Genomic DNA, 72,089 nt, shown 5'->3' on the forward strand with positions numbered 1-72,089 from the left:
AGAAGGTGGACCCTCACCAGATACAGATTCAATTGATGCTTTGGCCTTGGCTTTTCCAGCATCCAGAATTATGAGAAATAAATTTCTGAGAGATTTAAGATGGCAAAATAGAGGAAGGCAGCACATTTAAGTTGCTCTGAGACTCAGCACTCAACCAGCAGGAAGATTGTATCTTGGCAAGAGAAGAAAAGCAACCAGATCTCAACTGAAGAAAGACAGTTGACATGTAGTTGAATCAGAAGCAACACAAAGATCAGAGGACTAAAAAGAGCACCACACATCTCCGGTGAGTGGAAACCTGAGGCAGGAGCTGTCTTGGTGAGCCTGCTGGAGCTGGTGGCTGCCAGAATCTAGTGGCTCTTAGAGATGAACTCCAGTAAAGAAGCTAAATCATGTCAAGCCAGTGATTGCAGAGAATGAACACACACACACACACACACACACACACACACACACACACACACACACACCAATCACATTCTTCTCTCCATACTTGCATGCCTCACACTGTGAATCTCCAGACCACTCAGCAAAATTGCTCAGCAAACTCCTCCCACTGCAGCTGAATTCATCAGAACCAAGACAACGGGATTACCTCAAACTTCAGAATGCCCAGTCCAACTTCCCAATGAACTCCTGTGTCTACAGCTGAACTTCTTGGGACTGAGAAACTACAGGCCCTTCCTGCAGAGTCCTGAGTGGTTATATCTGGCCTTTGCAAGACCACAAGTTTGCAGACCATCTCAATGGGAGGCTACATGGCTGTACAGACTCACATGATAATGACCAAACTCTTGGCATCTGTGAGTTTGCAGACCATCCCTTTGAAGGTGAGGGAGGGGGATACAGTCAGACATAGCAGAAGTGTGAATTAGTAGATAGTCCCTAAGGAGACTTGAGTGGGACCTACAGTCAGCAGTCTACTCTGCTCCTGTTTTCATACCTCTTCTAAGCAATCTTCAAATCAAGGGGAATAAAAATCCCACCAATAAAATATCCAAAGCCGACTTCCAGGAAGATGGCGATGGAGAAAAGTGGGGCTTACGAGCCCTGCTAACAACCAATCTCTATTACCACAAAATCAGCGCCTTTCATAGCCAGAAAACACCATCAGCAGAGAAACAAAAAATGTAATTACAAGGGACAGAGAAAAAGAGGGCTGGAAAAATGAGACATCAGAAAGAAACCAGACCACAGTGCTGCAGCCGGAGCTGCGGTGCGAAGTGGCAGGCTCCATTTTCCCTTGCAGCATCAGGCTCCAGAGAGGAGGGGAACTCATAACGGAGCTCAGAACCAGAGAGGAGATAAGCTGGCCTCACTCCCGAGGACACGACAGCAGTGCCTTACTGCTGGCGGCAGTGGCGAGCTCAAGGACAGCACCAGACCAACACACTCAACAGCCCACCAGGCTCCAGAGAGGAGCGGCAAACAGTGAGCCGAGGTGAGCTGCTGTGGATCAGCTGGGAGGAATTCAGCAGATTTCTTGGTACAGGGAGCATCTAAAGCTCCCAGAGGCTGGGCTCAGCACACCCTGCAGGGAATCAGAGCGGAGCTCAAAAACAGAAAAGATATACACCAGCCTCACGGCCGAGGGTGTGGCGGCGGCGCCATATTGCCACCGGCGGCAGCAGCAGCGAATTCACCGAGTCCACTACAGCTCCATCTGTGCACTCAACAACAATGAGTCAAATTGTTGCCCCTAGAGGAGAAATCCCAGTACTGTACTCCAAGGGACTTGACCTAGTGGGGGAGTGGCGGTGGCAGAGATATCACACCATAGGAGAACGCCCAACCTGGCACCCTCCCATGGTCTAAAGCAGCCTTGATTGACTCCCAGGGTCTGAGATTCTGTGATGCAACCCAGTAAAGGAGTAGTGGTGACTGAGATACCACAGACTCGAGATCCAGAGCACCTTAAGTGAAGTTGTAGTGACCCAAGGGAAGAACCCAGAGAAGGCACAAACTTCCTAAATCATGGGAAAGAGGAATAACAATGGAGCAAGGAATGCCCACAACCCCACAACATCAGAACCTGATAAAACAGAAATTCAGAGATTTCTAGAAGATTAAATCAGGAAAATAACTGTGGAAATAATAGAGGTGTTTCGAAAAGAATTCAGAGAGCCAAAAAGAGATAAAAGATGCAATTAATGAAGTAAAGGCCTCAATTCAAAGTACAAACAACCGATTAGACCACATGAAGAATAGAATCTTGCTCTTAGAAGATGATCATTCAAAAAATGAACGCACAGTTTCTAATTTAGAAAAAAAAAATCCGACAGCAGGAATCTGACATTGAAGAAATATGGGCCCATTATAAGAGAGCTAACCTAAGAATAATTGGAATAGAGGAGGGAAAAGAAAGTGAAACCAAAGGGATCAACAATATCTTCAAGGAAGTAATAGCAGAAAATTTTCCAGACATAGAGCAAGAGGTCGATACACAGGTCCAGGAAACTTATAGAACTCGCTTTAGAGAGGATCGGAGAAGAGGATCCCCACGCCACATAATTGTCAAAATGACCAATGTGGAAGCCAAGCAGAGAATCTTAAAGGCAACAAAAACAAAGGGCCAAGTGACATTCAGAGGCAAACCAATTAGAATCACTCCAGACTTCCTAAACCAAGTCATGAGAGCCAGAAGGGCTTGGAGTGACATATTCCAAACTCTCAAAGAAAACAACTTCCAGCCAAAAATTTCCTACCCAGCAAAATTTTCTATCAAATTAGATGGGGAAATAAGAAGCTTCCATGACAAACAGCAACTGAAGGAATTTATGTCTTCAAAACCAGCGCTAGAGAAAATACTCAAAGAGATTAACTACAAAGAAGAAATAGGTAATACACACCAGAACCAGAGAAACAAGATTTTCCATCCAACAGACAACTAAGATTGGTTATCTGTGGAGATTCATTATTTATGTTAGTCTTTTACCTATCTCTAAATTGTATTGCTTGCTTTTATTGTTGCTAATTTTTAGGATTTCTAGTTGGAATATTAATATACCTTCAGATATAGCATTTGGAAATATTTTATCCCATTCTATCAGTAACTTTTAACTCTGTTTACATTGTCTTTGGATATGCAATATTTTTTTATTTTTTAGGGAGTTTGTTTACCCTTTTGTTGCCTGTGCCATTGAAATCATATTCAAGAAATCACTGCCAATTTCAGTGTTGTGAGGTTTTATGACCCAGATTTTCTTCTAAAAGTTTATAGTCTTAAGATTTATATTTAGGTCTTTTATCTATTTTGAGTTAATATTTGTACATGGTGTTAGGTAAGAGTCCAATTTTATTCTTTTTCATGTAATTATTATTTTTCAACAATATTTAGTTAAAAGATTAGTATTTCCTCCACCAAATGTTCGTGGAACCCTTGTAAAAAATAACTTGACAATATATGGAAGAATGTATCTCTAGGCTTTTATTTAACTCCAGTGGTTAATATATCTGCCTTTAGAACAGTACTACACTGTTTCAATTATTGTAGCTTTATATGGTTTGAAATTAGAAAATATATCTTCTATCTCTGTTCTTTTTTGAGATTGTTTTGGGTATCTAGAGTTCATATTACATATTAGGATAGATTTATTCCTGAAAAATAAATATATAAATATATGATAGTTTCACCTAAAAAAAAAGAAAAAAATATTCTCTGGTAAGAAAGAAAGCAAAAAGAAATATTAAAATGTTATGTTTAAGTTATCAAAAGCTTGGTATCAGACAAATGAAACTGTTATGTGAGATTATCATTTTTAATTTTGGATAAATTGCTATAATACTAGATGTCAACCACTAAGCCAAGCATGGGAAGGAGGGATGGGGAGGGAATGGGGTGGGGATCGGGTGGGGGCTGACTGGGCGATGTGTGCATGTATGTCTACAAAAGTTTTTTGTATCCCACTATGATGTATGAATACAGTGCACCAATAAAAAATTTAAAAAAATGTAGTATAATTCTTTGCATCTTTTCAGATCATAATGCAATGTAAACACTAAAAAAAGGGAAGATCCAAAGGAATTACATAGGTACATACAGATTGCCCGATACCCTTTTGAATAAGCACTAGATCATAGATCAAATAAGGAGAAATAAAAAATTCTTAGAATTAAACAAAAGTAGAGACACAGTATGCCAAAATTTATGGGACACTTTGAGGGTGATTTAAGAGGGAAATTTATAGCATTGAGTGCCCACATTAAAAAAACAGAAAGTCCTCATGTAAACAACTTGATCATAAATCTCATCCCTCTATAATGAGGAATAGATTAACCACAAAGCCAGTAGAAGGCAAGGAACAATTAAAATCAAAGTAGAAATCAATGAAATAGCGAACAAAATAAAAAGCTGTTTCTTAAAAGATAAATAAGATTGATAAACCCTTATCCAACCTAACCAAAAGTAAGAGATAATTGACCCAAATTACTAGAATAAGAATGAAAAAGAAAAATTATCACAGTGATGAAATCCAGAGGCTTTTGAAAATTTATACTCCAATAAACTATAAAAGAGAGGAAATTGACAAATTCTAGACACATAGAACCTTCCTAACTTGAACCAAGAGGATATAGAAAACATAACTGGCCAACAGAGAAATAGAAGTAGCAATAAAATATCTTCCATCAAAGAAAAGTTCAGGTCCAGATGGATTCCCAGCTGAATTGTACAAAACCTTTATGGATGAACTAAATCCAGTATTTTACAAATTATTTCATGTGTGCAAACACTTCAAGCTGTAAAGTTTTACGGGAACTTTTTCTTTTTTTTCTTTTGGTGGTACGGGGGATTGAACCCAAGGGCACTCTGCCACTGAACTATGCCCCCAGCCCTTTACATTTCAAAATAGCACATTGGCCTTGAACTCTGTATCTCCCTGTGTCAGCCTTGCAAGTACTGGGATTACAGGCATGTGTCGCCATGCTCAGCTTTATTTGTTTAGCTCTTGGCTCTGGCTTCCTTCTCTCTAAATGGCAGACTAGAATAGTTGTGATGAAGATCATCTGGCCTGCAAAGCCTAAAACATTTACTATTTGACCCTTTCAGAAAAGCTTATTGGCCTCTGCTTTAAACTTAACTTTCAGTTTATAAGAAATAGAGAGGGGAGAGTGACATGCTTTAGTTTTCTACTGCAGAATAGCAAATTAGCACACATTTATCAGTTTAAAACAACATGAATCTTGTAATTCCAATGAGTGAGAGGTTAGGATTTGGATTATCTGCTCTCCACTTCTCATGATTGACATCAGGTTGTTGGGTGGGGCTTCAGTTTTATCTAAAGCATGTGGTACCTCTTTCAAACTCCCTCAGGTTGTCAGGAGAAATTATTATTATTTTTTTTGCAATTGGTTGGTTTCAGTGTCCATTTCCTGGCTACCACCAGCCAGGCTAGGCTTAGCGGCCACCCTCACATCCTTTTCTGTGGTCCACTTTTCTTATCAGTGGGATTACTTCTTCAAGGCAAGTGGGAAAGTTTGTTTGTTTGTTTTTGGTGGTACTGGGGGTGGAACCCAGAGGCTTTCTACCTCCGGGCTATACTCTCAGACCTATTTTATATTTTATTTGGAAACAGGGTCTCTAAGTTGCTAAGAGCCTCACTAAGTAGCTGAGGCTGGCTTCGAACCTACGCGATCCTTCTGTCTCAGCCTCCCAAGTGCGGGGATAACAAGCATGCGCCACCACGCCCGGCTAAGTGGGAAAGTTTGTGCTGGACTCACTTGATAAGGTCAAGCCTTGATTTCTTTTCTAGAACTGAAATGACAGAACTTTGAGATATAACTTAAGAGCACTCTTCAGATCACTTGAGCAGTAATTTTAGAAGATTTTTACAAACTTAACTCACTAAAACGACTTTTTAATTTATAGAGTAAGTTAGTATATATGTACCTCAATCGAACCTAAGTCTTTAATAAGCTGGTATGTCCATTGTAATCTTCTCCTGAGTACTCAGTGGTAACTTTTTGGTATAAAAAAGAATGATGATTTTGATAAGAGGAGAGCTAGGTAGACTCAAAGGTTTTTGAAATGTTAGATAAGGACAAGTGGACATGGAGAATAGTTTTGGGGTGGACAAGTTGACTTTAAACATCACTTCCAGTGTTGAGATTTTATGATTCTGGGAAAACAGGTGCCAGAAAGGATCTGTAAAGCTGTTTCCCATGGCATAGAATCAATCTCTCTCTCTCTCTCTCTCTCTCTCTCTCTCTCTCTCTCTCTCTCTCTCTCTCTCTCTCTCTCTCGGTGGTACTGGGTTCCTGGAAACCCTACTACCTCAGGGCTACACTCCCAGACCTATTTTATACTTTTTATTTGGAAACAGGGTCTCTTAAGCCAGCATGGCTGGCTTCGAACCTGCACGACCCTCCTGTCTCCACCTCCCAAGAGCGGGGATTACAAGCATGTGCCACCACGCCAGACTGAGCCTAGAACTCTTAGTGGTTTTCCAAAGTCACTTCCCTGAGCCAAGACTGTCTCATGAAATCACCACCTGCTGAGGGAGTGCAGTATAATGGTTACAGGGTCAAGAGATAGTAAAATCCAGGGGTTTCTCATCCCCAGAGCAATACAAACTCAGAGAATAGGACCCTTCTCAAGATGGACCCCAGTGAAAGCACCCTGAGAATTCAGTGGGAGGGTCAGCAATCTCCTGTAAAGCCACTCACCATGCAGATCTCAGGTCTCTTGTCTCTTTAGACTGGATGTCTGCAAGCTGTTGCAGTCTGTGCTAAATGAAGTTCCCTGGCACACTCTGTCTTTCACCTGTACTCCGTCCCCAGCCCTGATGCTATTTAACAGGTGCTGGTGGACTCTGTTTTTTTTTTTTTTTTTTTTTTTTTTGCTATTCTATGATCCCAAGTCTCTGCATTTCACCAAGTATCCAGCTTTCTGCTATTGAATTTCAGTGCTCTCTTTCCTAGGCTCACCTATCTCATTTCACTGCCATACATACAGTGTTTTGGTTTTATTTAATGCAGAATCAGGTGATAGAACTGAGCGTCTCTATTTCCGTTGTGCCCCTTTGGACTATCCTATCAAATCTGTTGATTATCGGTGGCTTGGGCATATAATTCCCTGCTTTCTCCCATTGCTTCCATATTTTTGACTTGCTCTTGCAGACTCAAGTTGAATGGAAACCAAAGAGAGAAGAAAGTCCCAGGTTAATGGATTTAAAGAGATTCTCAAAGATATATGAACAGGAGTTTATGTATCTTTCTCCCAGAATATTATCCTTACTGTGGTTATTTTGTCTCCACTGTCTCCTTCTTTCTATCCCTCTGTCTCCTTCTTTCTATCCCTCTGTCAACAATTTTCCATAATTTTTATTTTCTCTGCTTCCTCACAATTTTGACTTTAAAACGGCTGTGGCTCATGACCTCATGGAGGATCATCACTGTTAGTTCCATTGGAACAGAAAAGCAATTTCAGGATTTCTTAGGTCAGATACTTCAAAATATAATTCAATTTATCTGGCTGCCTTTTTTGTTGAGGGCAATATATCAGTTAAAAATGTGAAAGTATATGGATAGTCGGATTACATATTAACTGTTTACTGCACCCAAAGGACAGTTATATGGCACAAAACAGCTTTACTGCCGTCAGCCTAAGCTGGGAATGGGCTGGTGTTATGACATCTTGTCTAGAATTGTCCATAATTCATTTTGGAACTTTCTAGTGTAGACATTTTTAATCGTAGCATAAATTTATTGTTATATTTTAGGACTTAATAAACCCTTTCTTTGAAGCAGGATTTTCCATTCTTATTTAGCCACAAAATCTTTTTTGGTATGGACATTAGGAGATATGGAATACATGCTTTATGATGTATCTAGCTAGATAAATTCCAAGAACTCATCTTGCTATTCTCATTTCTGAATCAGAAGATTTAGCTACAAGTTTCTTTGATGCTCTTAAAAGATTCCCCTCCGTGTTTCAATATGTGAACTAAATAACCAGCAAACTCAGATTTCGAAATAAACTTTATAAACTTTTGGTAATAACCTGCTACTTAGCAGGACTTACGCTGTCTTGATTGGTCAGTCACAACACTGTTTTCTTTCCTCCTAGAATGGTCCTAATTTTTTAGTTTAGCTCTTGGGCATGTCCAGTTGGACCTGAATAACTTTGTTTATGCATCCCCCAAAGAGCACCATCATGTTCTAATTGAACTCTTGTTTAGAAAGATCGATTCACATGTCAGCTCTCCCCTGGATGGTGTTAGTTACGACTCACACCTACTCAAGATAGTGATGATCTTAGGGTAAAGCCTACACAAACAGAATACTCAAGTTTGTTTTCTATTTTCTGTGTCTATGTCTGTGCAATGCTCTGCATTTGAAAGTGACAATATGTCAGGCAGACATCTGGGTGGCTGATTTCTCTTTTCTGCAATGTCTAGGAGTCACAAGTCACATGGCTATAAGGGTATGGCATAGGATGGCCCGAGACAATGGGAGTGAGTGGTGGCTCACAATGGTCCTCTCCACACGTGTAGGAGAAAGCATTGGTGACCCTCATCAGAGTCCTACAACTTATAGACATATATATCTTTTTAGCAGTTAATTTAAAGAATATATATATATATATATATATATATATATATGTATATATATGCATATATCTGTATGTATGTATACACACACACACACACATATACCTAGCAATTTATAAAATAAGTGTTTATATCTCACATGAAGGGAGCCTAGAGACAGGCAATCTAGAGCTCCTATAGTAGATTAAAAAACATTACAGGTAACTGAGCTTTCTTTTACTCTCTCTGCTACTGCCATCTACGTATTGATGCCATCTTTAAAGTCACTCCGTGGTCCACAGCCACTGTCAAGGGATCCAGCCATCATCCCCACACTGCAGACCAGAAGAATGAAAGTCTAAGCGCAAGGATTTTGTGTTTCCTGTGATGACAACAATGCTTTCTGAAAATTCTGTACTCATCTCCTGGTGCTCAGGGGCAAGAGTTTCTCCAGCATATACTGTGAGGTCATTGGAATGGCTCTGTTACTAGTTACATATTTCTTTGATTTTTAAAGGATATTGCCAAATTGTTTTGCAAAGTTCTTAAACCAATTTATACTATCCATTTTTCATATCCCTAGCAATATGAGGGCATTATAGCTTTTAAGTTTTGCTAATCTAATGAGTATATGTTTTATTTATTTAATTAAAAAATTATTTTTAGTGGTACTGGGGTTCCTGGAAACCCTTCTACCTCCGGGCTATACTCCCAGACCTATTTTTTTTTATATTTTTTTATTTGGAAACAGGGTCTCTTAAGCCAGCAAGCTGGCTTCGAACCTGCGTGATCCTCCCGTCTCCACCTCCCAAGCACGGGGATTACAAGCGTGCGCCACCACGCCCGGATTGAGTATATGTTTTAAATGGGCATTTTATTTTTTATTATTGATGAGAATAAGCATTTATTCACGGGTTTAATAACTATCTGGATATTCTCTACATTGGTCAATCTAAGGTACCATTAATTCATTATAAAATGATTTGGATAAATAATTTGATTTTGGGCACTAAACAAGTATAACAAAATCTAATTCAAAAATATGTTGTAAAAATTAAATAAGATCACGAATAAGAAATTTCCTAGCACAAATTGGAGGGTTCTGTATAGATTTCCTTTCTGAATCTTTCCAACATTTAGTTTCATAATGCCTATAACATTTTTTCATTAGCATAATATGAGTCAGGAGTTTATTTCTGAGTCAAGCTGTGTGGTAGCTCATTTTTGTAAAGTAGATGTTTTCATATGAAGGGATTAACTTTTCGGGAAACTGAGGTTCATTGGGTGCACAACAATCTGTTCACTGAAATAGATATCCTTTTATGATCTTTGAGTATGTGAGACACAAAGAAGTGGACCATTTCCCCAGTGAAACATGAAAATTTGTTTGATTTCTTGGTAAAAAGATTTGAGTAATTCATCCTCCTCGGTTCCTTGCTTTCCCTCATCATTGGTTCATGGTCGTTTTCACTTTTGTCCATGGCTATGGAATTGTGGGAAGGGTCTGAGGCTGATATCAGAAAGTGAGAGAAAGGAAGAGGAAGAGAAGAAGCTATACGGAACCCTCCAATTTGTGCTAGGAAATTTCTTATTCATGATCTTATTTAATTTTTGCAACATCTTTTTGAATTAAATTTTGTTATACTCATTTTAGTGCCCCAAATCAAATTATTTATCCAAATCATTTTACAATGAATTAATGGTACCTTAGATTCAAGTATTCAGGGTTTAGATTCAAGCTGTACACCGCTTTGCACACCGCTTTGTACCCTTGGCACACTGCTGTATATTTTGAATTCCCTCTCAATCATGAGAACATGTTTACTTACTTGAAAAATGGAAACTTTTGTATTTAGTTATGTATTTCCATTTGCTTTATAGTGTGGCTGTGAAACTCAAATGAAACCATACAGGTAACATAAAACTTCCTTCAAAAGCAATCATTAGAGCTCCTCTGATCTAGATGTTGGGAGTAGAAATGAAGGAACTAAAGATTCTGCTCTCAAGGAGTTTTTAGTCTGATGCAGGAGTAATGGTTACCCTCCATGAGTTTTTTTTTGCTAGAGAAGGTGATATGTGGTTCAACTCTGTCTCTACATCTTTCTATGCTCTATAATATTGCTGTCTCTAGAAACAGGATGCTTGTAAATAAAAACTGTTCATGAGGTAGGCAGTGGAGTGACGTAGAGAGGCAATGCACTGTTCTTCAGCTGCCAGAGGTGGCCTTGAGGAGACCTTTGCTAAGGTAAGGTGGTGAAGTCCATCTTGAAAATATCAGCTTAAAACTAAATCAGGGGGCACACACCAGTGATGTCTTCATTAGCAATTTTACTGCTACGAGGTCATGGGCTGAGAAGAACTAGGCCAGACAAGAATGAGGGTGAAGAGCAAAGTTTAATGTGAATATCTATAAGTAGGCAGGCTCAAACCAAGCATGGTGTGAACACTGAAAGAGAGGTGGCAATAACAATAACAATAAATAATAATAATAATAATAATAATAATAATAATAATTATTATTAATTTGTGGTACTGGGGATGGAACCCAGGGGCATTGTACCTCCGAGCTACACTCCCAGCCCTATTTTTTAGTCTTTTTATTTTTGAAATAGGGTCTCACTGAGTTGTGAAGGGCTTCGCTAAGTAGCTGAGGCTGTCCACAAACTGTATTCCTCTGGTCTCAGCCTCCTCGTTGCTGGGATTACAAGTGTGCACTGGCACACCTAGCTTGACAGTATTATTTATAGGGGGAGGGTCTGCAGGCCACACAAAAGATCTGCAAGTTTATAAATTTTTGAGTACAGCCTGAAACAGGAGGGTGCTAGCTTCTCCTGGTCCAAATGGAAAGAAGTAATCTTCAGTACATCACAGAGCAGGATAGAGCTGGCTTCTCAGGGTCCAAAAAGGAAAGACCTGGATTTATCATGGTTGAAATGGTAGCGAATAATCTTCAGCAGAGTGTAGCATAAAATGTAAGGAAGCATAGCACAGCATCTAAAAAAAATGGGAAAAAATCTCCAAGGCCAATCTCTCAGGAGAGGTTAAGTAGAATAGGGTTTTGTCCTAAAAATTGCTATAATCCTAAACACCTGACCACACAACTAAGAGGAAGAAAGATGTATTTACTCACAGTTCTGGAGATTTCAGGGTTTCATTTCATATTAGGACAGGTGATATCTGCTAAGCTCAGTGCATGGTGGCAGGAGACAGAAAGAAAAGAGCTCAAGGACTGTGTTCTCATCATGAAGGTGGGGAGAGAGAGGAGAGAGAGAGAGAGAGAGAGAGAGAGAGAGAGAGAGAGAGAGAGAGAGAGAGAGAGAGAGAGAACCATATATAACCCATAGGACTATGCTCACAGGGATACCTCCCCAGCAACCAAGCTATACTTCCAACATGGATACCTTGTCTCCATGAGATCCAGGAGTACATTCTAATTATAAACGATAAAGAGTGAGTTCTCAAGTGGCATGGCTATTTGTGAATTCCATTATTCTGGCCTAAGTAAGAAAAGAATCACTACATTGGGCAAGACACTCCAATCATGAATAAAGATGCCTATTTCTCAAACATCTTTTTCCTTCATCCAATTAGTGACTCATTTTCATTTTATACCTAACAATAGAAGTGACCAGTCACTTATATACTGAAAGGACAATTGACACAATTCATAGGAATCCAGAGACACAATTTTTTGACAGGAAGAATATGGTGATGTTTATGGAAAAAAGATGAAACAAAAAGGATGTCATGAACTGGGAAGGAGAGAAATGTACTGACTCCTTCGGCCTCAACTTCAATCACTTATGACACCAGAGAGTTGGCAGGGGACTGCTGAGTTCCAAAGAAAGGACTGGGATTAGGAGAAGGGGATTGGAAGGGAGTACTATGGAACTTCTATATGCATATTTCACTCTGTAGTTTTTCTCATGTGTGTGGTTGCACTTGTCTGTATCTTCTCTCTTTGTGGTATGGGATATGTCAGCATATAGTGCTGGTGTCTGTTAGGTTATTTTGATTTGGGAACAGAACTAAGATAAGAGTCCTCTAACTCAGGTGTATAGACTCTGGGATACCCGCACTCTACCAATGACCCTTTGGAAGGCAGATTTCACATCCTTGTTCCTCAGGCTGTAGATCAGAGGGTTCAGCATGGGGATGACCACAGTGTAGAAGACAGACACCACCTTATCTTCCTCTAGGGATTTGCCTGAGCTGCTCCGTATGTACATGAAGATGAGGGTCCCAAAGAACAGGGCCACGGCAGTGAGGTGGGAGGCACACGTGGAGAAAGTCTTGGCCCTGCCACCTGAAGACTTCACCCTCGAGATGGTCTTGATGATGAGCAGGTAGGAAATCAGGATGACCAAGGCATTGGCCAGAATGACAAAGTTGCCAAAGAAGACAATGATAATCTCGGTGTTCCTTGTGTCGCTGCAGGCAAGCTTCAGCAGGGGCGGGAGGTCACAGAAGAAGAAGTTGATCTGATTGTCCTCACAGAAGTCCAGGGAGAAGGTGCATGTGGTACGCAGGATGGCCCCCGACATCCCACAGACATAGGCTCCCAACACCAAACTCCAGCGGACTCTGGGATTCATGGCCATGGTGTAGAGCAGTGGGTTGCTGATGGCCACGTAGCGGTCATAGGCCATCACGGCCAGCAGGAAGCACTCTGTAGCTGCACAAATGGTGAAGAAGAAGAATTGGGCCGCACAGTGGCCATAGGAGATGACCATTGTGCCTGTGGCCAGTGTGGCCAGGATCTGCGGGGTGATGACCGAGGCATAGCAGGCATCCAACAAGGAGAGGTGGCTCAGGAAGAAATACATTGGGGTGTGGAGCTGGACATCCACTTGGATGAGAATGACCATCCCCACATTCCCCAGAATGGTGACAATATAGAAACTAAGAAACACCAGGAAGAGGGGAATCTCCAGCTTGGGATGGTCAGTAAAGCCTATGAGAATGAATTTAGTTACTGTGGTGAGATTATTCTTGGCCATGGATTAAATATGGACGGTTGGTCTGAAGATCAGAATGATATTTTAAAAAATCCTAGAATTGAAGAAAAAAATATTTCTTCTCTATGGGCAAAGTGAATTTTATAATTCCAGACTTATAGAACTTGTTTTTCAGAAATCCCGAGCCTGGCTGGTTGTCCTTGAGCACAGCATCCCCTGCATTTTATGGGGCTGAGCTTTGAGCTGGTGTTTCTGTTCGAAGTGATTTCAGTTTTACATTTAGAGATTTCTGTGGAGATAGAGACATATGATTCTCAGATTTGGAAGGGACCAAGACAACACAAATTCTAACCCCTCCCAGGCCAGGAGTACAGTTCACCTCCAATATGACCATCTCTTTGCTAAGGGACCCTTCATCTGTGGATGGCTCCACCTGTTACTTCTCTTTCTGGACTTTCCACCCACTGCTCTTAGTTTTATCCTTTCCAAACACAAAACAGTTTCAATTTCTTCTCATTGAAGCGATCCAGCAGTTGGAAAGTGATGAGTCTGCTCTTCATGTTTGCTATTACCTTAGAGTACACATTAATATATTTTTCTTCTTTTTTGGGGGAATTTTTATTTTATCATTAACAAATAACAATTATGTATATTTATGGGATTCAGTGTGATGTTTTGATATATGTATGAATGGTGGGATGATTTATTCAAGCTAATTAACATATCCATTACCTCACCAACTTAATTTTGTGTGTATGGTGAGAACATTTGCAATATATTCTTTTAAATTTTGTTGTTTTCTTTTTTTGATACTGGGGGTTGAACCCTGAGGCATTCTACCTCCAAGCAACACCCCTAGCCCAATTTTTTAACTTCTTATTTGGTTTTAATTTCTTATTTGGTTGCTGAGATTTCTTATTTGGTTGTTGAGTAAAGTTAATACCAGTAAGGAGTGTAGAGTCAAAGTTGCCAAGGCTGGCTTTGAACCTGTGATCCTCCTGTCTCGGCCTCCCAAGTACTGGGATTACAAGCATTCAAATTTCAAACCATACAATACTTATCATGAACTCTAGTTATGCTGTTAAATAGATCGCCAGGGCCCATTTCTCTTCTCTAAAACTCTGCAACTTAAAAAAAATACTTTTATTGGTTTATTGTGATTATACATCATAATGAGGTTCAAAGTGATACAAACATGCATGCACACAGCACTTGGTGTGCTTCCCTCTGGACCCCAGTCTGTTTCCTTCCCTCCCCTATACATACTAGTTAAACTGGTAGTGGTAGCTTCATATATAAACATAGCATTATTAGAATATTGTTTCCTTTATTAGTTCTCCTTTTTCCCTCCCTACTTCCTCCCTCAGTCCCTTTACACTATCCTACTAGTATTCCTTCTTATTTATCTGAAGTTCCTTTTATTTTCAAGTTTCTAACTTCCACACATGATAGAAAATGTACAACCCATGACTTTCTGCAATGGGCTGATCTTACTTAGCACATTATTCTCTGCATCTGTCCATTTCCTTGAAAGATGACAAAATTTTGTTCTTCTTTGTGGCTGAGTAAAATTCCCTTGTATACCACAATTTTTCTTTATCCAGTCATGGACACCTGTGTTGGCTTCATATTTTGGCTATTATGAACCATGCTGCTCTTAACATGAACATACATGTACTACTGTGTCAGCTTTAATTCTTTTAGAAAGATACTGAGGACTGATATAACTGGGTCATATGGTGGTTCCCTTCCTAGTTTTTTGAGGAACTTCCATACTAATCTTCATAGTGGTTGTACTAATTTACAGTTCCACCAATAGTTTATAAGAGCTCCTATTTCCCTACATCCTGGTCAGCATTTATTGTTTGTATTTATTTGTTTATTGTAGTATTAGAGGTGAAACCCAGAGATGAGTCTATCTCCGAGCTACACCCCAGCCCTATATTTTTTATTCTTTATTTTGCAACAGGATGTTTCTAGGTTTCTGAAAGTCTTGTTAAATTGCCGAGGCTGTCCTCAAATTCATGATCCTTCTGTCTTGACCTCTCAAGAGGTTGAGATTATAGGCATGGATCAACATGCCTGGATATTGTTTGTATTCTTGATGAATGCCATTTTAACTAGAATTAGATGGTATAGTTTTGATTTGTATTTCCCCGACTGCTAATGATATTGAAAATTTTTCATTTATTTACTGGCCATTTGTATTTCTTCTTTTGAGAAGTGTTCATTTAGTTCGGTTGCCCATTTTTATTAGGTTATTAATTTTTTATTGTTAATTTTTAAAAGTTCTTCATGTATTCTAGATATTAGTCCTTTAACAGAAGACTAGGTAGGAGAGATTTCTCTCCCATTCTATAGGCTCTTTCTTCAGACTCTTGATTTTGTCCTTTGTTATGCAGAAGCTTTTAAATTTGATGACAGTCCATTTATTGATTCTCAGCTTTATTTCTTGGGTTTTGGGGATCTTATTCAGGGAGTCTCTACCAGTGTGTATATGTTGGAAAGTTGGTCCTATGTTTTCTTCTAGTAATTGCAAAGTTTCTGATCTAATTTCTATGTCTTTGATCCACTATATGATAATTCAAGCAGGAAGTACAAAATTTCTAGCTCAGTGGTAATAATTAATACCTAAAAGTTTTCCCTCCATTTTACCTTCACACTCTAGCTCAGAGTATGTATCTTTAACATGTTATGCTTAAAATGTTTCTCATTATTTTTAACACCATGATTATAAATAATTTGTTGGATCTGATTTCTCATGTGGCTTTGGGGAAGTTACCCAGCCCCTTTGTTTCAATTTTTTATCTATAACATAGAAAAAAGTAAATTTATATGATAGTGTTTTGAGTAAAGTTAATACCAGTAAGGAGTGTACAGTCATGCTCAGCATGCAGAAAGAGTTAAGCAATGTTAGCTATTATTATTTTTTGCTATTATTATAGTCTACTTTAGAAAGTATCTATTAGCCAGGCATGGTGGTGTATGCTTGTAATCCTAGTACTTGGGAGACTGATACAGTAGGATATAAGTTTCAAAGCCAGCCTTGGCAATTTAGCAAGGCTCTCAGCAACCCAATGAGGCCCTATATCCAAATAAGAAATAAAATCAAGCTAGAGGTATAGCTTAGAGGTAGAATGCCTCTGGATCCAATCTCTAGTTAAGAAGAATAAAGTATCTATTGACTTTTTTTGGTACTTGAGTTAATAAAATTTCTCATTAACTGTAGGGCACAGATCTGAGTTATTACATCGTGTGAGTGCTTACTACTGGCCACTTTCCAAGTCTATCTGGGATCACCAGTAAAGTGTATAAAGTCCTAGGGAGCTTTTCCATGGAAGGCCAGACTCACATCTTCTTACTTCAAAGGCATCTCAAGTATTCTAGAACCTTTCACACTCTTTTTTAAAAATAGGTTCCTGGAAACAATTCTTATTTGTGGATGAGAGACTGGGAACAGACATTCAAAATTATCTGTTGATTTCCTTTGTGGAGGAACCAGGGAGCACATCTAGGACTCCTGATTCCATCATTATATACTGCTCCCCGGTAGCTATCTGCATGGATTCCTAATACCATATCCCCACTCCTTTCAGGTTGGAATTTTCTAATTCACAGTTCTTGAATCTATAAACAGGTTCATCAGTATCAAAATTATACTATTAATACATACTTTTAAAATAAGAACAACAATGATTTTTATTTGCAGAAGCAACATGGGATTGCCATTTTGATAAAACCCATAGTAATGAAAACTACGCATTCATCTTAATACCTCTTCCTAATTTATTTCACACATTCTTATATCAATAAACATCTGTGATTGCCTCCATACCCTGGGAAGAGAACATGATTGGTAGTGTTATTATTTTGCTCACTAACAAAGTGAAACTAATGGAGGGTGCTATCTTGTTGAAAGATCAAAGAATTAGTGTTCTACAGACCTGGGAGCAGCAGGTAGGTCCTTTGACTTCCATGGAAACTGTTTTACTTGCCTTCCACTTAAGGTCCTGTTCCACTGGGACAGACCAGCAATAGGTTCTGAACATGTGATGGGGCCTCCAACAGGCATCTATAAAATCATGGTGTCTGTATTTAGTCCATGGGTAGAGGTACAAGCAGAACATGTTTTCTTTTTTATGGTGACATGTTTTATTGTAAATATTAACTCATATTAATTGTACTTCTTAATGGGAAGCACAATTAATGTAACATTTCCAAATACATGCACATATCATGTTTTAATTTTAGGTACCATTCAACTCCTCTCCTCTTCTTTTTCCCTCTCCCCTTAAGTCCACTTGTGTTTCCCTAATAGCTCCTCTTCTACTGCAGAGACCTACCATTGTACCTGAGGGCTCTTATTTTCAAGTTGGATGAAGACAAAGCATTCTGCTACCATGGAGTTGATTGAGGAATAGAGAGAACCTGTAAGGAGCACATATTTTTCAGAGAAGGTCTAGTGGAAGCTGCTTTTGAGTCTAAAGCCTCATTCAGCTTTAACGAAGAGTCACTAGTAGAAGGAAGACATTGACATATCACATAGAATATGGCTGTTTAGGGATGTTCCTTCCACACCACTCCAGGGACAGGGACCAGGGATGAGTCAACCTCTTGGTATTGTCCAAGCTCTACTCCATAGCTGCCATTTCTACAACAGGAACTAACTAGCTAAAGATCCTTTCTCTGTCTCTGTCTCTGTCTCTCTCTGTGTCTCTGTCTCTGTCTCTGTCTCTGTCTCTCTCTCTCTCTCTCTCTCTCTCTCCTTTCTTTTGCTTTCCTCCTTGGCTTCACTTTCTATTCTGAAAAAATCATGAAGCTAGAATATATGATCATTAAAATTCTTTTGTCTTGCAGAACCCATGATTTATATGACTGAATATACAGGCTAAATGAGGCTCTTGAAATGATTTTCCTAATATCTGTACTATTAGAAACATGAATAATTTTTTAGCTACAAATTTCTGGTTAGATAAATTATGCAGAGACAATTTCAAGTGATCGGTAGTTACTTAAACATGATCTTATAAGACCTTAGGTTTCATACTGAACGGCTCATACTCCTCCATCCTGATAGGAGTTTTTGTTGATAAAGGCAAAACTCTATTTTATTATTTTCCCTGCATCTTGCCGCATCTCCACTTTTTTCCCTCATGAGTATGCACTCAATAGCACTCCTCAAAATATATGTCCTTCTGCCGGGCGTGGTGGCGCACGCTTGTAATCCCCGCGCTTGGGAGGCAGAGACAGGAGGATCGCGCAGGTTCGAAGCCAGCCGCGTGGCACTGGCTTAGGAGACCCTGTTTCCAAATAAAAATGTAAAAATAGGTCTGGGAGTGTAGCCCGGAGGTAGAAGGGCTTCCAGGAACCCCAGTACCACCAAAAAAAAAATATATATATATATCCTTCTATGTTTATTCCTTTCATATTTATTTAGAAATATATTTATCTTCAAAAATATAATAGCTTGGGTATGTTTTAAAATGTCCATATATAGTATTGTGATACAAATACCATTTTATTTTTCCATTTCTACTATATTTTTGTGATATGTTGATATAATATCAGTGATTTCATTATAATATTTCATGCTATGCTAATAGCATATTTGACTTACCCATTCTACTAGAGATTTTGAGTACTTTGCATATTTGATCTTATTTCATCCTAAAAATAGTCCTTTAAGTAGTTATTATGATCTATTTTTACCAAAGAAGAGTTTAAACCTCTGGGAGATGAATTTATGTAAAATTATTCAGGGAAAGTAGAAGAGTTGGTCGATGGTAAATTCTATGTTCTTTAGTATGAATTTGTTTTGTTGTCGCCTTACATCTCACTGCATCTTTATCATTTATGAAATCAAAGAAATATCCCTGCATTTAATCAGATTCTTCCTACTTTCAAACCATGAGAGTACTTGGTTAATTTGAACACCTTTCTCAGCAACTCATTCTGAAAATATCAAAATCTTTTTTCTCTTTTCATTAAAAATTTTTTGGTGCTGAGGATCAAAACCAATTTCCCACATGCTAAGCAAGTGCTTTTCCACAGGCTACATCCTTAGCTCTTTCAATTTTACTTTTATACAGAGTCTCCTAAGTTGCCCAGCCTGGCCCTCATGCTTGCAGTCTTCTTGCCTCAGCTTCCCTACTAGCTGAGATTATAGGCATGTGCCACTGCAAAGTGGCCTCAAAGTCCATTTTCTGTCTATCTCATGGCTAGTTTCTGGGCTTCCATTGATTAAGGATACAATCGTTGAAAAAGTGAGGTGGCAGCTTGTTGGGTACAAATGCAGCAACACTGAGTTTTTGACAAACACTTACCAGATCTGTCATTCTGAAAGTTGGGAACAGACACAACTATTTTATGGATAAAAGTGAACTATAGAGGTTAAGGGACTTGTTTAACTTGCTACACTACAAGAAAGGAACAAAGTCAACAGCTGAACCAAGACTTCCTAAATCCACTTTCTGAACTCCTTCCACCACATCCTGGTGCCTTCTCAGGAGAAGAGATTTAACAGTTCTGCAGACTCAGCATTTTCTAACTGCGTTAAGGCAATATTCAACTTCCATGTGAGAAGAATATTAGGATTGGTTTTGGAGTTAAGACAAATTTAGTTGTACCATATCTCTCTTTGATACGTCTTTTGGAAAAATCACTTAGCCAATTAGAACTTCAATTTTTCTAAGAATAAAATGAGAACATGATCTTATGTTTTGAAAATTTAGAATGGGTTTCTACCTAATGTGATATATAGTTTATTTTCCCCAGAAGCAATTTCTAAGATTTTTTTTTTTTGTGGTACTGGGGTTCCTGGAAACGCTTCTACCTCCAGGCTACACTCCCAGAGCTATTTTTTATACTATTTTTTATTTGGAAACAGTGTCTCTTAAGCCAGCGTGGCTGGCTTCGAACCTGCGCGATCCTCCTGTTTCCGCCTCCCAAGCGTGGGGATTACAAGCGTGCGCCACCATGCCCGGCTTAAGATATTTTTATGAAAGATAATTTTAGGACCAGGCCAGTGGCACCCAGTTTTTTTCTGATGTTATTTTGAAGGGGGTTAGAATTACATCAGAGGAGACAGAGGCAAAAGCCCACCCCCAACCCCCAATCCCAGAAGAGCTTACAAAAGAGAAAAAAAAGGTAAATGCCTGGTGAACATTTTAAGAAAGCCAAGTTATACTCATTGGGGCGACATTACTACCTATAAGATGCTTTGATTATAACATGCAACATAGAATATATAATCTCTGGAGGGCACAGAATAAGAGAGATGTCTGGTCCAGGAAGAGTTTTTTTAGAGAAGAGATGGTCACTAAACCTTGTATTTTTAACTTGCAACATTTTAAAAAAACTCTCAAGGAGCTCAACAAAGGTAATTCTCACCAACTGAGTCAATATCTCAAAACATCATTACACTTTCACTGAGAACTTGCCTTGAGTCAGGCAGATGATAAGTGTTTTAAAGATTTTGTTTTTCAACTTGGCAATAACATAATGGCATTGGACTATTTATCATTATTTCACAGATGAGAAAACTGAGGCTTAGAAATGGTACGTATTTTGACTGAAGTCTCACAGCTAGAAAGAATAGCTATCTAGAGTATGCCTGTGTTCCCTGTCCTTAGTGGAACTAATAGGATATGCCCCTTTCCCACATATTAGTGGCCATTTATTGAACATCTGCTCTGCATCAATCATCATACTATACATTGACACATATTATTTTATTTATTTATTATTTATTATTTATTTTGAAACAGGATCTCATTGAGTTGCAAAGTGCCTCACTAAGTAGCGAGGCTCTCTACGAACCCAGATCCTCCTGTCTCAGCCTCCCAAATGCTGAGATTACAAGCATTCACCACTATGCCTGGTTTAGCATATGAGTTTTATGTTTTTGCATAACAAATTTGAAGACTTGACACAAAGCCCATTTATTTCCTTACAGTTCTGTATAACAGAATCCAGAAGGGCTTAAGGGTTCTATGTTTAGGATCTTTTTTTAAAAAAATTTTTTATTGAACATAAATGGTATACATTTAAACTATACTTGATGCCCTCTCCCCCCTCCTGCCCCTGTTTTTCCTTCCCCCCTCCCAACAATGATTGTCCCGGGTAACCATGCCATATTCATAATTTTACACATATTCGGATGTGGGCCCTCATTAATCAAGTTCAGCCTTCCTCCTCCTCTATGTTTCCATTCAAGCTTTGCTGGTATTTCCCCTCCATTATCTGGAGTACCACTGGTATCTACATATTATTTTACACAAGCATTAATACCCTATCAAATAGGTATTATTTTGTCTGAGAAGACTAAAACTATGAATAGATAAGTACTTTGCTCAGGGTCTAGTGGTGAGTCAGTTAAAAAATCTGAAGTCTAACAAAGTTCTATATTATTTCAAAGCCAGAGCTCTAATACATATAATTAGTTCCCATCCCAGCACAGATACAGAAAATAGAGTAATTTACAGAGAAATCTCTTATTTAGGCTCTGTATTCTACTGTTACCCCCATGAAACTCTTCTAAAATTTACCTAGTGACACATAAGCCCAGAGAGATTAAAGCAGTAAGTTTCAAATAAGATATGGTCTAGTCTTACTTGTGTGTTTTATTTAAGAGCTGAGATCCCAGCCTGTACATGCTCCTAGGAGAAGACAGGTTCAGATGGCAAAGGCCAGAATTTCTACTGAATTTCACCCTCACTAGTTCATGTTGTCCTTCCTGCAGAGCCAACATCTTTCTAGAGCTTTCAGGGTGATACTTACATATTAATTAACAATGGTAGAATAATCTAGTTGGATTTTTCTTGGGGTTGGATTCAAACTTCTAAGGTCATTGAAGCACTTTAAACAAGGCATCTAAGATTGCTCAGATAGGAGATGTAGCTGACCGGTTTGAGGTTCCCTAAGCAAGCCAGTGCTTATTTAAAATGTTTGGGGGACGGTGTTGTGGAAGAGATGCAGTGAGCCCTAAGGCTTTCCCTGGATCATGAATCAGCACCTGGGACAGCCCCAGGGCTCCTGGGAAAGGCCAGGCCTGTCAGGGAGAAAGCACTTCAGCAGCACTCTCATTATCTCCTCTTCTCCACCTTCTTAGAGGAAAGGAGCAAATCCTGTGGGATTTCATGGTGACTCCCAGGCTGTGTTAGTCTGAAAGCTGAACTGCAGCTTTGGCAGGGAAGGAACTTGGTTCGTTCTGTCTGTGGCCCTCATGTTCTCCTGTCCTGGAGGAACTCAGATCTGTGGGCTTTTGGTGAAATTCCTTTTATGATGCACCCATCCTGAGTCCTGGTGTCAGGTCCCGTCTCTGAGGCTGAAACCCAGCTGCACTGTCAGCTTAGTATTTCATAAGGAAGAGTGATTATTGTCCCAGGAGGGAATGAGTCTAGGTTGTTCTGAATACACTTCATTTGCATTTACTGAGTAGCTTGCAAGCTCAGCTCCCTTGAAGGTTAAATATTTCTATGGTCTGCTTTCTATGGACTTTCCAGCTCTTATCTCTTATCCAATCTCTGAACCCCACAATCTTTTGTTAGAATCATGCAAATTGGCCCTTAACTCTATTTGAATTTTGTTCATGGTTGGTCTTTGGAGGATAGTCTGGGTACCTGGCAAACATTTTTCTCTCCCCACTAATAAGTTATGCTCTCCTCACTAGAGCCACACTCCACCCCGCTTGCTTTCATCTACTCATTATTGTAGGTGCTGAGTTTTCCCAACAGAAGGGATATCACAGAGGCCATGAACCTCATTTGCTTTTAAGTAACAGGGCTGGGATACACCCTGTGCTAACTAGCAAATATTTACCCAAGCAAGAGTGGCTTTTGCAATTGCAGATGCCAGAGGATGCAAGAATATATGACAAAGAAGGGAGACAGCCACAGATCAGGACTCTTGACAACACAGGCAATTCTCTCTTGCAATGCATTTTTGACAATACATATTAAAACTCACTATAATTAAAGGGCTTTTCAAATATCTGTGTGGTAAGAGTAGTATACTATTATCAAATGTTTTTTAGAGTGTATGGTAGGCAGAGTGGCTACGGAGGAGAAGTGGAGGGAAAGGCGTAAGGTTCCTTTCAGCATCACCTGTAGGACTTGTAGTGGGTGGTTATATATTATTTGTTGGCCCTCCCGCCTTGTAACAGATTGAGGGAATCTGGACCACTGTGATATACTATAGAATTGTTATTATTTTTGTTATTAATATTGGACATCACACCAAAACTTCTGTTGCTTGGATTTTAGGGAAGTGGTGAATCTTAGGGGCCTTAAAAAAAGGACCTGGGACAAAGTTTGTGGACAACTGTTTCACTGAGGGGCTGTTCACAGAAGAAATCTATATGGGAGTAAATTAATCAGGAAATAGCTAAGCAAAAGGCCATGTCCCCTGGAGTGTATCTTTGGCCTGATCTTAGGGCAACTTGGGAATATGAGTTACGCCACGGACTTAGCTCTGCCTTAGGAAAGGGGTTTGACTCTTAGCAGTCCATTCATGGACTATGAGTTGCTCCAAGATGTTGGGGTAATTTCCTGGAAATTTTAGGAAAAGTGGGTCCCTTGCTACAGGGATGTGTGTGCTGTGAGCTGTTAGCTGTCCATACTCACTGCAGCTGCAGTTGGATTCGCTGACTGACCACTGGGATAGTTTAACATGGTCTTTCTTCCCGATAGACTTTTGAATATTTTTATCTCGGGGCTTCAGATGCCATTGAAAATAGACTGGGTGGAAAGTAAAGACGTGGCCTGATGATGACATTAGAATTCAAGGAGAAACCATGAAAATCAAGTGTTTTTTAGTTACATGAGTTGATAAATTTTGTTTTTATTTTGTGCGCCAATTTTATTATTTTTTTCTTGTCATTCAACTGAAAAACATTCCAATGGCAGTTCTGGTATTTTTTGTTGTATGTACATATATATGCATAAGAATATCTAGGAGAATACATACTCAACTGAGGTAGTTATTGATTTCATTGGTGTACTGTAATCATGTAAGCAATGGGGTTCATTGTGACGTATTTGTATATGCACATAACATCATCCGATGGTTAATCCATATTGTCAACCTGGCTGGATTAAGAGACCCCTAGATTTATGTGACTTCAGGTGTGTTGATGAGTTGGTTGACACGTGGAACAGCAGACTCAGGGGGGCGTCCCACTCTGAATGTGGTTAGCACTCTCCAATAGACTGGGGTTCCTGATAGAATAAAAGAAGAAAAAGAGAGTGCTGAAAACGAAGCTTGGCTGTTCTTCCTGGGCACATCTCCTTTCGCCTGGAGATACTGGACTTTAGTACTTTTTCTCTTCTAAGTGGACTCTCACTGAGGAGTTTCTTAGTCTTTATATTTTGTACTGGAACTGCATTATTGGTTGTTTCTATTCCGAGACTCTGGCTCTTGGGTCTCTCTTTTTTGTGGTGCTGGGGATTGAACCCAGCGGCATTCTACCTCCAAGCTATACCCCCAGCCCAATTTTTAAAAATTGTTTATTTGGAAACAGGGTCTCACTAAATTGGGGAGGGCCTCACTAAGTAGTCGAGACTGGCCACAAACCCAGATCCTCTTGTCTCAGCCTTCCAAGTACTAGGATTACAAGCATGTTCCACCATGCCAGGCCTCTTGGTTCCCCTTTCTCTCCTCCCTTGCCCAAGTCCAACCCTTTATTCTTTTGAAAACCAAGGTATTTTTGGTTCATATATTAATATAGTCATTGGAAGAGCTAGAAAAATATTTATTAAATTGTCAAAATGACCATCACCAGGCATTATCAAAAGAGAGTATAATTTTCACAATCTTTGTGTGGGGATTTGCTGGAAAAGTAATATATTATGAAGAAAAATACTTCAATATTAATGGTACAATATAAAGTGCAAATGGGTTGAAACAGTCAAGAAAAACTGGAAAAATAAAAATAGCAAAGAGAGCACCTGCTATAAAGCTTAATACGAATCTATAATAAATTAAACAGTGGTATATATATTGGTAGATATACCAATAGAATAAATTGCAAAGCAGTGGTTTCCCTATATATAGAAACTGGTAGATATAGCAATAGAATAAATTGCAAAGCTTGAAAACATATTCTCATATACATGAGAATCTAGTATATAATGAAGTGGTATTGTATCAGTTGGAGAAAGAAATGTTTATTGAATCACTGATGGTGGAATGATTGCCTCACTATTTGGGAAGAGAAAGCCGAATTGTAGCTAAGAGTTTATATAAAACAATTCAGATACAGCAGAATGCATAACAATATAAGTGAATCTTCCTCCCTTTGTCATCTCTTGGTGAAAAAAGTGTTTGTTAAATCTAAAAACATAGAAAAAACCATAAGAAGCACATTTTATTTGTCTATATAAAATATAAAAAAATTCATGTAAAAATACCATGTAAAAGTGTTAAAGACAAATAAAATGCTAAGAAGATATTTCTTGTATAAATGGAATACTTGCGCTTAGTTTACTTGTCCTGAGTGTTACACATATACTATCTTGTTTAAAACTTCCAGAGGCGGGCATGGTGGCGCACACTTGTAATCCCAGCATTCAGGAGGTTGAGACCAGAGGATCACGGTTCGCAGACAGCCTCAGCTACTTAGTGAGGCCCTCTGCAACTCAGTGAGACCTGGTTTCAAAGTAAAAAGAATAAAAAGAAATGGAGCAGGGGGTGTAGGCCAGAGGTCGAATGCCCCTGGGTTCCATCCCCAGATCCGCAAATAAACACTTCCATAACCTTCCCAAGAGGTGGGCGTAGAGAAGTGACATAGCTTCCTCAAATTCACAATGTGGATGGAGGATGAGAACCCATGCTGTCTACTGTCAGGGCTTATGTGCCAAGTAAGTATAATTCAGTGCATTTCTCTTTAATGGTCAAGAGTGCTTCTTGGAATGATGTGATTATACAGGCTTCCATTTCTTCCTTTATACCTTTTTGATGTGGCTTCACTTTTCCATACTAGATAAGTTGCATTAATTATCAGCTGAGATGGTATCTGGCAGTGCAGCACGGTGGTAAAGAGTCACACATTTAGAGTCATCCTCCCCTGGTTCCAACCTCAGCTCTTCTCCTATGACATGAATGGTTATTTCACCTCTCTTTCAGTAGAATAATAGAATCATAGAAGTATTTACAACAGAGGATTTTTTGTGAGGACTCAGTGGGTTAAAAGTAAATAAAATTAATATGATGCACCAGGTGCTCATAAAATCTTAGTTGAATAAATGAAGAAGCAGGCCACGGGGACATCACATAGTCACTCACGACACTCCTGTCTCATAAGTGAGATTGGCCACAAAGGGTCACCTTGGGTTGATGACAGCTCCCCAGAGAGCAGAATGCAGACATAGCTCCCTCATCCCCAGTTGAGGGCAAATTATTGTGGAGCTGCCAGACCCAGTGAAGATTGAATGGGAGAGAAACTAAATGCTAACAGGGCAGGGTCCCTTTCTGAAGGGTTCTTTCTTCTGGGAGTTGGAGAAGCCTAATTAGACACTTAGGGCTTGATTAAGAATACCAGTCAATGGCAAATCCCCTTGTCTCAGTCTTCTAATTGCTTTCTTGGAATAAAAGATCCAATTTTGGATAGGGCAGAGATCCAATGCCTATTAATGTATGCCCCCGAAGGTCCTGGGGCTTGTGAGCTGCAGGTGAGGAAGATGTCCAAGTCTATGCTCCCCCAAAGCCCTATGTAAGACCACATTCTGCCTGCACTCACCCAACCTTCTGGACAGGGGAAGGACCTCTTGATTCTACTTGAGGTGCGTGTAGCTATAGAAAACCAGAGAAAAAATGAAGCATGGTCCAGATTAGACCTATTCAATAACCTGAAAACTCATTTTTAATGAGAGTTTCCTTTTTTTCTCTTTATAGGGTAGGGTCAAGCTAATTTTCTGGGGATTACAATGTGCCAGGACTTGTAATCTTTGCTTTTCCTTTATAGTGATGCAAAACACTTAGCATTTATGGGCCTCAGTTTCTCATCTATAGCACAGAATTGATAACGTTTCTCATACCTGTTTTAAGCAATTGTTTTCAGTACTGGGAGACACAAGGCAGGTGAGATCATATGGAAAATTTAGAATGCTATTTAGATCTAAGGGGTTATAGTTGAGAAAGTGGAGAGAGTAACTACAGCTCTTGTTGAATCTCTACAAATAAAAGAGTAAAACTCTGTTTAGTATATGGAATGATTCAGCTTAATGGCGTTGCTATTACAAAGATAACTGAAAGCTATAGGTAGGCTCAGAACAGAACAAGCCCCTTTGTGGAAGAATAACTTCTGCATCCTTGGAATTGTTCAGGCCCCACACATAATTGGTCAGAAAAGTTCATAATCAGCTCAGAAATTAGCCACAGTAATATTAGAGAAGGGGTTTTTGCTCTTGGTGGCAGGAAAATCTTAGATTTCTACAGAGCAGAATCCATGAAGCTCTTTTCTGTGCTTGGCTGATCCATCTGTAAGGTATAGAAAATTCAGATCATGTCTTTAGAAACTGGTCAGATGCATTATGACTCTGGGAGAAGCGCTAAGAAGATTAGAAGGTGAAGGAGCCGGCCTGAGCTAAGCAGGACTGATGCCCATGCTTAGGCTCTGTCCAGGATTCCCATCCTCCCAGCTCCTCTGCCCTCCTAATTCCCCTTCAAAGAAGAGCAGTTCATCTGCTCTCTCCACTTTTTTGAGAAGCAGAGCACTTAGTAGCTCTGAGATAAAAAGCTATGTGATCTGAAAGGATGAGCAGCCCAGGCAGCAGAAAGAGCATCTCGTTAGGCTGCAGGAGATCTGTTCTCATTCACCCCAACCGTTCCCACTGGTTGATTGTGTCTGGGTTAGATGGTCTTTATCCAGGGGCTCTCTTTCCTCTAGGCTGGGATAATGCTCTTGCTGCTGTATGAGGCAAGGAGATAGACCCCTGACCTTCAGGGACACCTCTAAGTTCTAAGAGTCTACTGCACACTCGGTCTGGGGATCAGATAGGTCAGAGTTAGCGGAACTTGGGGAAAGGGAAGGTTTGGGGCCAGTGTTTGGGTAGGCTGTATGTGTCAATCCAGATGTGAAGTGTAGGATCCTGGAGTGAGGAAGAACTTCAAGGTTTCAATTTTATGTCCCTCCCATCACACTGTTTCAGGCAGGGCACGCACAGCATGGTGACACCTTAGTGAGTGGTTTCCTGGTGTGGTAGAAAGAGTCTGGGCCCCAAATCTGGATGCTTTTCTTTCTTGGCTGTGTGAAACTTGGAAATGTCAACTGCATACTCCATGTGTCATTTATTTAATCTGAAAATGGGTTGTGTGAGGTCAAACAAGGTAACAGGTGTATGGTATTCTAAGTGAGATATTAGGGGTAATTTGTAATATTTGGAAAAGGGAACTCACATCTTCCATTGTGTGCATGAAACAACCTTTGTTGAACACACAATATTTCATCTCATTTCATCCTTGCAGTTCTCCTGTGCATCAGGGAGTATCTTACAGAACAAAGAGCAGGGAATTTAAAGTCCAGGGAATTCAAGTGGCTGGCTGGTATTTGACCTTGCAGTGAGAGACCTTCAAAAGCATTTTGGTTCCTTGACACAATGCTGGTTCTGCCTTTATGCTATTTTCAGTGGGAATATATTGCCAGAAAAGTGTTTTCCTATGCCTCTGTGAGTTTTTTTTTATCCAACTAGAAAATGCTCAACTAAAGTTTTTGTGTGAACAGTTTTCTGAGGGAAGGAAGGAGCTCTGGAATAGAGACGATTTCCATTCCTAGGCTGAACTATTTCAAATGTAGCAGAAGGAGCAGCCATACTTTTCCACCATTTGAACATCCAGAGGCCCCACGTCTACTCTGACCCATTGAGTTGCAGTCAAATCATGATGTACTTTATTCTGTTTTCCTTTAAGTCAGCACAGGTAGACAATGCCAGTTTGATTGAAGGAGTGGAGAGAGAGTCGCCATCTTCCACGTCTGCTTAGTTACCTGTATTTATCACTACAATCTCAGCATCCAGCACACCACCAAGCACCGAGGAAGTAAGGCACAGCCTTTCTAAGTCATAATTTCAGCTAAGAGAACTGGCTGCATGACTTTGGGCACATCACACCACCTTTATGCCTCACCATTTTAAAATAACTTTAAACCGGATGTGGAGGATCTCAGTGGATTAGTTTTCCTGAGCCATATAAATACTCTTCAGATCCATGAATATATATTTCCCACAGTACGTGCTAGCATAAAGCTGATCCCTGGGTAGTTATCACAATCCCTCTCAAGTGAAACATTTTTAATTTTAGAATCATTTTCCCATGTATTTTCTTGTTTGATCTACAGCAGGTCTTTGCTTCTTATTCTAGAGCTTTCTGTGCGCTTAGATGTCAGATAGAGCTTATTAAAGACGGCTGGATGTCTTCTCTTCTGACATTCCATTAGTTTTCTGAGGTTAAAAAGAGTTAATAATTCCAAAGAGCAGACAATCTCCAGGTCCCTCTTCTTCAGCTTTGGGAGGGGTGAGGATTAGATATGCTAGGGTATATACTCTTGGTTACTATAAAAATCAAGCTTTGAGTCTTGGGCAGATATAACTAATATGGGGAAGAGTGACTCAAAATTACAGGGGTCCGCCACAGTAGGGCCCCCCTGAAAGTGAAATGTTTCTGCTGGAGCGATGATTTGATAACAGACTGTTGAGAATGCTAAACGCTGATGTTGCTTAGTACTATGGAGGACGGTGGGTTGAGGATAGCATTAGGATTCATATTCTTCTGGTGTACCCTTAGAAGCCAATAATTTTAACTATTTGGGGAGATTCAAAAACAGGAAACTGGTTCTTCAGTGTTCCGTTCATACTTTCCCAGCAACTAAGTTTATCTGAATGCGGGACCAAAATTTTTCCTTGGAGGCCACACACATTCATGGTTCCTCTGTTTGTTTTCCTCAATATTAATAGCTCTGAAATCTGTTGGCTGTTCTATCTAGAATTATAAATTATTCTTCACTAGAGTAGGAATTTAGACAATGTACCCCACAGAAAGTTGATGGTTCTCAGAGAGAGAGAGAGAGAGAGAGAGAGAGAGAGAGAGAGAGAGAGGTGCTTTGTAGCTCTTCTGAAGAGCCACAAACATCAGGAAATCTTCTTGTTTTTCTTTTTTTAATTGTTTTTTGAAGAACTGGGGACTAAACCTGGGGCATTCTACCTCTCAGCTACATCCCTAGTCCTATTCTTTATTTTTTATTTTGAAATAGGGTCTCACAAAGTTGCAGAGGGCCTCAGTAAGTAGCCGAGGCTGGCTGTGAACTTGTGATCCTCCTGTCTCAGCCTCCCAAGTACTGGGATTACAAGTGTGTGCCACCATGCCTGGTTTTTAATACATTTTTACTGGCGCATTATAATATATGGAGTGATAGAAGCATACACGCACACAGCTTTGGTATGTTTTCCTCTCGATTCTACTCCACTCCCTCCCTCTCTCTGTACATGTTTTTGAGGTTGGTATTGATAATTTTGTATATATAAATAGCATTATTTAAATAGTTTCCTTTATCAAATAATCTCCCACCTCCTTCCCTTAATCCCCTTCCACTGTTCATACTTTCCCAGCAACTTAGTTTATCTGAATTGCAAAATAGACGTAGTTGATACTCAGGATGATCATATTAGGGTGTGCTATCAGTTAGATAGCACATCCTCATCCTCCTTCCTGCTGTTTAATGTCTCAAAAGGAAGGCCTGGGGAATTATCTTGGGATTTTAGTTTAGGATATCAGGAGCTGGCTGTGGTTCCATAGTCCTCCCTAAGCTTTTAATTTTTTTCCCATGGGCATTTGCCTTTCTCCATCACCCATACATACATCAGTCTGATTTAGGTTGAACCACTATTTGTGCATTATCTTCCAGAACTCATTTGGCAAAGTCCTCTGGCGGCACTGTTATTGGTCTGATGCTGATAGGGCTAATTATTCTGATTATTTTGGCATCTAGCAAATGGACAATTTTATTTTATATTTATTTATTCATTAGTATCTCTTTCCGAAAGAGACTTAAAGTGGTTTATAAAAATGCACAACATGTGGCAAGATAAAATAAATTAAAAATGAGGAATGAGATTTGGGCAAAGGGAGAGTTATCTGTAGGCAGACTGTAATGAGGAGCTGGAGCAGGGTTGCTTCAAATGACTTGTGTCTTGCAACTCTAGTCTGTGATAGAGGCGGTGGTCTTTGGTGGGTGAAGATGCCTCATTAAGAGTTTGTTTTGATAGCACCCTTGAGCGTCTACCCTCCCATCCCAGCAGATAGGGCATGCAAACAAAATGTGATGCTACAGGAAGGAGAACTTTTGCAGTATTTCCAACTGAGCATTGAGGTCATTTGCCAGAATTTTTATATAATTAATGTTAGTCTCTTCCTTGCCCAAGTGTAAGAGGGTAATGTATGCAAAGTCACTGAAAAAGTCCTGGGCATAAAATAAAGTGTCACATCATGGTAACTATTAGTATTATCATACTCATGAGTCATGGGATAGTGATTGGGAGCATGACCCTGGAGTCTGGGAGATAATGATTCAAATCCCTGCTTAGAAATTTAGTACCGCCACTATGGAGATCGGTGGAGAGTTTCCTCAGAACACTGGGAATGGAACCACCGTATGATCCAGTCATACCCCTTCTGGGTATCTTTCCAATAAAAAGGAAGTTAGAATACTATAATGATATGTGAATACTTATAGCAGTACAATTCACAATAGCTAAATTATAAAAACAGCTTGGTGTCCATCAACAGAGGAATGGATTATAAAACTGTGGAAATTTACTCAGTTTTATTATGAAACAATGAAATTTTACTCAGGTACAAGGAACAAAATTATGTCATCTGCAGGAAAATGGATGGAGGTGAAGAATATTATGGTGATGGAGATTAGCCGGTTTCAGTAAATGAAGGGTCATATGTTTTCTTTCCTATGTTGAAGGTAGAGAAAAATTGGGAAATAGAAGAAACTTATGAGGAGAGAGATCAGTAGAACAGCAGAAGAGGAGGATTTGGAGAGGGAGTTGGGAAGGGGAAAAGGAGAACTGATGAAGAAAACAGTTCAAGTAATGCTGTGCACATATATAGTTGTCGGTACCAATTTCAATAATATGTAGATAATTTCAATAATATCAATAATCTGGGAGCAGGAGAGATGTGGAGAGAAACATATCAAGTGCTCTGTGTATGTATGTTTCTATCACTCCAAATCCTATTATGACGTATAATTACATCTGCACCAGTAAACATATATTAGAAAAAATCCCTACTTAGTGGTTTACCTAAACCAAATTAATCTCTGTGAACTTGCTTGCCAGCCTGAAAATGAGGATAATAAGAACACGGCCTGCGTGGGGGTGTTGTGAGAAGTGGGCAAGGCAGTTTATGCGAGCTACATAGAGCAGTACTTAACACATAGGTTGTGCTCTCCTCATCTTAGCTGTTATTATCAAAAGGTAAAATTGCAACACATCCAGCCTAAAGGTCCAGTTGGCTTTTAGTTGTGATTCTAAAAGCAGGCAGCACCTCATTCTATGGAGAACAAGGAGTGTCCCAAGATATGGAGCAGAGGGGTTTGGTTTTACAGACAGAAAAGGGTTGAGGGAATTAGAAAGAAAGGAAATTGCAAAGTTACTTTCTTTATAAAGGTATACCTATGTTCATAGCAGCGCAATTCGTAATAGCCAAAATATGGAACCAACCCAGGCCTCCATCAACAGATGAATGGATTGCAAAATTATGGGAAACACACACAATGGAATTCTACTCAGCTATCGAGAAGAACAAAATCATGTCATTAACAAGAAGGTGGAAAGTCCTGGAGAATATAGCATGGTTACCCTGGACACTCATTTTCAATGAGTCTTTTATGATGCTCCTATGAATACCTTTCTTCTTACTTTGATGCTCCTAATTCCTCACATCCCACATAACTCTTCTTTTTCATAGCACTCAGCCATCTTTCATGGTAGAAAACATATTTCCTCTTCTTCTTAAAACATGTATTGTATATGTATAGCTTCACTAGAATGTCTGCTTCATGAGCGGGGATCTTTGTTTTGTTCCAGACAGTCAGAAGAGTGCCTGGTACAGGGTAAGCTCTTAATAAAAAAATACATGGTAGCCGGGCATGGTGGCACATGCCTGTAATCTCAGTACTTCAGAGGCTGAGATAGGAGGTTTGCAGGTTCAAGGCCATCCTCAGAAATTTTGTGAGACCCTGTTTCAACAAATAATAAATAAATAAAAAGGGCTGGGGTGGATCAGTGGCCGCAAAGTGTTTTATTTAACTTATTAATAGATATTTGTTTCCTCTTTCTATAGAACAGGGCACAATATTTGAGTTTTTACATTTTGTACTGGGGATTGAACCCAGGGGCTTCGACCTCTGAGCTACATCTCCAGAGAGCACTTTCTATTTTTAATTTTTGAAACAGGGCCTTGCAACATTGCTGACACTGGCTTCGAACCCATAATCCTCCTGTCTCAGCCTCCCAAGCACAGGGATTACAAGCGTGCGCCACCACGCCCGGCACATTTGAGGTTTCTTAGTGCAGTTGTCTTGTGTGAGGACACACTGAGAGATGGGAGATAACTTCAGTGGCAGAACCCAGACTTGGATGTAGGCTTCTAAATACTGTCGCCAGTCCTCCTACCACATACTCTTTCTGGGTCATCATGATCAATCACCCTTTCCTTCCCTGGCCGCATTCTCCCCCAAGAAAACAGCTTAACCTCCAGAAGAGATCTAAAGTGTCTCTCAGGGTGGTGGTGAAAGGTAGTCAATCTTTTGACTTCGCCTCCCCAGCTGGGGCTGCCTGAAGCTAGCTAGGCAGCAGAGTCCTACTTCCTGAGCTGAAGTGATGGGTCACGGTCTAAGTTAGTGGAAAACACACTAAATTTGGAGTCAGAAGTCCTGGTGCTATTTATTAACTGTATGGTTTGGGGAAACCGGCGTAGTCATTTTGAGTCTCATTTTATTCAGCAACAAAGTGAGGTTAAATTTCTGAGTGGCTGAACAACCAAGTGGTTGAAAAATCATTTGCACAACGATTTTATGTAGCAGGAATGTACTCCGATGATATTTTCAGGTATCAGCATGTGTTTTCATGAATGCTATTTTTTTTGCTTCTTCCAGAACAGCAATACTATTATTATTACTGTATAGGTATCAGAGTGAGATTTGAGAGGTCAAGAAATTTGTCCAAGGCCACACATAGAAAGGATGAGTCTGACTCTGAGTTAAGCTCTGCCTTCAGGATCTACATTCTGAGCCACTATGCTATATTTCTGAGATGCTTACCTTCATGTGGGCTGATCCTAGGCTTATTATAAAACTTTCAGCGCTTCAGGGGTTTGTCTCTGTTATTAAGAGGATAACACTTTTGAACAAAGTTGCCTCAAGGACTTGAAAAACTCCACATATTTGATAATAGGAGAAGGGCCATTGATTGCTACTGTCATATCATTTTTAAAACATTATGTTGGTCGCTGGGCGTGGTGGTGCACGCTTGTAATCCCCGCGCTTGGTAGGCAGAGACTGGAGGATTGCGCAGGTTCAAAGCCAGCAGCGCTGGCTTAAGAGACCCTGTTTCCAAATAAAAATATATATAAAAAAATAGGTCTGGGAGTGTAGCCTGGAGGTAGAAGGGTTCCATCCCCAGTACCACCAAAAAAAAAAAAAAAGAAAAAGAAAAAAAAACACCCCAAAACCCAAAAGCCACCCCCCCAACCAACAACAAACAAACAAACAAACAAACAAACAAACAAACATTATGTTGGGTAAGTAATATGTAAAAGGAAATGTGAATAATTATTTGATCCCCTGCCTCTCTGCCAAATGTTACTTTTTTTTTTTTTTTGCGGGTCTGGGGATGGAACCCAGGGGCATTTGACCTCCGAGCTACACCCCCTGTCCTATTTTTTATTCTTTATTTTGAAACCGGGTCTCACTGAGTTGCAGAGGGCCTCACTAAGTAGCTGAGGCTGTCCACGAACCGTGACCCTCCAGCCTCCCAAATGCTGGGATTACAAGCGTGAGCCACCACGCCCGGCTCAAATGTTACATTTTCAATGAGCCTTTTATGATGCTCCTATGAATACCTTTCTTCTTACTTTGGTGCTCCTAATTCCTCATATCCCACATAACTCTTCTTTTTCATAGCACTCAGCCATCTTTCATGGTAGAAAACATATTTCCTCTTCTTCTTAAAACATGTATTGTATATGTATAGCTTCACTAGAATGTCTGCTTCATGAGCGGGGATCTTTGTTTTGTTCTAGACAGTCAGAAGAGTGCCTGGTACAGGGTAAGCTCTTAATAAAAAAATACATGGTAGCCAGGCATGGTGGCACATGCCTGTAATCTCAGTACTTCAGAGGCTGAGATAGGAGGTTTGCAGGTTCAAGGCCATCCTCAGAAATTTTGTGAGACCCTGTTTCAACAAATAATAAATAAATAAAAAGGGCTGGGGTGGAGCATGAAGGCAGAGCACTCCTGGGTTCATTCCCCTGTTGCCTCCTAGACCCCACAAAGGAAAAAAAAATGCATGGACACATATTGTTTTTTCCTTTGGTCAGGATGATTCACCCAAACTTTTAAGAACACAGCAAGTCATTGTTCTGGGAGACCATCAAGATAAGATTTGGGCAGAAGAAGAGGAAAACAACCTAAATATTTATAGTATTAAGAACTCAGTGGCAGCGGTGGTGGTGGTGGTGGTACCACCAGATGCCGACCTTCATTCCATCATTAGATCACTGTTGCCAAACATTTATCAAAGTTTGATGCATTATTTATCTGAAGTAAGAGGAGAGCGTTGTCAAATTCTGTTTTTGTTTCAAGGAGGAAAGAGTACAGAAAAAGTACAAGGAGAATGACCTTCAAAGTCCACATTTCCTATTTTCAGTATCCCAAATTATTAGTGTCCAAAGGCAAAGAGACAGGATTGTTGGGTACCTGCAAGAACCCCAGCTGTATTAGAATTCTAAATTCAGTGGGATGGCTTTGTCCCTTAATGAACTTTGCAGGCTAATTCCAAAATGGCTTGATTCATGTATCTCAGTGATTGATAATGATCGGCGTTTAAAAAAGTGGGACAAGTCCTCAGGAGTAAGAGGAGAACTTGGAAACCAGTCCATACTGCTTGGCAGGAGCAGAGGAAGAAGCAACTTGGCAGGCCACAGGCTGTGGAGGTCCTAGTGGAACTTGCTCTTCCTGTCTCTTTGTGTAGCATCAAAATCTATTGTGCTCAGATGCACATCAAAAATAACCCCCAAGAAAGGGAACTCTAGGGGGGCTGTGGACCCGGAGCGAAGAAGATTCCAGAATGAATCTAGGAATGTGTCACATTATTCAGAATTTAGGAAAAATATTCTTCCCTTGTGGTTTTAGCATTTTTTAGTTTTAAATGGACAGATAGGAATTCTATATATTTATCATGTATCAAATGGGGTTTTGAAATATGTGTACCAATTTTTTCAGGCCCTTGTCAACATTTATTTTCTATTTTTTCTTGTAATCCCTGCATTCAGGAGGTGGAGACAGGAGGATCGCGGTTCTCGGACAGCCTCAGCTACTTAACGAGGCCCTTTGCAACTCAGTGAGACCCTGTTTAAAAAACAAAACAAAACAAAACAAAAAAACTAGGGCTGGGGGTATAGCTTGTAGGAATAATGCCCCTAAGTTCCATTCCCAATACCTCAAAAAAAAAAAAACAAGAAAAGAAATATGTGTACTGATGGAAGAGTTAAGTCAAGTAAATTAACATATGTATTATTCCACATTTTTTTTTGTGGTGAGAATATTTAAAATCTACTCAACAATTTTTAAGTAGACAGTACAACGTTATTAACTATAATTACCATGCCATATAGTAGGTGTCTTGAACTTACTGGAATTTTATATCCTGTCACCAACATCTCCTTAGACCTCCTACCCCTCCCTTGGTAACCACCATCATCCTCTCTGCTTATCTGAGGTCATTTTTTAAGTTGATTAATGGGAACATGGCATTCTTTGTCTTTCTGTGCCTGGCCTATTTCACTTTATATAATGTCTTCCAGGTTCATCCATGTGTCACAAATAACAGGATTTACTTGCTTTTTAGGATGAATAGTATTTCCTTGTGTGTGTATATCCACAAGCAGTAAAAAATAATTTCTGGTGTGTGAGATCATGTGCCATGTGCAGTGTGCAAAGTATGTCCTTCACAATAATATTATGACTGACTTTGGGTTGTAACCCCATTAAACCAAGAAGGAGGCTGAGATTCAGACAGGTTAATTATAATAAGATTTAAAGCTCTGATTTAAAAGTCCAGTTTTTAATACTGTACCACTTGCCTTTCTCCAACAAAAAGTGTTTTCTGGCTCTACATGAAGCTGCTATGGGTTTCCAATGTGGAACCTGCAGGGTTAGAAAGCATTGTAGAAACTGGATTTTATCCTTGGCTTTTCATGTTTTCTAACTGAAATTATGAACCAATCACTTATCTCTTTGTCCCCCATGTTTTTCTGCCCCCCAAAATGGAATTAACAACCTGGTATGATGGCATACATCTATAGTCGCTGTACTTGGGAGGTAGAGACTGAACTATCTCAAGTTTGAGGACAGAGTCATGAACTTAGTGAGACTCTTAGAAACCTAGCAAGATTCTGTTTCCTAACAAAAATATTAAAAGGGCTGGGGTTACATCTTGGAGGTAGAATGCCCATGTCTTCCATGTCTAGTACAAAAAAATGGAATTAATATGTGTTTCCAAAGAATTATGAAAGATTAAATGAAATAAAATTGGTGAAAAAGTGTGAAGTGCTTTACAAATCTAAAAAAAATTACTGTATTACTGAACAACAATTAAGTGAAGTTATGGTCACCTTAATATATATTCTTTTTTATTTTTTATCTGTGCATTATATTTATACATCATATTGGGGTAAAAACTTGTGTGTACAGACATGTACACATCACTGATTTAACCTCTACCCAATTCCTACCCTATTCCCTCCCCGTCCCTCCTTCCCTTGCTTGGCTTAGTGGTTGACTTCGATATGTTTAAGTACATTGTATGTTTTTAATATATATTCTATGAGACTTTATTATTGTTATTTTGAATTAGCAGGTGACCTAGGCTTCATGGCAGAGAATGGCACCGGGCCGATGGACTTCATTCTGACAGGGTTCCAGCTCCAGGCAGAGCTGCAGCTATGTCTCTTCTTTGTGTTCCTGGGCTTTTACCTCGTCACCCTGGGGGGCAACCTGGGCATGATCTTGCTGATTCAGAGTGACCCTCGGCTCCAGACGCCCATGTACTTCTTCCTCAGCCACCTGTCCTTCCTGGACATTTGCTACTCTTCCGTTATCGTCCCCCAGTTGCTTGAGACCCTGGGAACCGAGAAGATGGTCATCACCTATGAGCGCTGTGCCACCCAGTTCTTCTTTTTCACACTCTATGCTAGCACTGAATGCTTCCTCTTGGCTGTGATGGCCTATGACCGCTACGTGGCTGTGTGTAACCCCCTCCTCTATGCCACAGCCATGACACCCCAGACCCGCCTGGGGCTGGTGGCCACAGCCTATGCTGGTGCCATGGTGAATACGGTGGTTCGCACTGGATGTACCTTTTCCATCTCCTTCTGTAAGTCCAACCAGGTAGACTTCTTCTTCTGTGACCTCCCACCCCTGCTGAAGCTTGCCTGCAGTGAGACCAGGCTCCGGGAGCTGGTGATCTTCCTCTTAGCTTTCTTGGTCATCACAACCAGTGTTTCAGTGATTCTTGTCTCCTATCTGTTCATCATTTGGGCTATTCTGAAGATCCATACAGCAGGTGGCAAAGCCAAGACCTTCTCCACCTGTGCTTCTCACATGACTGCCGTGGCGCTTTTCTTTGGAACACTCATATTCATGTACCTGAAAGGGAACATGGGTCAGTCCCTCTGGGAAGACAAGATTGTGTCAGTATTTTACACTGTGATCATCCCCATGCTGAATCCGATGATCTACAGTCTGAGAAACAAGGAGGTGAAGGAGGCCCTGAAGAAAGTTTTCAAAAGAATGAAGGTTTCCCAAGTGGAATAAGGTTTGAGTTCGTCAATCCAGAAGTTCCAGTGAATCATTCTTTGGGCTTCTTTCCTATTCCCTTACATACAAACAAGATTACACAATTACAGATATATTGAGGCAGAAAAATACAAATTTGGGCGTGGTGGTGTATAATTTTATTTTTTTTTGGTGGTACTGGGGTTCCTGGAAGCCTTTCTATCTCCGGGCTATGCTCCCAGACCTATTTTTACATTTTTTATTTGGAAACAGGGTCTCCTAAGCCAGCGCACGCGGCTAGCTTCGAACCTGCGCGATCCTCCTGTCTCTGCCTCCCAAGCGCGGGGATTACAAGCGTGCGCCACCACGCCCGCCGGGCGTGGTGGTGTATGTCTGTGATCTCAGTATCTGGGAAGCTGAGACAGAAAGAGTGTAGGTTTGAGGACAACATCAGCAACTTAGTGAAATGCTGTTTTTTTTTTTTTTTTTTTTTTTTTTTTTTTTTTTTTTTAAAGACTGGGGTGTTGCTTTGAGGTAAAATGCTCCTGGGTTCAGTTCCAAGTACTAAGAAAGAAAAAAAATTACAAATTTGGGTTCCAGAATTTTTTTGGAAGTATGACCTTAACACTGACATGTTTTTCTGTTTTTTTCATCGACAAATTTCTGCCTTGTTATGATTAAAGGTCAAGAGATCGTTAGCCAGGATAAAGAAAGATAAAATGCTAACGAGTTTTGTAAATAAAATGGAGGCTATAAAATGGAAGATTTACTTTTCTTATCTCACCTGGCTATTGTTGTTTTCTCAGCTACTTGAATTTTTTTTCTGTTAAGCTCATACTGTAATCTAGAATGACTGTAAAAGAATAGCTTCTTTTTTTACATAATCAAGTTTCTTTCTTGATGGGGTGGATACTAACCTTGACAAAGAAACTTTTTTTTAAAACATTCAGTCATATCCAATTTAGGAATTCAAAAATGTAGAAATACAAGTAGTTAAACAGAAGAAGAAAAAATAGAGGAAAGGAGATGTGATCTGCTAGAATATGTTAGCCAAATTCCAAAGATGTCATAGAGGATGAACACACTGTAGAATGGAAGAAATATGCCATGATTTGCATTAATTATTGGAAACAGTTTGATCTTGATGTAGGGCTGAACTGAATTACATACATAACTTTGTAATAGTTCTCCACCCCCAAAGGTCAGATTCTCTATTTATGTATGGAGCATTGTGTATGGACATCTGTCTCAATATCTCAAGTTATTTCTGTTCTCTAGTAGCAAAACTCACTATCTACTTTCACCTCCTCTAGGACATTTACTTTATTGTCAAAGAGAGATAACTATAAATTCTGGCTGTCACCTTTTAATGACCTCCATATCTGCTAGAACTATTACTTGGGAAATATCTCTATGGAGATGCCACCATTTATTCATCAGTTGAGCAAATATTTATGGACTATTTACTATGTATAGGACATAATATTAGTATCAGACTACAGTAATAAATATGATAGACATGGTTCCTCCTGCATGGAGACTAGAGTCTGGGTCATGGATATATATGAAATCATTTTATAGGTAATTAATTTTTAAAACCATTTTGAAAAATGGAGCAAAAGAAGAAACACAGGGGATTGTTATACTGTCTGTTTAATAGAGTTCTGACCTACTTTGGTGTGGTCAGTAAAAGCTTCCTGGAAGAACTAACATTTAAGCAGAGACTTAAAGAAAATGTATGCCATAGTCATAGTTGGGGAGAATCTTCCAGGTAGGAAGAATTGTGAATGCAAGAGCTTGCAAAATAGGATGCTCTGGGTAACCAGGAGAAGCCAGAGTGGCTGTAGCATGAACAAGAAAACTTAATGTCAAAAGCAACCGGCAAATTCAGGAGAAACCAGGCCACAGAGTCTTATGGATTTGCTTAGGGACTTGTGAAATTTGTTTCATGAGCAGGTATGACATAGCCCTGAATTTCGGAAAAAATCCCCTTGGCTATAGTGTTGTATGTGCAGAGGAGGCTGTGGTGGTCAAGATGAAGGGACATAGACGCGCTTTGTCTATGAAACAACAATTGTGTGTCACAGAGCATGGCCTTTGATCTCCATGCAGATCTATATGCCTCATTCTAAAATTCATCTCAGTCCAAGGAAAGCTAGCAGGTGCATGGCTGTGATGGTAGTTTAGAGCTGATTCTTGACAAAATGGTGAAACTTGGGACTTATGATTTGGTGGCACTCTCTTTTTGGTTGGTGTACCTTGCCTTCCATAAAAGGGGGTGGCCTTCCTCAGGTAAGCTTTGCATCCCTTGATTCTTCTCAGACAAGGGAGGGTCTATACCACTTGCTCCTTCATTTAAATGATCATGATAGTTAGGGGGATTTTTATGACATGCCAGACTGTGTAAGTGAGCTGAGGAAACTACCCTTGCAGGAATTCTTATGTGTTTTAAAAAAAGAAAAACATCTTTATGTCAAAAAACAAAAAAATGGGAAGAATGTCAGACAGGGGTTTGAATATTGGTTTGGTGGAAGCTACCTCATTCTCCTGATTTCTACTTACAGAGCAGCAGCCAACTCTGCCAATAAGTGGATGATTTTTGATACATGTGTAGTGTTTGATGTTTAAGTGATTTCTTCAGATATGCATCAAGTGGATAAAAATAATACGAAGTTCTAATGTTTTTGAAGATTTCCTTCTGAATGACATAGAAGGCACTGCAAGAAATAGCATTTATATTGTTTTGCCAATTACATACATTAATAAATGAATGAAAACATTCACAAGTTTCCTAATATGTACCAAGTTTTATGCCGAGTTCTCCTTTATCTCAATAAGTTTCATTACTAATATAAAAATTAAATGTCTCATTCTTAAAATAGACTACACATAATTTTTTATTGCTGCACTGTAATTATACATCATATGAGATTCAAAATGTTACATTCAATTTTGTACACAACATCACTTTGTTTGTTTCCCTTCCTACCCTGTCCCGATCCTGTCCTCTCCATGCACTCATATAGGAGCATAATTTTATTGGATCTGTTTCCTTCTCCAAGCTTCCCTTTCCTCTTCCCCGTCTCCCTCCTCAAACTCCTTCCACTACTCTACTGATCTCTCTCCTCATTTCCATGAAGTCCCCTTTCTTTCCTATTTTCTTCCTAGTGTCCACATGTGAGAAGAAACAAGTGGCCCTTGGTTTTCTGAGTCTGGATGATGTCACTTAGCACAATGTCTTTTTATTTCCTTTCATTTTCCTCAATGACATAATTTTGTTCTTTTTTTATGACTGAGTAAAACTCCATTGTGTGTACATATCACATTCTTTATTCATTTGTCTGTTGACAGACACCTAGGTTGATTCTATAACTTGACTATTATGAATTGTTGGAAAGAATACTGAGGAGCGGTTTAACTGGGTCATATGATGGTTCCATGCCTGGTCTCTTGAGGAACCTCATACTGATATCTAGTTATTCTGATTTATAAGCCCATCAATAGACTACCCATAACCTTTTAGAAGTAGAATCCAGTCAATAATCTTGGAATTGCTTTATTTTTTCCCCTTCTCAACTTTTTTTTTTTTTTTTGGTGGTAGTGGGGTTGGGACCCAGAGACTTTCTACCTCTGGGCTATACTCCCAGACCTATTTTCTATTTTATTTGGAAACAGGGTCTCACTAAGTTGCTGAGAGCCTCACTAAGTAGCTGAGGATGGCTTCGAAACTGTGTGATCTTCCTGTCTCAGCCTTCCAAGTGTGGGGATTATAAGCGTGCGCCACCACGCCCGGCTATCCCCTTCTCAACTTCTAATGTATTTATTTAAAAATGGGGCCTTGGCTGGGTGTGGTGGCGCAAGCTTGTAATCCCCACGCTTGGGAGGCGGAGACAGGAGGATCACACGGCGCAGGTTCGAAGCCAGCCTCGCTGGCTTAAGAGACCCTGTTTCCAAATAAAAATATAAAATAGGTCTGGGAGTGTAACCCGGAGGTAGAAGGGCTTCCAGGAACTCCAGTGCCACCACCAAAAAAGGGGGGGCATTGGAATGATGAAGTTTTAGCTTTCATACTTTGATCTCAACCTATGAGAAATGATGATCAAAAAAGTGAAGAAAGCAGACCTTCAGTCTCTGAACTGACCCATTTAACCCCATGCACCAAAAGACCAAAGCATTCAGCTCTTATCATTACAGAAAGCCACTCTAATACTCTCCTTGTGGATTTCTACTTTACATTTAAATTTGAATGAATGAGTCAGATGTAAAACTCAAGTAGCTAGATTATTAGCATGCTGTAGAGGAAAAGACGGAGTATAACTCATACAACACATGATCTTAGGCCTCTGGAAGAAGTGTATATTTACTTACTCTTGTGTTGGGTATGAATATGGTTTGGAAGTCACAGTATTATAGATAAGAGTAAAACAGTTGAAAAAATTTGTTGGTAATGAGGATCAATACAGGACAGAGACTTCTCAGGTTTCTCACCCACCTCCCCTGCTCAAGTCCTATTTATGTAACTTACAAGGAAAAGAAAATACCACCATAACCACATGCAAATGACCACAGGAATGAAACTACAGAGGACCTGACACCACCATCCCTCATGGGTCTCCCACATCTGGTAGGCAGAAGTGGGTGCAGAGGGCAGAAAGTAAGTGAAATATTTTGGTTAAAAGGTTTTTCCTGGTGATGGAGTTCAAAGAAGGCCAGGTATCTCTAGGTTTGGAATCTCATTTTGCCTGATGCCGAATTCAAACTTCAAATCATATTTTCTCTGGAATCTGACTTAGATATGCTGTGTTCAGGAGGATGGATCACCAGGAGACTGGGGATAGTTGAGAGAAGTTAAAAGGCAAGTAGGCTGCCCGCTTCCCTGCGGTGGAGCTTCGAGGTCACTTGTGGAGATCAAGATGTTTCATGGACATTATACAATTCATCCTTTTAATCCTATTGGAGAAGAAAAATCTCGACTATTTCCACTCATCTCGTCTTCAAAAGTCATGACGTTTTCCGAAAATAGTTGAAAGGAACATTGTGTCTGCTTCTTTTTCTCAGCATATCTTTGTCCTTACTTAAAACATATCAGTGCAAACATGAAAATAAAAAAAATAATGGCAATAAAAATATTTTTTTTCTTGTGATGGAATGAATTTGCAAAAGCTTTCTAATTCTACTCTGCTAAATTTGCTTCTCTGAGTTTTAAAACTCCCCAAAAAGATACTGCAAGAAGAGACCATCTATACCTGTTGCCTAAGGTTCACTGTAGACAGAGACTAAGATGTGTTATTCAAAAGTTGTTATATGCTGGGCACCATTGTAAGCAATGTTGGAGACATATCAATAAGGAAAATAGAAAAAAAAATTCTGCCCATGGAAATTTGATCCTAATGGAAGCCATAGCTGAGGAATACTGAACATAATAAATAAGTAAGCTATCTAATATGTAATGTAGTCTATTAAAGTGCTATGGAAAAAACAGATACTAATATACAACTAAGTGCGAAATTTCCTATAATACTTGAATGACAAGATAGGATGTAATTACTTCCCTTCTAGGGCAAATATAGTCTCCAACAATAAATTTGTGAGTTATTAATATGTTTTAGACACACTGATGAGTGCTGGGGATCAACAAGATATAGTCACTGATCTCAAAAAACTTGTAAGTTATAAGGGGTAATACACATGCAAATAAATAAATAGATGTGAAATACCTCAGTCGAATCATCTGCAAGATAAAGTAGTCATCTACAGGAAAGGATAAGTTTTTCCTTTCAGGGATTGATGGCCAAAGAGGTCTTGGAAGGGACTAGAAACTTAGGATGTGTTTTGAAGGATGAATAGGAGTTCATCTGATGGACAGATTGTTGGGAGCAGTAAGGTGGTTGGTATTCCTGGTAGTAGGAGGCATAGACTTGGTAATGTGAGATTTCAGAGTAAGTTCAGTTGCTGAATTCAAGGGTAGAGGAAGAGGCAGCAGGCAGTTCTTGAAAGCTTACACAGGACATTCTAAGCTTTATATGCCCTCTCACAGCCAGTAGTGAGGTAATAAAGAGCTTAAAGCAAAAAAAAAAAATGATGTTACAGATGTGTGTGAATAAAGCTCTTGCAGCTTGTAGACTGAAGACACATTCATTTTATTTTTTATTTTATTAAATTTTTTTATTGGAAGACATTCATCTTTAATCAAGACACTCACAATAAATCCTTAATAACAAATCATTTGCCTAGACTATTTTCCTCCCAGGGAATCCTCTCTTCCTCCTTTCTTCTCTCTTCTATCTTCTCTCCTCTTCTCTCTTCTCTCTCTCCCTCCTCAATCCTCCTCCTCCTCCTCCTCCTCCTCCTCCTCCTCCTCCTCCTCCTCTTCCCTCTTCTCCTTCTCCTTCTCCTTCTCCTTCTCCTTCTCCTTCTCCTTCTCCTTCTCCTTCTCCTTCTTCTTCTCTCTCTCCCCGGTACTAAGAGTAGAACCCAGGGGCATTCTACATCTGAGCTATATCCCCAGTTTTATTTTTTATTCTTTTTATTTTTGAAACAGGGTATGAGTTGCAAAGGGCCTCACTAAGTAACTGAAGCTGTCTGTGAACCTCAGTCCTCCTGTCTCAGCCTCCCAAATGCTGGGATTATAACCGTGTGCCACCACACCCGGCCCCAGTGTGAATCTTAAGTCTCCTCCCAGGATCCTCGCAACAGTCAGTCCTCCTGTTCTAAGCACTGTGAGGTGCTGAGTCTTGTAAATCAAGTTGCATTCTGGGCACTTATAATGCTCAATGAGAGGGAAATAGCTCATCTTCATGCCCCCCCCAGAAAACCAGCTCAGGTTGCTTCGCTGGTAGTCATGAAGTTGTAGAAATAACTGGAATATACTAGTGGATGGTGGGGGGATTCAACTGGGTGTATTTACTGGAAGTGGCTAGTTTTATCCATCCTGAAGTGGAACACAGTTATCTTGAGCTTCACCCACAGGGTTAGAGTCAACCCTGCAAGAATTTCAGCACTCTAAGGGAAGATATCTCTCAAGAGGCACATGACCGGATTAATTCACTCTATGTACCCGTTACTGCATAGTCTCCGGCTCGCTGTTTACATCTGGAGGATTGAGTTTGGGGGCATTTTCTACTAGTGGGGTCCCTTTTCTACCTTTGCCTCACCAGTATTTCAAAGTGGTTTTCTAGTGGCCAGGATCATTTTCTAAAAATGCCCCTGAGACTATGCCACTCTCTTGCATAAGTGCTCTCAATGACTCCCTAGTACTTTCAAATGAATATCAGAGCTCTTCACTACAACTTACGAGGTCCACATGGGTTGGTTGCTGTGGTCTCACTAAATTTCTGAGGCTGGCCTCAAGCCTATTATCTTCTTTTCTCAGTCTCTCAGGTACCTTGATTACAGGTATATGCCACCATGCCTGGCTTGTTTAAAGATTTTTATTGTTTAAAGATTTTTATTGGCAAAGTGTAGGTAATGTTAAATTCACCATTTTCTTTTCTTTTTTTTAAATTTATTTTTATTGTTGCATTGTAATCATACATCATATTAGAATACAAGACTTGAAAGGATATACAAGCACACATCATCCAATTAGCCCTCATCCAGCCCCCATCTTATTCCCTCCCCCTCCCTCGATCCCATGCTTGTTTGGTGATTAACTTTGATACATTTGTTTATGTACCTCCTGCTTTTTAAAGAGGCTCCATCCTCCCCTATTCCATACCCTCTGATTGGTCACCTTAATTGCTTCACTATAGGGCCCTTTTAATATACCATTTTCTTTTTTTTTTGTGGCATTGTGGATGGAACCCAGGGTCTTTCTACCTCCGGGCTATACTCCTAGACCTATTTTATATTTTGTTTGGAAACAGGGTCCTGCTAAGTTGCTGAGAGCCTCACTAAGTAGCTGAGGCTGGCTTCGAACCTGTGTGATCCTCCTGTCTCAGCCTCCCAACTACTGGGATTGCAAGTGTCTGCCACCATGCCGGGCTTTAAATTCACCATTTAAAAAAATTAATTAATTAATTTTTTTGAGGTGCTGGGGATGGAATCCAGGCGCATTCTACCTCCAAGTTACACCCCCCAGCCCTATTTTTTCGTCTTTTATATTTTGAAACAGGGTCCCACTGAGTTGCGAAGGGCCTCGCTAAGTGGCTGAGGCTGTCTGTGAACTGGGATCCTCTGTTCTCTACCTCCCGAATGCTGGGATCACAAGTATGAGCCACCATGCCCGGCTTAAATTCCCCATTTTAACTCCTTGTGTATACCATGTGGTGGCTTTAAGTGCATTTTCATTGCTGTGCAATTCTTACCACTTCTTGTCTGCAGGACAATTTTATCATCCCAAACTAAAACTCTGTCCCCATTAAATATCTCTCCACTTACTTCTCCCTTCAACTCCTGCTAACCACGGTGCTACTTTTTGTCTCTGGATTTGCCTGTCCTAGGTCCTCATATAAGTGGAGTCATATAATATTTGTTCTTCTGTTTCTGATTTACTTTACTTAGTATGACGGCGTCAAGGTTCACTCAGATTGTAGCATGAATCAGAGCCCGTTTGCTTTTTATGAGTGAATAATAATGCCATTGTTATGTAGACACTACATTTTGTTTCTCCATTCAGCTGTTGGAAGACTCTTGGGGTGGTTTCTACTTCTTGGATCTGGTGAATAATGCTCTTATACCCCCTGATGTACAAATACCTGTTTAAAATTCTATTTTTGATTTTTTCGGGTATCATTAAACCATATGGTATGTGTCTTGCTTAACTTTTTGAAGGGCCACCTAGTGTTCATAGCAGCCATGCCAGTTTACACTCCCACTGACTGTATACAGGAAAGCCAATTTTTGCAGGCCCTTGTCAACATTTATTTTATATTTTTTGATAATAGCCGTCCTAATGGGTATGAAGTGGCCGTTTGTTGAGGACTTTGAATTACATTTCTCAGATATGTTGAGATAGTATTTTTCATGTAGTTATTGGCCATTTGTATATTTTCTTTGGAGAAATGTCTCTTCAAGCTGTTTGCTTATTTTAAAATTGGGTTGTTTGTCTCTGTAGCTGGGTTGCACATGTTCTTTTATATACTGAATATTAACCCCTTAGAATATTTGCATGATTTGCAAATATTTTTTACATGTTCTGCATATTGATGGCATCTTTTTTTGTGTGTGTGGTACTGGGGTTCCTGAAAAACCTTCTACCTACAGGATACACTCCCAGACCCATTTTTATATTTTTTATTTGGAAACAGGGTCTCTTAAGCCAGCAAGGCTGGCTTCGAACCTGCGCGATCCTCCTGTCCCCGCCTCCCAAGCGTGGGGATTACAAGCGTGCGCCACCGCGCCCGGCTGATGGCATCTTTTGATTCACAAAAGTTATTAATTTTGGTGAAGTCTAATTTGTCTATTTTTACTTTTGTTTCCTGGGCTTTTCTTTTCATATTAAAAAGTTGCCAAATCCAGCCGGGCGTGGTGGCGCACGCTTGTAATCCCCGCGCTTGGGAGGCAGAGACAGGAGGATCGCGCAGGTTCGAAGCCAGCCTCGCTGGCTTAAGAGACCCTGTTTCAAAAATATAAAATAGGTCTGGGAGTGTAGCCCGGAGGTAGAAGGGCTTCCAGGAACCCCAGTACCACCAAAAAAAAAAAAAAAAGTTGCCAAATCCGATGTCATGAAGGTTTTCTTTTGAGAATTTTGTTGTTTTAGCCTTTATGCTTAGTTATTTGATCCAGTTTTATCTAATTTCTTATAGTTAGTTTTTTTAGTTATTTTTTGTACATTAACTAAATGTTCAGTAAAGTAAGTGTTCAGTTTTATTCTGCCTGTGGATATACAGTTTTCTCCAAATGATTTGTTGAAGAGACACTCAGCTAATTTTTACTGAGATCCTTTACAATGAGAGGAGACATGGTATACAAGTCACAAGACTGAGGGAGAAGGGCTCTCATCTTCAGGCTCATCCTTCTATCTTCTCATAGATTGTTTTCTTTTCTTCTTTTCTTTTCTTTTCGTGGGTCTGGGGATGGAACCCAGGGCCGTTTGACCTCTGAGCTACATCCCCTACCCTATTTTTATTCTTTGTTTTTTGAAACAGGGTCTCACTAAGTTCCAGAGAGCCTCACTAAGTAGCTGAGGCTGTCCATGAACCGCCATCCTCCTCCCAAATGCTGGAATTATAAGTGTGTGCCACCACGCCCGGCTATTGTTGTCTTTTTAATACTATCTAAGGATAGAATAATGCCTGGAATGGTCAGATGATCACAGGAATTAAGATACCCTGCTGCAGGAACCATGCCAAAATAGCATCTTTGTTTTAAAAGTACAGCATGATTCATAATAACTTAGATAATGGAGTCAAAATAAGTGTCTGTCCATGGGTGAATGGATAAAGAAATTGTGGTGCATGCGTGTGGGTACACACACACACAACACACACACACACACACACACACACACACCCCAGAATCACACACAATAGAACCACTCACCCACATGCACACACTAGAATACTATTCAGCATTAAAAAAGAAGGAACTTCTATCAGTTGTGAATTTGGAGAATATTATGTCAAGTGAAATAAGCTAGGCACAGAAAGAGACAAATACCAAATGATATCACCTACTTATGGAACCTAAAAAAACTGAATTCACAGAAGCAGGGAGTATAATGGTATTTATCAGGGTCTAGTGTTTTGGGACTGGGGAGATGTTAATTAGACTGACAGTAAGTTTAAGAGCTTTGTTCTATAACGTGGTGACTATAGTATGTCCTTATACTTGGAAATTGCTCAGAGTAGATTTTAAGCCGTCTTAAAAAATAATTATGTGACCTCTGAGCTACACCTCTGGCCCTTTTTTCTTTTGTTTTGAAACAGGATCTCACTACGTTGCTGAGGCTGGCCCCGAACCTATGATTCTCCCATCTTAGCTTCCCAAGTGCTAGGATTACAGATGTGGTATGTATCACATCTGGCTACATAATTATCTTTAGTAGTTTACTTAGGGGAGGGGAATCCCTCAAAGAGGGCGAATCCAAATCTGCAGGAAAGTGAAAGACAGTTGGCAGAATAGTTTTTAGAGTAACCAGTATTTTCATGATCAAAATGATATAATCCTTTGATCATAAAAATTTGATGAAGAGATTTGAGGAAGAAAATACTTTAATTGACATGATGTACATATACAAAATTATAAATGCCAGTCTCAAATATTGGGTACAAAGATGGGAAAGAAGTGGAGTGAGGTCTGAGAGAAAGTTCACCAGGTGTTGTGTGAGTTTACACTTCTACCACTCTGAACTTTACAATCATGATGTATGATTACAATGTGTGATGTATGATACAATCATGATGTATGATTACAATGTGTGATGTATGATACAATCATGATGTATGATTACAATTCATGATGTATGATACTGTCATAATGTATGATTATAATGTGTGATGTATGATATAGTCATGATGTATGATTACAATGCATGATATATGATACAATAATGATGTATGATACAATCATGATGTATGATTATGATAAAAATGAGAAATAAAACCAAGAATAGTCTTCAGAGTGGCCAGTGTTTTCATGATCCAAACAATATAATGTTAATGGCTTGTGAAGTTTTCTCAGATGTTCCTTTGCAAATAAGGGGCATGAGCTAAAAATACTGGGGAAGATAGATCTAGTGGGCATTATCTCATTATAACCACGGGGAGCAACCAGTCCTGGTTGAGAAAAAACATTTCTAGATGATGTGGCCAGTGGATTAATGTTTAGGTTCCATGTCTGTACCTTACATGGAGCTACCCTAGGCGTCTTGGTGACTGGCCTTGGTTCAGCTGTTCCTGTGTTTCTTCAGGTGCCAAGGTACTTGCATGTCTTTTCTGGTTGGATTCATCATGCACCGTAGGTAAGGAAGTTGGGGTAGAAAGGTACTCTTGGACAGTTTAGATTGCACCCTTATCTGGAACCTTGCTGGGGACTGTCGAGCTAACCAGAACTGTTTAATTTCCCAGGAGATGTGAGAACAGCTGTGTGGGAATCTTCTCAGGCTGGGAGAATAGTGGTCCCCAGTTTTCAGAATTATATATTGAGCAGAATCGGTAGGATCGGCATGCAATCCCAGGCAGAGCAGGTGGGAGCTAGCTTGGAAAGCCATCATGTTAAGGGGATGGGTAGGTTGGATGAGAGAATGAAGGATAGGAACAATTAAACATGCAGAATTAGAGCATTTAAAGTTAGCTAACTGCTGAATTCCCTGCAGAAGGGCTGTTTCAGTGCACAGTGAATGAAAACACTGGCTTCCCTACGCTCAGCCGGCACTGGGGAGCATCAGTTTTAAAATACCATGGCCAATATTTACTTGGAAAGTATCCCATCATTTTAATTTGTATTTATCTGATCGTCAATGAGGCTCAAAAATGTCCCACTTGTTTGCATCATTTATATTTCTTTTGTAAATTTTTTATATATTTTGTCAATTGGCTCGTATATTAGAGAAATTAGCCCTTTGCCTGTCATTTGTATTGCAAATATTCTCCCAAGTTTGTCTTTTGAGTTATTAATGGTGCTTTTTGCCTCCAAAAGTGTTAAAATTTGATGTAGTTAGATCTACCCATTTTTTTTCTTTATGGCTTTTAGATTTCATGTTGTGATGAGAAAAGTCTTCTTTCTAAAACAATCTAAGTTTATTCTCCTTATTTTCTTTTAGGTTTGCTCAGATCTCATTATGTCTAAAATCTTGAATTAATCTTGGAATTTATTTTGCACATAAGATAGTGCAAGTTTACCCTTCTTGGGGTACTGCTGGGCGACACCGTCACCCCAGTGGAGTGTGAGAGTCAGGAAGGCAGGTACTGAGCTTGCGCTCTTGCCAGTTCATCCCAGTGCCTGGCATGCTACCTAATGCCCAGCGGGTGCTGGGTAAGCTGTTTTTAAATTAGCACATGGATAAGATGCTAGAAGATAGAGGAACGAGCTGAATCCAGCAGGACTATACCTTCACTTCCGAATTTTATACTTTATAAAAAATAAAAGTAGAGTGGAACATGTTCTAGAAAATCAAAATAAAAAAGGCAAAGAACCAGAAACTAAGCCAGACAAGGAAAAGGGAATGCTTACTTTAGAGATAACTCTGAAGGGGGCCTGTTCCTTTATCTAGTGTTAAGGAGATGGATGCTTTGGCTTTCAGAGTTTGAGAGAGAGAGAGAGAGAGAGAGAGAGAGAGAGAGAGAGAGAGAGAGAGAGAGAGAGCGCTCTGGAATGAACTGTTCAGAGGGGAATGCCCCTGGGTTCAATTCCAGTACAGCTAATAAACCAAAATCCTCAAACTGAAAAAACAACAAAGAGGAAAGGGATGTAGGCTCCCTTTCCTTGGGAATGCTTAAGCCTAGACTTAAGGATGTTTGTGGGTCACTGTAGAAGATTCAAATATCAGGAGCCAAGTAGCTGAGTGGTATGAACTGAAAATAACCCAACAGGAAGGGTGGTGAATTGCAAACTCCGTTATGAAGCTACTGCTTCTGAGCTCTAACTGAGTATTGCCATGTTCTGCAAGGAAGATTCTTATGTTTTGTACTGGGGATTGAACCCAGAGGTGATTTACCATTGAGCTACATCATTCCCAGCCCCTTTTATTTTTTATTTTGAGATAGGGTCTTGCTAGGTTACACAGACTAGACTTGAACTGGTGATCCTCCTGCCCCTGCCTGCCTTCTTGCCTTCTTTCCTTTCCTTCCTCCCATCTTATTTTCCTTTTTTTTCTTTCTTCCTTTTGAGAATTTTGACATTTACTTAAAAAAGTGACAAATTTCTTGATTTTTGAAACCCTGCATGGGCCAAACACAACCCATCTGATGTCTAGATTTCTCCTGTGGTCCACCAGGTGCAACCTCTGGCTCAGAATACAGGGGCATTGCACACAGAATGTAGCATAGTTTCTGAATCAGATGACCTTTTAAAACTTTTCTAACTTTTGGTTCTCTGGTTTCCTGAGCTATAAAAATGTGAAGGATTATTAATAGTGTCATTATATCAGCAGAATATGACTCAGCATATGAAAAAAGCAGCTAGGATGGAGGAAGAATTAGGGTTTGATGAAAGGAAGAATGTTTCTGGAATTAATCTGCTCTGTATCACCTCTCATCATTTTATGCCAATAAATATTAATTGCTGGTAATAATAGTGTGGGAAGTCACATAAGCAAGTTGTAAGAGGAGAGAAAGCCAGGAATTACGGAAAGTGTCAATGAAGGAAGCAGGTAGGTCTGCAACTTTGTGTTGAGAGAAATTTATTTATTTATTATTTAAATTTTTATTGGTGCATTGTATTTTTACATCATAATGGGTTCAGAGAAAAGGAAATTTAGAGTGTGAGTACTTCAGTCTCACTGCACTGCATGGCTGGAGACTGAGGGTCTTTTTCAGACTGCAATATTCACTGATGAAGTCAACTGTAAACATAAAAGTCAGTGCCATGGATGTTTTGTTCTGCAATGAAGCCAGAAGTGTTAGAGAAAGAAACAGGAGTCATTATCACTTCCCAATCCTTCATGATTTCCTTGCATTATTTATTATTATTATTATTATTATTATTATTATTATTATTATTATTGTTATTTTGCGGTACCAGAGTTGGAACCCAAGAGCATTGTATCTCCGAGCTACACCCCCAGCCCTATTTTTTAGTAATTTTTTGGTGGTACTGGGGGTGAAACCCAGGGGCTTTTTTTTTTTTTTAACCTCCAGGCTATACTCCCAGACCTGTTTTATACTTTATTTGGAAACAGGGTCTCACTAAGTTTCTGAGAGCCTCACTGAGTAGCTGAGGTTGGTTTTGAACCTGTGCAATACTCTTGTCTCAGCCTCCCAAGTGTTGAGATTACAAGCGTGCACCACCATGCCCGGCTCCTTGCATTTTTATAACCATTACTGGTGTTGGCTGAATACAAAGCCAAGAAGAGATGGCTTCCCTTTCTATAGCACCTGGAACCTGGAGGAGTATTTCCCCTCTGGAGCTGTTAAATATTCTTTCTGGAGAATGTTAAGAAGGAATTCTTAGCTGGGCCTGGTGACACATGCCTGTAATCCCAGTACTTGGCAGGCTGAGACAGGAGGATTGCAGGTTTGAAGTTAGCCTTGGCAACTTAGTAAGACCATGTTTAAAAATAAAAAATAAAAGGATGAGGGTGTGGTTTGGAGGTAGAGTGCTCCTGGGTTCAATCCCCAGTTTAAAAAAGTAAAAGCCATGAAAAAATATATATGCATGCATTAGTTTGATAGTTTGGTTTCCATGTTTTTGGGTAGATACTAAAAAGTGGTATTTCTGGATCACATGGTAAGTTCATCCCATTCTTCTGAGGATCCTCCAAATGTTTTCCTCCTGATGTTTTCCAAAGTGGTTGCTCTAATTTGCAATATCACCAGCAATGTACTAAAGTTCCCACTTCTTTGCATCCTCCCCAGCATTTGTTGTTGTTTGTGTTTTGAATGGTTGCCATTCTAGTTGGAGCTAGGTGAAATCTCAAGGTAGTTTTGATTTGCATCTCTCTTATAGCTAAGGATGTTGAGCATTTTTTGTACCCAAAAGAATGGAAACCAAACTACCAAACTAATGCATATGTATCTATGTTCATAGCTGCACAATTCACCATTGCCAAACTATAAAGGAGTCAAGATATCCATCAACAGATGAATGGATTGAAAAACTATGGGACATGTACACAATGGAATTTTACTCAGCCAAAAAGAAGAAAAAAATTACATAATTTACAGGGAAATGGATGGAACTGGAGAACATTATGCTAAGTTAGATTAGTTAGTCACAGAAAATAAGAAATTGAATGCTCTCCCTAATATGTGGAAGCTAGGGAGAAAATAGGTCATAGGAGGAACTCTAGATGAAGAAAGAGAAACCATATAAGTCAACATAAGTGAGGGGGATGAGGGGAAAGGAAGAAATTCTCTAATGTACATGAAACTGAAAAGTATTATGTTGGAAGGCTTTCTAAAAGCTCAGAGTTCTACTTTGCCATGGGACTTTAGAAGAAACAGACCACTCAGAGCCCTACCTCACCTTAGGGCTTTCTAAACACCAAGAGCTCTCATTGGTGCAAGGTATATACAGAGCTTGACCTCATGGTGCCAATTGATCACCTGATGCCAATCCCACTGATGTGGTTAAGGTGGTTCAGGGATCTGTGCCTGTCACTGCTACATGGGACCTTTCCATTTATATTTAGGAGAAAGAAGAACAGGAAGAAGACCTGGAAGAAGGTTCCTAACAATTATTCTAATTCTTTTTGTGGCGGTGTAATGCGCTAATAGCTTATTATTTTCACCAGTTCCCAGTAATGAGAAGTCATAATAAGTGTCCTGACTTTGAGAAAATCACCTCTCATCTTTTAGAAATCCTGTGTTCTGTTTGAATGTGTTTTATGTAATGATTCATAGAAAGGGTACCATTAATAGCTGGTTGTCAGGCCGTTAAAATCCAGGCTTTCTATCCTGCAACTGTACTAGGGATGTGTTTAGTGAATACATGCTATTAAAATGGTTTAGGAGCAAGGTGTGGGAGGGAGGGTTGCATTAGGGAAGCTGTCTACCACACTTTGGTGGTAGGAAAAAGACCTTTGTGGGCTTTGTAAAAGCCGGGCCACAAAGTGAAAGGTGATTTCATTTTCTGGCACTGTGAGGAACATAAAAGATTAAGAAAGAAAACGCCGTTTTCAATGCCATCTGGTAATACTAAGAAGGTAACTTAATGCTCTTTTAAAAATACGATATAAGAAAAATGCAATAATAGTTATTGTATTTTGAACATTTTTTATGTGTCAAGTGTGATTCTAGTGACATTTTTGTAAGGTTGGTTGGATTAGGTGAATGATCTTAGGTGACTTTCTCCACCCATGCCCCTGTGTCTGTGTTTCTCTTTTAGCAGAATGAGGAAAGTATCAAAATCTCCATTCTTCCCAGAGCTCTTCTAAGGATAAAATGCATTTGACATTATTTGGAAAGGTCAAAGGTACTTTGTAAATAAAAGGGCACGTCACTTTTTCTTCTTTATTTTTTTTCCTTAGGAAGAAGAGATGGGAGGAGAGAAAATGACAGTCTTATTCAGAGTTTTATGTCATAAAGAGACATATAGATAATAAGTATAAAAGTCAATCGTACATTATTTCAGAGGTTGATAATTCTTATGCAGAAAGAAAAAAGCAGGGCAAGGAGAATAGCAGGTTTGCAAATTTAAGTATCAAGTTTCAGGCCAAAAGCCACTTCCTTAGAAATTATCTCCCCTAAATTTCCATCTCAGTGTGGGAATGAGTGGTTGTATATATGGCTTCCTTCTAATGGTAGCCTATATTATGTACAGGATAAGGGACGGAGTGGGATGGGATCCGCAGGGAAACACAGTAGCTGCTATGTGCCTGTACTTTTTTTTTTTTAAATCACCCTGAACCTTGTTAGAATGTATAATTACCAGAGAGATGCAAATCAAAACTACTCTGAGATTTCACCTAACTCCAACCAAAATGGCAATAATTCAAAACACAAACAACAACAAATGCTGGCGAGGATGCGGAGAAGTGGGAACTCTGATACATTGTTGTGATTGCAAATTAGTGCAATCACTTTGGAAAACAGTATGGAGGATCATCAGAAGAATGAAAATGAATTTACCATATGATCCAGCAATACCACTTCAGGGTATCTACCAAAAAGAAAGAAAACTAAACTACCAAAGTAATGGATGAGTAGGTATGTTCATAGCTGCTCCATTCACCATTGCCAAATTACGGAACCAGCCAAGATGTCCATCAACAGATGAATGGATTACAAAACTATGGGATATATACACACTGGATTTTTACTCAGCCATAAAGAAAAACACAATTACATCATTTACAGGGAAATGGATGGAACTGGAGGACATTATGCTAAGTGAGATTAGTCAGTCACAAAAAATAAGAAACAGGATGCTCTTTCTAATATGTGAAAACTAAGAAGAAAATGAGTCATAGCAGGAACTCTAGATGAAGAAGGAGATACTATAGATGAGCAAATAAGGCGACCTAACTGAGGGTCTGGGAGGGGGGAAGAGAGAAAGTCTCTATTCCACATGATGTACTTTAACAAGAATTTCAATATCAATCACTAAGCCAAATATAAGATTGGGGGAATGGGGTGGGAATTAAATAAGGGCTAATTAGGTGATGTGTGCATGTATGTCTCCACCATCTTGTATACCATTAAGATGTATGACTATAATGCACCAATAAAAAATTAAAAAAATATATCTACAATTATCCAATAAAGCATATAATGCTTATATAATTATGAATGTGCAGATGAATGTTTTATTATATTATGACTTTAAACAACTAGTAACATTAAGATGTGAATTTGTGCTTGGATCCTAAAAACAATTTGAACATTTTCTCTCCCTACAAAACTCATTTTAGACATCAAAAGAGAAAAATTCTTGAAGGCAGGAAGTGGTGTGTGTGTGTGTGTGTGTGTGTGTGTGTGTGTGCATGCACAAAATTTCAGTCCTGGCTTCTGGAGCACCTTCCACCATTAAAAATTACAAAGAGACCGAAGGCGCAGATGGCACTTGCCCGTCACTTTCCTGGTCTCTCCTTTCTCAAAGGAGTTTCATCCTGACCTTGTTTTCCTTTTTTTTCTTGTCTGGACATTTTGAGACTCATCAAAAATGCTTGTGCATTTGATACTAAGAATAATTGCCACACTTTCTCATCCGCAGAGAGCTGGCAGAGGTTATGCCAACCTGCACACTGTGCCAATTGCTTCTCCAGGCAACACACTTGTCCTACTTATTCCCTACCCCCAGGGTTTCTCTTGTGTTAAAGATTAAAGGCAGAAACTTGATGAAGCACCTGACTCCAGGGAGGAAAAGCCTGTGGCTACAATGGGCCTTGTCTTCGCTGGGTGAATAGGTTTCTATTAAACTGTCTTTGGGTAAAGCAAGGGGGGGCACTCTATTTACAAAGTTCTGTTTTCCCAGGTCACAGGTGGTGAGGGTAGCATAGTCTGTGATTCATGTCATTACTATAACCTATGAAACTGGACCCTGCAAGACCAACTGGAATTTCAGGCTCCCTCAATCTTCTTAGTGTTGGTCCAAAAGGGCAGATGTCTTTAAGAAATGCAGATTGAAGAAAATTCTCTCTTTCCACATTATGCCATTCATACATAAGGAACTCCAGTATCAGCAATAACCTCACTTTGGAAAGCCAGATTAGCCACTGACTGACACCACGGGACCAGGGCAGAACATTCTAGTGGGTTCTTGTACTGGAGCCAGGAGCCCATAGGCAGGATTTTCCATCATGTTGCTTCTGCTTGCGTGTGTATGAGAATATGAGGAAGGGGCTGTGTACATGTGGAATTTATGGAAAAAGAGAAAAGAAGATAAAAGAATCATGAAATTAAAGGTCTTCAGCTTCCTGTCTTTGGGTGGCTAAATTTTGATTATCTTCATAATTTGGGGGGGCAGGTTAATTAAAAAAAAACAGATGTGTGAGTGAAAGTTCAGAGATTATGAGATTCACTTGGGATCACGCAACTAGTCAAAGATGGTGGTGGGGATGAGTAAGGGGTGGGGATGAAGACGTAGGTGTCAAGCACCCTGTGCAGTGGGCATCTTGAGACTGCCCACCGTGGAAAACCAGAAGGTCAGGAACAGAGAAAGAACAAAGAACAAGGAAGGGCAGGGGAAGGGGAAGCAAGTTTCAGTGAGGGAGCCGATCAGGGTCACCTTGTCCACACCCAGCCCTAGGCCGCCGAATCCATTTGAGTTTTTGCTTGTCATGTGGACAATGGAAGGCTTCCTTTTACATTTGATCTTGCTTTCAGGTTCTCTTAAAATATTACCTTAATTGTACAGTTTTATGGGGGTATGGTATGCTCATTTGATACATGTATATAATGTGAGATGATCACACCAGGGGAGACAACATTTGCATCTCTACACATTTAGTTCTTCCAGCAAATACCTAACATTCTCTCTGTAGCCCCAAACTAGAATTCTCCCACGGCTTCTCTTAATTCACTAGTGAAAATTTTTACCACCATCACATGTCACATTCAGTGGTGAAAGTTTCTTTTTTTTTCAAGTTTGCTTTTTTATTCTGATAGATTCTGAACTCCTTGCCATATCCCTTGGACATAACAAGCATGATCTTATCTCAGGACCTTTGTATCTGCAATGTACTCTACAAAAATACCAGTCCCCAGATATCTGTATACGCTCCTCTCTTGATGGCTCCAAATCTTGGCTCACATAGAACCTTGTAATGAGGTTTTTCTCTGATCACCCTACTTAAAACAATAACAATCATTAAAAAACCTCAACCTCCCTAACATCCTTTTCTGCTGTACTTTTCTACAGCGCTGATCGCCATCTGGTACATGGTTTCCTTTTGTGTTTTAGTTTCTGTCACCCCACAAGAATGTAAGTTCATGAGGGCATAATTCTCAGCTGTGTCCTTTGTGCCAAAAAAAAAGTCCTTGACAGATAAAAAGAGCTCAGGAAACATTTGTGGAACAAGTGACGAAGGAGTGAAGGCATTCCTGCTGCTTAAACACACTTATCACAGCTCCCGGAACCTAATGTGTGCTCAGTGCCTGTAGAAGGAAAGACAAACTTTGTTTCTTTGAACAGTTCTGCTGAAAATTATTCCTGATCCCTTTATAAGATCTCCTGTGGCTTCACGACTCCTCAACCCTACTCACCGTCCAGGGAGGCTGCAGTCTCTTCCATGTTCAGGACCCTCTAATCATTTTTGCAGCCATCAGTCAACCTTTCTCTGATTCTGCAAATGGGCGGTTTGCTGGTTGTTGGCGCCTGTAGCTCCCTCTCTGATCTTTCTGGAAGCACACAGACCTCCCGTGGTTGCTTGTTTGACGTCTGTTTTCCCCAGTGGACCTTACATATGTCACTGGTGAAAGGGCCCCGCTATCCTGGCCCTCTGCGGTCTGGTGCACTGCCAGAGACGTGACGGACAAGAAATGAGCACTTGTTGACTGAGGGGGGTGGTCCCCTTGTGATGCGCCTCCCTGATCACGGCTTTCGGGAAATTCCCTCATCGGAAGAGTTGACATGTACAAAACTGTGCACCTTCTGGAGCTCCAAGATTAAACACAGAGATTCTGCTGTTTATTTAGCACAGGATAATTATATAACGTTACTGAGATTTCTTTATATGTAAAAATTGCTATTGTGAAATCTTTCAATTGGCAGGAAAGAGGCAGAGATCGTGCCTCCAAAAGACCTTCTTGGAGTAACATAAGATAGAAACAATAGCAACAACAATAATAGTAACAACAGCTACTGACTTCCTTTATCCTAATAGATGAGCTATGATTAAGGGCATTGAATGCACAGCCCAGGATTTTCAGACACATTTGTTAGCATTTTATGAATTCCAATGATGCATATATCCAGATATATTTAGTATCTTCCTTTTAAAGGCTCAAAACTGAGAGCCAGCTGCAGTGGTGTGCACCTGTCATCCCAGTACTTAGGATGCTGAGATAGAAGGATCACAGGTTCCAGGACTGCCTTGGAAACTTAGTGAGACCCTCTGCAATGTAGAGAGACTCTGTTTCAAAACAAAAAATAAAAAAAAAAGTGGGGGTAAAACTCAGAGGTACGATGCCCCTGAGTTCAATCAGCAGTACCAAAAAAGAAAATACATGGACTCTTAATTGGGCTTCTTATTACCAAAAACATACCTTTCTTTGGTTGTAATAAACTTGAAGTATCTATCTCTATCTATTATCTATCATCCATCTATCATCTATCTATCTATCTATCTATCTATCTAATCTATCTATATGTAAAGAAAATAAGAGAGAGTGGCTCTTTCATTTTGGTTCTGCCTTTCAATCTCACCACTCAGACACATTGTTAGTTTTGCATGAAACCTTTTATATTCATCAAAGTATTTATATTTTTTCCCAGGCAACTTTGTCTATGTGCAGTGCTGGGGTTCAAAAGCAAGGAGTCATATATGTTAAGCGAGAGTGCTCTACCACTGATTGAACCCCCAGCCTACCCGTCATTCTTAAACAAAAACTGTACCATAATTTGCCTTGTTTTCTGCAACTTGCTATTTTACCTTATGAGCATGGATATACTTATGACTTGTTAATTTCAGGCATGTTTTCTTATTAAAGGCTGCGTAGTGTTCTACTGTAAGGGAGTCCTGGTTAGACATGGAACTGCTGATACAGTTGTTCTGTGTCTATTCAGCGAAGCAAAAGCCACTTTTTTATGGTTTTTTCCTTGCATAATTTTGGTTCCGTGAAGTCCACAAGAGTCATTTCGCATGATATTTGGAGGCAGGAAGAGAATGAAGTAAAGGCCATATTTTTTAGGCTCTAAAGACTGGTTGCAGGAGACTAGGTATGTGGAGAGAAGGAGAATGTTGCAGGTCACATACTAAAATAAGATGGGAGGTCTAATCCCAGGCTGGTCCTAAAATAACTTGGCTATGGAGAATTGTGCGGCTATAAACATGGTAAATACTTTATTTATATATTTAAGTCAAGAGTGAGTGTTCATATTTTCAAGCGATTTTTTGGCATATCTATCACAAAGAACATGTTTTTCTCTTTTAATATGCAAACTATTCACATTATTAACTCTAAGGTTGAGCCATCCTTGTGTCTTTGGAATAAGTCATAGGTTTTTGTGTTTAAACCCAGTTTGCTAATTTTTATTTCAAAGTATTTGCTCAAAGTATTTGCAACTAAAGATAAAAGTAAGATTTTTTTCATAGTATGTGTATACATACACAATAAAATCATAACAAATATATAGTTAGATATGTACATACACACATACACATATATATGCCATCTGTGTTTGGTTTTGATATTATTGTTTTCTTATCTCTTGTGTGCTCAGAGGTTTTAAAATATCACAGGAATGATCTAGCTCTTGAAGGTTCTAAAGATCTCTGGCATAAAACCTATAATAGTCTGATACCTTTGATGGAGGTAGGGCTTTGCTTTCCAACTCTGATGATGTATTTAATTTTCTATTTCTTTTGTATTATTTTAATAATAATATTTTCTTGAACAATGAAATAAGACATTTATATTGTCATTTGAATAATTATGTAGGGTATCCTGTTACCATTTTTATTATAACTTATCTTAATCATACAAGAAATACAGGGATTAATATGATGAGACCTCACCTAGGAGCACCTACTTCAAACCCCATCCCCTTCTCCTCCAGAGATAATCACTCTTCTGAAATTGGTGCTCACTTTCTCACACGTGCTTTTTATTATTTTTTTTATCTCCATAGTAGCTCATGATTTATTTATATTTATTCTAAAACTTCACATCTGGCTGTGCCATAATGTTCATAATTCTTAAATCTCTGGCAACTGTTCAACATGATGGTTTTGAGATTTATCCGTATCAGTACACGTAGCTTCAGGTCATATTTAATTTTTTGTCAATCTGATATATTTGAGATGTTTGTTCTTAGAATATTAAATTACCTACGTAAAGTATGTTTTTCTCAGTGCTCAGACTTAGCTTAGTGGAATTTATTTTTTTCTGTTTTATATCTTTTTTTTCCCCCTGTGAACTGGAAATATGATTTTTTGTTATAACAATTATTTCAAAGACTCAACTCCTGGTTTATCAGGTCCATTTAAAAATTTATCTTATATATTAGTACTTTCTACTTAAATTGTTTTTTCTTAGTTGTAGCTTCTTTTTTATGTATGTTATTACTAGCTTATTATATATAATTTATTTTTGTCCATATTACCTAATAAAATATATTGATAGGCCGAGCTTTCCCCATTGCTGTTACTGCGATAGTTCACAGGTTTCATTTTTATTTGATTTATTTATTTTTGGTTTTAGGGATTGAATCTAGGGCATTCTACCTCCAAGCTACGCCCCAGCCCTTCTTATTTTTTGGTTTTGAAAGGGTCTCGCTAGGCTGTTGAGAGTTTTGCTAAATTGCTGAGGCTGGTCTCGAACCTGCAATCCTCCTGTCTCAGCCTTCCAAATATTGTGATTACACACATTTCTCAGGTTTTAATATGTACTTATCAAAGTCAGTATTTCTAAATAGTTTGCAACCTCAGGATGAGTTCTTCTTTATCTCAAAATTAACTTAGCAGGCTACTTCAATATGTCAAAATGGTTGATAATCTTTTTAGCTAGACTTCTGCTAATTTCTATATACTTTATATTATAGTCAGAGATGTCTTGTCAAACTAACATTTGAATGATAAGTTGGTCAGCTGTTGAAGTGTAGATTCAAAATCATTCTCTCTGATCTGTGTAGAAATTTTTCTTTTTTTGGTGTCTATTATTCAGTAGAGTAGATGAAAAATTTGATGAAAGTCTTATTTTCTTACATATCACTTGCCTTTGTTTAATTTTTTCCCCTCCAGAAATATACAACATATTCATTCTAATCATGCATCTAGAAGTGTGTCCTTTTTTCAATATTGTTATCAGGGTCTTGGTGATCTCTTTGGGTTTGAAGGCCCAAGATTGATTTTTAAGCTCAAGGAAATTTCCTCTGTTATTGCTTTAATTTTATCTTCTATATCTTCTGTGCCTCTCTCTTAACTTTTTTTTTCATGACTCTCATTCCCCCTGGTGGCGTTTTTTGCTTTACATTCTAGAAGCATAACAGGTTTAAAATTTAAAGCCTCAATACAGGTGCACAACAAAAATAACTTCTTAAAATTTCATTTTAACGGAACTCAATATTTTTTTCCACTGAAGGAAATAAAGAAATCTTTTCCAATCTAAGGCAGCTCAGTCACTTTCAGTTTTAAACACAGGCCAATCAGGATTTGTACTGTCAGTGTGAAATTTTCTCTCCTTTTTATTCCTGTTTTCTCCTTGGGAATGATCTAAAATTTCTGGGTCTTTATGTATTAAACTGGCATTAGAGGAAGAATGCTTAGAACAAAAAGTTTTCTCTATTCTCATTGTCCTCTGTTTGCACAGCTTCCTCCTCCTCCTCTTTCTCCTCTTCCTCCTCCTCCTCTTCCTCTTCCTCCTCTTCCTCCTCTTCCTCCTTCTCCTACTCTTCTCTCCTCTCTCCTCCTCCTCCTCCTCCTCTTACTCTTCTCTCCTCTCTCCTCCTCTCCTCCTCCTCCTCCTCCTCCTCCCCCTCCTCCTCCTCTCCTCCTCCTCCTCCTCCTCTCCTCCTCCTCCTCCTCCTCTCCTCCTCCTCCTCCTCCTCCTCCTCCTCCTCTCCTCCTCCTCCTCTCCTCCTCCTCCTCTCCTCCTCCTCCTCTCCTCCTCCTCCTCTCCTCCTCCTCTCCTTCTCCTCCTCCTCCTCCTCCTCCTCCTCCTCCTCCTCCTCCCCCCTCCTTCTCCTTCTCCTCCTTGTATTAGGAATTAAACCCAGGGGCATTCTACCTCCAGCGTACCTCCTCCTACACCTCTTTATTTTTTGTTTTGAAACAGGGTCTTGCTAGGTTACTGAGTCTCGCTATGTTGCATATCCAACTTATGATCCTCCTATCTCCGCCTCCCAAGTACTGGGATTACAGGCATGTACCATCATACCTGGCTTGGCTTTAGTTTTTCTTGCTATGTGCATGTGCTTCTGTGTTCTCTGGTCAAGCCATGGTTTTTCTCTTAAGAGCGATGTGCTCTAGTCTCTCTTGGTATGGCTCAAAGGTTCCTCTGGATTTCCAACTATCTTGGCAATTTTTTACATGGAGCTGTCAGGATTCTGTGAAGTTGTCTTGGTCCCTCTGTGCAAACACCTTCATCAATCATTGTCACTGTGTTCTTCTATTGCTGTGTTAGGCATGAAGAATCCTTGGAAAGTTTGACATTCTAGGAACGGAGGCATAAGTATCCCCTCTTTAGATGCTTCTAAAAATGGGTTAGAAACTGCTGTCACTTTCTGACCTTCCCTGGCAATGTTCCAAGATTGAGAGATGTTGGAAAACTGGCCCTTGCTTAAAGACCCAGACGATATCTATATCCTAATCAAGATATACACTGATTATTTCCTCTTTTGTCAACTGATAACACATCTTTTCATTTAAAGTAAAAAAAATTGACTCTATCATAGTGTGAATTTTATCTTCATGGTATAAACTCTCTTCTTCCTGTCTTCCAGGATAGCTTTTTATATTAAAAGACCCATTGTGGGTAATTCCAAGGAAAACTCATTACCTTTCAATATCGTCTTTCTTGCAACCAAAAGCTTTAGAAATTCAGTTGATTCCTCTAATCTGTAAGCGATCCGGCCTACTCCCGAAAAGACAGTTCATGACAATAGATCACTACTTCTTGAAGTAAGACAGTGAAAAAGGAAAATAGTCAAGAAGCACAGGCTTTTGAACAGTGCAGGTCCTGGGAGACAATGGAAGTTGGGGATGAGAAGCCATTATTTCAATGTTTATTTTTTGCAGTACTGGGGATGGAACCCAGGGGCATTCTACCTCCGAGCTACATCCCCAACCCTATTTTTCATTCTTTATTTTGAAACAGGGTCTCACTAATTTGCAGAGGACCTCAATGTATAGCTGAGGCTGTCCATAAACCATGACTGTCCTGTCTCAGCCTCCCAAATGCTGGTATTACAAGCCAGTGCCACCATGCCCTGCTAGTGTTTTAATATTTTTGAAAACATTATTTGGCTGAAATTAGAGACTCACCTTTGGAAATCCTGGTTAGATTTTTTAGATGCAACTAAGGTTATTTTGTGGCATTTTCAGCCCTTGCTCTAGGCCATCACTGTGAATCCCAAGATGCCTGGCAGAAGCCAATGACTACCTGTTTTAGAGTTTGACAAGTGTAAGCTCACTGATACTTGTTCTCCTCTCCTTCTGTGCGCTCATCAGTTGACTTTATGTCCTGTGATCGCTGTTGCTGCTGGCACGGCCTGGGAGCTAGCTTGCTCTGGCAGCTGCTGAGGCTTCTCTTGGCTTTCTGTATGATTCTGATCAGACTGGCTCCGATCCCATTCATCGACAAGGACGTCCACACACCTGCAAATCGGGACTGGAGACAAAAACTTCTGTGCTGTTGTCTCCTATGTAACTGCAGCTGGCTTGGTCTTTGGGACTCCTAGCTTTAATTTGTGTATGCAATAATTTAGGCAGAACCTTGACTGTGAGAAGGCTATGGCTATATTCTACACAGTAGTGAGCCCCAGGCTGAACCTTCCGATTTTATAACCCAAGGAACAAGGAAGTGAAGGGGGCCCCGAGGAGAGCTTTTAATAAAGCCAAGTTGTTCTAATTATCTTCACAGTGCTGAAAGTGCGCATAGACAGTCTCCTCTGTTTTGCTAACCATTTGGGTCTTCACTGTCATTTGCAAGTGTTCATAGCATACTAGGCTTAGAACCGGGTCTCAGGGGTAGGAAGTCTTTCAGAAAGGAGTTTCCCATGAAGCTTCACGCCAGGGAAAGCAGTGAACGATAGAGAAGGTAGAGGCATAATATCAACAAAGAAATTAAATATTTTCACATATTTTATCTTATATGTGTAAGCTAGAAAAAAACAGGAAAGAAAAGGAGCCTCAGAAAAATGAGGAGAGGGAGAGACAATAGAGTAGTAGAAAAGATTTGGGGAGAGAGGAAGGAAGAAAGAGGGAAAAGTTTTGGAAGGGAACAGAGCAAATATTATGTGCATATATGAATGTGATGCTATGAATATCACTATCATAAATCAGGAGTGGGAAGGAGAGGAAGGTGTGAGAAGGAAAACAGACCAAAGGGTGTTGTGTGCATATAAGAACATATCACTAGGAATCCCATTATAATGAACAATTACAATGAACCAATAAAAGATACATATAAATAAATAAATTTCATATACAGTAGTTCGGATCTAGAATGTTCCCCAAGGCCTCATGGAAAGTAGGCAGCCATGTTGGAGGTGAGGCTTGGTTGCTGAGGAGCAGTCCCTGGGGGTGTAGCCTTGGGGATTATATCTTGTCCCTCTTTCCCTTGCTTTATCTCTTGCTTCTGGTCTCCATGATGTGAGCTCTGCTCTCCCTTCTCTCTGCATCCCACTGTTGTATCCTGAACCCCATTGATGAACCCAGCCTCACATGGATTGAAGCCTTGAAATCTCCAGAACTGTGAGCAAATAATTCTTCCTTCCTCTAAGTTGTGTGGCCCATTGTTTTGGATTATAGCAGTGAGAATGCAGACTGAAAAATGGTATTTTAATGGAAAGACTGATGATATTTGAAAAAAGGGCTGGGAGTGTAGCTCAGAGGTAGAAGGTACCTGAGTTCCATCTCTAGCGTTAAAAAAGAAAAAAATGTTTTATCACCTTTGAGGATATTTTCCAGATGATTAGAAATGTTATGTTTACTTTGAGTGACTTGTAATTTTATTCTTACATGAGAAGTCATATGTGAAATGTTTTGTACAGTGTGGGGCACATAATAGAGTTCAGGAATGATGGCTTTTTTTTGTGATTCTCCCAATTACTATAATTGGGTTCTATATTTATTCAAATCCAGATGGGGTTTTTCTGCTACCTTAAGGTTCTAAATTGTGTGACCTCTGCAATGTCATTGAATATATGCAGATTCAGACAAGGAAAAAAGGTTGAAATTGGGAAATTGTTTGGGAAACACCCCCTATTCTGTGAACATCAGTGTATCTTGCTGGACAATGGCTTTACTTTCGGTCTTTACTTACTTTTCTCCATAACTTTTTGAGATTGGTACTGTTATTTTCAATTTATAGGCAAGGAAGTTAGAGCACAGAGAGATTTTTGCATGTTTCTCAAGGTGGCACAGTAGCTAACAAAGCGTTTTGTAATACACAACTTATTTTGCAGACCTATAAAGCATAGAATCATAGTAAAGTCTCTGTAAATATAGTTGTTTAACTTCACTTTATAGTTTCCCAGACTTCTTTGAGCATTGAATCATTAATTAGTATGTTAAAAAAAAGTTAGCTAACATTTGACCTGCTTTTCCTCTTTTAAAGAGGAAATTTCCCTTTTGCTAAGAAAAAGCACTTTTGAAATATAAAAACATGCGATGACTTAGGGCTTTTTTTTTTCTTTTGGTACTGAGGATTGAATGCGAGGGGGTTCTAGCTCCCAGCTACCTCTCCAGTCCTTCTTATTTTGAAAAAGCGTCTTGCTGAGTTGCTGAGGGTCTCACAAATTTGCTGGGGCTGGACTCAAACCTGTGATTCTTCTGTCTTCCAAGTACTAGGATTGTAGGCATGTGCAACCATATCCAGCTTATTTGGAAAGTCTTGATAATAAAATTTAAAAGCCCTTTAATGCATCTCTAAATGGGAAATGTTTTCTTCCTGAAGAATTACATCATCAAGCATAACAATATATAAAGAATTTCGAGTCTCCTTCAAGTGGATTGGATAGGCTGTGGATTTGTGTGTTTTTGCAATTGAGAGAAGAGAGATACAAATGAAAGGTTATTTTCGTAGAGAAAGAGATGGGGGGAGATGTAGTGGGCAGGCTTAAGGTGAAAGTGAGAAGCCACTTGTGACAAATCCCTTGTGATAGAAGTGGCCGGGGAACATGTAGCACATCCACTACTCGATTCCCCTTTCCATTTTGCGTAGTACTGTGAACCTCCTCAGTTTATGACTTCATTTAGCCGGGCGTGGTGGCGCACACTTGTAATCCCCCGCGCTTGGGAGGCAGAGACAGGAGGATCGCGCAGGTTCGAAGTCAGCCGCGCGCTGGCTTAGGAGACCCTGTTTCCAAATAAAAATGTAAAAATAGGTCTGGGAGTGTAGCCCGGAGGTAGAAGGGCTTCCAGGAACCCCAGTACCACAAAAAAAAAAAAAAAAAAAAGACTTCATTTAAAAAGTCTGCTTCTAAGCTGGTCATTAGGATACATGATTGTCATCCCAGTACTTGGGAGACTGAGCAGGAGGATTTCAGGTCTGAGAACAGACCCAGCAAAGTAACAAGACTCTCAGCAACCTAGGGAAACCCTGTTTTATTATTATTATTATTATTATTATTAATTATTATTATTATTATTATTATTATTATTATTATTATTATTATTTTGGTGGCACTGGGGTTCCTGGAAGCCCTTCTACCTCTGGCTACACTCCCAGACCTATTTTTACATTTTCATTTGGAAACAGGGTCTCCTAAGCCAGCGCGCGCGGCTGGCTTCAAACCTGCGCGATTCTCCTGTCTCTGCCTCTCAAGCGCGGGGATTACAAGCGTGCGCCACCACGCCCGGCCTGTTTTATTATTTTTTAAATCACTGTTAGCTATTATTTATTTTCTTTTTTATTGATGCATTGTAGTCATACATCTTAATGGATTAGAAGATAGTAGAGGCATACGTGCACACATCAGTCATCTAGCCCTTCCCTAATTCCTACCCCATTCCCTTGCCCCTCCCTCCTTCTCCTGTTTGTCTTAAGATTGACTTTTATAGTTTGTGAATGTACATCATGTACATTAGGGAGACCTCTCTTCCCCTCCCATCCCCTCAGGTAGCTCACCTTATTTGCTCATCTATAGTTTGTCCTTCTTAGTCTAGAGTTCCGCCTATGACTCTTTTTTCTCTCTAGCTTTTCCATATTAGGGAGAGTATATGATTTTTAACGTTTTGTGGCTGACTACTTAGCATAATGTTCTCCAGGTCCATCCAGTTCCCTGTAATGTAATTTTGTTCTTCTTTATGGCTGACTCTGTTTTAAAATAAAAAGGGCTGGGGGTGTAGTTTGGAGGTAGAATGGCCCTTGGTTCAAATCCCCAGTATCAACACCACCACCAAAAAAAAAAAAAAAAGTGCTTCCCTTACACACACATATTAATTTTGTATTAGAGAATAAAGGGGAAAGAAAACATATCAGTGGGGTATAGTGACCTATGCCTGTGGTCCCAGTGACTTGGGAAGCTGAGGCAGGAGGACTGCAAGTTTGAGGCTGTATTGGGTAACTTAGTGAGACCCTGTCTCAAGATAAAAATTTTTTAAAAAGGAATGGAATGTGGCCCAGTGATGGAGCGCCCCTGAGTTTAATCCCCAGTACCAAAACACACACCACACACACATTAAAATAAAACAGTTTATGGATCACACTGGTGTGATGTGGCACAGAAAAGGATGAGTAGTTATGAGAAATAGGCACAAGTATAAATACTGTGGGAGAGGAAATAGGAAGAACCATGCACATGTGAAAGTGAGCCCTTCGGTGTCCTCAAACACTTTAAAGAGGGTTCTAGACTTTATCCTGCAGGAGGGGAGAAAAGGCACTAGAGATGTTAGCCCCAGAATTACTCTGCATGCATGGCCGTGTACATCTGTGCATTTTCTGGCATCTGTTGCAGTTATGCTGAGGGTATGTAACTAGTTTCTGGTCACTGAGTTATGGGCGAGAATAAGACAGACCTGGTCTGCAGGCCTGGTCTTCCGGCAATATCCTACACAGTCTTCCCTTTGCTCCTTACCTGAAGTAGCAATCGTGAAGGCCAATGGCATAGCATAAGGGTGGAGAACTACCTAACCATACTGCATTTTTCTGAATAAGAAATAAACGCCAGGCACAGTGGCACATGCCTATAATCCCAGTACTTCGGAGGCTGAGACAGGAGGATTGCGGGTTCATAGCCAGCCTCAGCAACTCAGTGAGGCTTTCCACAATTTAGTGAGATTCAGTTTCAAAATAAAAATGAATTAAAATAGGGCTGGAGATATATGTAGCTCAGAGGTAGAATGCCTCTGAGTTCAATCACCAGTACCACATACATACATACACACACAAAATAAACTTATTTCATAAAGCTGCATGATGTTACCTGTGTTACTTATTAACACAGCATAGGCCAGGAGACTTCTGATTTTAACTAATGAGCTCTAAGATGCATTTGCATTATTTATGATCATGAAAAAGAAAGTCCTCTTGAGCAGAAGAGGTTGTGGCTGAGGCAAATTCCTTTAGTAACCGGTGTATGAAGGACAGACAGAGTTACAGTCTACTCACCAAATAACTATGTGGTCTTAGGCCCCTTCTCTGTGCCTCTGTTTACCTATCAAAACAAAAGGGGGTGTTTCATTATATCTCTCAATTCCACAGGGCTCTCTGGAAGAGATAGATGAGGAAGGTGCTTTGAAATAGTCAAGGACAGTCTGCCAATATTAGTTTTTATTATGATGACCTCCTTGAATTTTATTCTAAAACATAGGTAATAGAGAAGAAGGAAATTAGAAATTCCTAGGTGACAGGCAGGCACTTGCTAAGCCCATGTCCTGGAAGCTCCTTTGTTTGCTCATCCATTTTAAATATATCTCCTGGTACCATTGCATTCTTGAGCCTTTTTGGGGCTGGAAGTAAAAAATTAGTAATACAGCGCTATCTTTATTTAAATTTTTTTTTTTTTTTTGCAGGTCTGGGGATAGAACCCGGGGGCGTTTAACCTTCGAGTTACACCCCCTGTCCTATTTTTATTCCTTATTTTGAAACAGGGTCTCACTAAGTTGCAGAGGGCCTCACTAAGTAGCTGAGGCTGTCCACGAACCCCGATCCTCCAGTCTCAGCCTCCTAAATGCTGGGATTA

At 39.7% G+C, this 72,089-nt stretch overlaps 2 protein-coding genes across 2 annotated transcripts; one reads left to right on the forward strand and one right to left on the reverse strand.

The window, feature by feature from the left end:
- Positions 1 to 8,787: 8,787 nt before the first annotated feature.
- LOC308260183 (olfactory receptor 9I1) lies at positions 8,788 to 13,528 on the reverse strand (the record flags this gene model as incomplete). Its single annotated transcript, XM_080691497.1, has 3 exons — positions 8,788 to 8,863; positions 10,235 to 10,310; positions 12,592 to 13,528. 3 exons carry the CDS (start codon positions 13,526 to 13,528, stop codon positions 8,788 to 8,790), a joined length of 1,089 nt encoding a protein of 362 aa, XP_080547623.1.
- Positions 13,529 to 38,639: 25,111 nt separating this feature from the next.
- On the forward strand, positions 38,640 to 39,581 carry LOC308279679 (olfactory receptor 9I1-like; the record flags this gene model as incomplete). Its single annotated transcript, XM_080719797.1, has 1 exon — positions 38,640 to 39,581. One exon carries the CDS (start codon positions 38,640 to 38,642, stop codon positions 39,579 to 39,581), a length of 942 nt encoding a protein of 313 aa, XP_080575923.1.
- Positions 39,582 to 72,089: the final 32,508 nt, after the last annotated feature.

This window comes from Muscardinus avellanarius, assembly GCF_963383645.1.
Source record: "Muscardinus avellanarius genome assembly, chromosome: 1".
Taxonomy (NCBI): domain Eukaryota; kingdom Metazoa; phylum Chordata; class Mammalia; order Rodentia; family Gliridae; genus Muscardinus; species Muscardinus avellanarius.